This window comes from Schistocerca serialis, chromosome 1 (genome assembly GCF_023864345.2).
Source record: "Schistocerca serialis cubense isolate TAMUIC-IGC-003099 chromosome 1, iqSchSeri2.2, whole genome shotgun sequence".
In the NCBI taxonomy this organism is placed as follows: domain Eukaryota; kingdom Metazoa; phylum Arthropoda; class Insecta; order Orthoptera; family Acrididae; genus Schistocerca; species Schistocerca serialis.
The window spans coordinates 127,925,352-127,997,440 of NC_064638.1; the positions used below are offsets into that span (position 1 = coordinate 127,925,352).

Genomic DNA, 72,089 nt, shown 5'->3' on the forward strand with positions numbered 1-72,089 from the left:
ACACATTACAGCAATGGAATGAAATGTATCACGGAAAACCTTTGTATCATTGTACTTCAAATATCTTAAAAAAAGCATGTTTTAAGTGCGAAATTAATCACTCAAATACGTGTGCTGTAGCGCTAAACTGTGCGTCTTGTTGTAAGATAATTCTGTGGAAGTGTCGTAATTATCGTCCTCCGAAAGCTAAGTTCTGCATAAGTCAATGTACTTACCTCATGATAAACAAAAGTGAAATGCTTTGAGTATAGATATCTTAGTTATTACGCTTATTGCCGTGATGAAGAAAGTACTGTGCTGTAACGTATTGTTGTGCTACAGAAAAGGCTGTCTCCTTGTAGCTATATCACAAAAGTTACTACTAAAACATGTTTTACTTTCCAGAAGAATTCAGAAAAACTGTGCAGATATAAAGCAGATACAGCACAAAAGCAACAATGTAAATTGTGTCACACATTAGTAGCGTCGTGATATAATTGTGTAGCTGTCAAAGAAACCAAGTGTTAAGTCATCTTTAATCCCACAGAAAGTACTTCAAATAAAGAATGCCTTTTCAAGTAAACCAAAATGTAGCATTAAAATCTCATTAGCAGTGCCGGTATATGTTCTAAGTATGTGAGCCTTATAGTCGTTACGTAATTGTGCAACTAACAAGCAAGAATGTCCACAGGCAATAACACTGTGTCGTCTGTTCACAATAACAATGCATTCGTAATTTCTGTTTAAATACGTTCTCTTGGTTCTTGACTGGATATTTAACTTCAAACATTGTTGCATGTTAACAGTTTCTAAGATTGAAAAAGAGTACTAGTAACGTGAAGGGAAAAATTTTATACCAAAGACTAAGTTAAAAAGCAGATTATGTCTCAATAAATTGTTTTACATGAGAAATGTGGTGTAGCCCTTTGCTCTTCCTAGTACGCAGAGTTTCAACTTTAATGCAATTATCAAGTGGTATACGTCGGTAAAGAATACTGGAATTTGTCTCAAGGTTAGCGTCTATGTTATTTTTCCCTGAGCCAGCTGGCGCACGCGGCTGCCTGCTGTGCGAGTCATTGTCTGTCTCTTTGTTGGCGCGCGTCGTTATTGGGATTAAGAGACCTAACTTCTACAAATTCACTCTGACGAGAAGGCCCTGCCCTGTTTGAAGCTCGCCAGTTCTGATGGAATTCAGGTCTGTCGTTTTGTCGGTAGTTTACACAGTTTCTTTCTTGTCGGTCACGTGGTGGAGAATTTCTCCCTGAATCGTAACTGCGCGCTGAACTGTTGCGTCTGAAAGTATTCTGTCTCCCTTGATAATAATAGTTCTGATTACCATATTGTCTGTTTCTATGGTTATCTCTGTCATATTCATTACTACGGAAATGCGATCTTTCTCTGTAACTATTATTCTGCCAGCGGTTGTCATATGGGTGGTGTCTGTTTTGGTCACGATTTGCGTTGTAAGAATAGACTTGTCATGTCCAGTTATTGTTTCTGTCGTCACGGAATTGTGACGGATGTGACCTGTAGTGATTGTTTTCCTGTTTTCACATCCCACGACTGTCTGTGTCAATTTCTAATTCTTGTAACAGTCCCTGAAAAGCTTCAATGTCGTCTTTGCAACGTCCTGCTAAAATAATATGTCGTAAATGTTCAGGTAATTTGATTAAGCAAATGCAGATGAGTTCTGAGGGGCTGTATGGGTTTGTCAGGTACTGATTCTTGTGCAACATGTCTTCAAAATATTTCACAAGACTGGAAAATTCAGATTGTTCGAAATGTTTCATCATTATGATGCTATGTTTTACTCGGTCTTGTGTAGCTTGAGACCAATATGCTGAGAGGAAGGCATGGTAAAATTCTCCTTCACTGTGACAATCGTGAATGACCGATCGCATCCTTACAGCTGGTTCATTCTCTAAATAGCAACACATAAATTCTAATCTGTGTTCTAATGACCAGTTGGAAGGAAAACAATGAGAGAATTGATGGAGCCAAGCTTGTGGATGAATGTCGTTGCCAGAATTCTTAAATGTTTTGAATTTATCTGTAGTAATGAACAGCTTATAGTCAAAGTCATCATGTCAGCGAGTCGCATATCGGTCATTGTTACGTCGTGTCGGTGGTTCCATCTCAAAATTCGGTGCACCTTGCCAATTTCATTCATAATTTCCGAAATGCCCTGTGTTATTATTTTGCGGCTTTTCCGTGTTTCTAAGTCCCTCTTACCGTGTTGGAGCGTGAGTGTCCTCTGAAATACGTAATTCTTGTATTACCTGTGTCAGCTGATCTTGTACTTCCCGGATTTCTCTTTGGTGTTGTGTATTAATTTGATTCTGATTTTGTTTGAATTTCCTAATTTGTTCGTACTCTTCTGTGTCATTAAAGACTACCGGTCTTGCGTCAATCAGATTATCATCTACCTTCTTAGATAATTTAGTGAACTGATCCGAAAGTTCGGCTACTTTCTCCGATAGTGTACTTATTTCCTCAGTGTGTTTTTCTGAACCAAGTTTCAGAGTGTCCATTTGTGTTGAAATCGAATCTACTGTGTCCTTTAAGTTTTCCTGAGTTTTTGCAAGTTGTGTAACCGAATCGGTAGATGCAACTGAGTCAAATTTAGCTTGCAAGGTCTCATGATTTTCATGAACAATAGTTTGCAGTTCTTTTATGGCTGCTTCGTGATTCTGTAATGCATTTTCATGCCGCGAAAAAATAGATTGAAAATGCTCACAAATTTGTGTTTTTACGTCATTACAGACTTTTTGACATTTCGATTCAATGTTATGTAACTCAGTAGTTAAATCTTCACGCGTTTGTTCAAGAGTTTGTTCCAGTGAGTCTAACTTTTGAAGCTGTTGCTGTGTTTGTCTCTGGTGTTGTTCCATTGTGTCTAACTTTTGAAGATTTTGTCCCATTTGTCTCTGATTTTGTTCCATTTGTTGCATTAATTGCAATAATAATGTATTAGTGTCTGGAATCTGTTTCTCTATGCTTTTTGGCAGTGCATTTTCACCGGCAACATTCACATTTTGACAAGCAGAAAATGTGTCTTGACTCACTTGAAAAATCTGGCACGGCTCTTCTTCAATAAGACAAGAAATTTTAAATATCATTTATACTGAAGTAATTAAAAAAAATACAATTACTATAATTGCGCAAGAAAACCAGAATTCCACTCTAATACAAGAACACAAGCCAGATGCTTTGTTGACTGAACCTGTAATGACGCATTATTCAAGACATTGAAATAATGAGAAAAAAACCGAGTTTTGTTACCTTCATATATATTGACGAAAAGCACTCTAATCATTACAACATCTCCATTAGAACAACATCTGCTATCTAGCTATCTAGCCCATCAAATAACTGCATAAAAAAATGGAACAAGCACACACTACTACGACATATCGACAAGAACTTTTCACTACCACATCTCAGCAAGCACTGCCTACTACGAGTTCTCGACAAGCACTGCACTCCGCTACTTCTCAAAAATCACTGCCAGTGGAGGCGGCCGAACAAAACTCTCTGGCGCGATCTCTGGCGCTGTGGTTCAGTGTAGCCACCTATCATATGCCCTTCCTCCATGGGCTAGAATTTGATGGTATTTTTTGCCAGCATTGGTGGTGAAAATACCACCAAATTCGTCCACAAAAATACAGACAAAAATAAAAGATAATATTAATACGTAAATATCACATAATTAGATAAAATTTTGGCTTTGCACTGATCTTTCAATAACCTAATATATAAAATACAGTAAGCAATACAAATTCTTTCATACATGTGACTTTACATAATAGTTTACACAATACACAAAAAATCAGTTTATACAAATGTTCACATAAAATGCTTTTAATTATCCACAAAAAAAAAACAAGTAGTTGATAGTTCCAGCACTAGCACCCAGAAATGGTCAACAGGTGCAGACACCAACAATGACATTATTTCAGTAGAATCAGTTCCATCAGTGGCACCCAGCAAAGTTGAACAGGTGCAGACACCAACAAGTGACATTATTTCAGTAGAAGCAGTCCATCAGTGGCACCCAGTAATGTTGAGCAGGTGCAGTCACCAACAAGTGACATTATCTCAGTAGAAGCAGTCCATCAGTGGCACCCAGCAATGTTGAACAAGTGCAGACACCAACAAGTGACATTATTTCAGTAGAATCAGTTCCATCAGTGGCACCCAGTAAAGTTGAACAGGTGCAGATACCAACAAGTGACTTCATTTCAGTAGAAGCAGTTCCATCTGTGGCACCCAGCAATGTTGAGCAGGTACACACAGCAACAAGTCACATTTCTCAGCAGAAGCAGTTCCATTAGTGACACCCAGCATTGTTGAACAGGTGCAGACACCAACAAGTGACATTATTTCAATATAAGCAGTTCCATTAGTGGCACCCAGTAATGTTGAACAGGTGCAGACACCAACAAGTGACATTATGTCAGTAGAAGCAGTTCATCAGTGGCACCCAGTAATGTTAAGTAGGTGCAGACACCAACCAGTGACATCATTTCAATAGAAGCAGTTCCATCAGTTGCACCCAGCAATGTTGAACAGGTGCAGACACCAACAACTGACATTATTTCAGTAGAAGCAGTTCCATTAGTGGCACCCAGTAATGTTGAACAAATGCAGACAGCAACAAGTGACATCATTTCAGTAGAAACAGTCCATCAGTGGCACCCAGCAATGTTGAACAGATGCAGACACCAACGAGTGACATTATTTCAGTAGAAGCAGTTCATCAGTGGCACCCAGCAATGTTGAGCAGGTGCTGACAGCAGTCCATAATATTCACTATCACTAATCACACTGTTCATCAGAGTTTATAAGCAGAAATTAAACATGTCCTAGTGGCACCAATCATGTAGAAAAAGTGCAAGTAACAGTCCATAATATTCACTATCACTAATCACACAGTTCATCAGCAGAAATTAAACATTTCTAAGTGTCACACATCAATGTTGAACAGGTGCAGGTGTGAACAACAGTTTGAATGCACACACAATTGCTTTTACAAAATTATTCTCAATGCTCTTACACTAAACATACAATTATAACAAACACACAAATCATATCAGATAAGTGTCATATTAACTATTACAATACACAAATAACAGTAAACCTATAATATTTATGGGTGTCAGTGCAAGCCACAACAAGCAAATAAAATAATATTTACGAGATAGGTTGGGACTAATTATTTGGGATTAGGAAAGGAAAACACACAAAACACACTCACTCATCTTTCATCCACAATAAGTACTACTGTGTAATTGAATAGTGTTAACTGTGTAAATGCAATTCTGTCAAAGGTTTGATGTTCGACATGTGTATCAAGTAGTAGTGGCAGCAATGTATAACAGTCAATAATAGTTAGTCCACGTCATAGTCATCATGTCAAGACCAATGTTTGCCGAGCCAAATCAAAATGTACGGTTGCTGAACAACTGTCAGTGAGCCAAGATATGCAATTACTTCCTCTCTCCAAAAAAAAAAAAAAAAGTATATACTGCTTATTGATTTAACAAAGTGTGTATAGACAATCTTCCTTCCACTTTAGTGTTCTAGTCTGCTATCTTCATCCTCCTTGTTCCATATAAACCAACAAAAAAAATATGCTCCTCACTTACTTTACCTCTTATCCACCAAAACTCCAATAATCATCAGCATCACATAATCTCAATACTTCAATAATACCTCTTACGTCGATACATATATACCTTATCATCAAAATCATTTACCCTACCTCTTGTCCACAAAAACTCCAATAATCATCAACTTCACACAATCTCAATACCTCAATAATACCTTTTCAATACGTCGATACATATAAACCTTAGCACCAATATCATTTCACTTCCATAACAACTCTTTCCTCTAGTCAGTCTCCTCGAACAAGTACAGATAAAATCCTAGTGCAAACTTCAGTTCATCATCCCATACAATCCGAAGACACAATGTCCACACACAACCTCTGTGTAGTCCACCTGAGCCAAATCTTCTACTCATTATTAATTATAAAGTACATTTTGGTTACCTTGTCCATCATTAAACAAAAGAAATGCATACATGACATCTAACAGCCTTTAGTTCGAATAACTCTCAGTAATTAAGTACGATTACGGAGTGTGAATGATCATGATATTTCACAGTGTGTACGCCACTTCAAGAATCATGGCAAAACATAAGCAATTTCTTGTGTCAAGTGTCACTTGCTATTTCAATTGCTCACAAAGAATGCAGTGTAATAGCTGTCAATGGTCTAAACCTAGTGTTGGTATGTCATGTCGTTATCTTCCTTTCTATTAGCATAAATTTATACAGCTTCCATAAAACCTCCAGCTCATGTGACTTCTATGAAGTTTCTTGTACTAATGTCGTTCGTCGAATTATAGCAGTTCATTTTCTTATCTTAAAAATATAAGGCACTGAGCGTAAGCAAAACATGCAATAGCTAGTAAATATACCAGTAGAGAACAGAATGTCAACAAGTGGATGCAGCACAATCCCTACAACGAGGCTCTGCCAAGCGAACAATATTTAATACCATAGTGTAACCTAAACTCCATGTTCATACACAGTATGTGAGCATTTCTATATACCAAATTAAAGAGTAGTTATGACAACAAACAGAAATGTATAAATATGCAATCCATACGCACAGCAGCAAATATACGTCTTACATAATAAACAGGTCATTAGCATCATATCAGCACAAGCAAATAAATGTTCGTATGTAATCTTAATAAGTAAACATGAAGGAGCAAGCAGATAAATGACAAAGTGTAACCTACATACATAACCACAGTCAGCACAATTAATCAGGTGACAATTATAATTTAAATAAATAAACACAGCTGGCACATAAAAAAAAATAATGTGACATCAGTGAAAAAGCATTGCAGCCAAGCGATGCATAATATACACAGGTTACAACCCTGTTCATTAATAATCATTGTCAAAATCAGTTAACGTACGCAAGCACGTTGCTTCACAAGTAATTTCGTAGAACATGAAATTTAGCACAAAGTATGAATCACGTAATCGCGAGCAGCAAATTACGTCTAAAGTACGTACCTAAGTGGAAATATGTTACCTGAAAAATGAACTCCATTAATAGTTACCTTTTTAGTTTATTACTTTCTTCTTCGAAATGACATTCTTCCTGAAATTTTCTCGATAGCAAGTCGTTTTAACGTCGGACACGCACAGAATTTACCTGAAGTTCTTAAATAATTTATAGAACCGTATCCTGAAAAATACTGAACGTTAATAACATAATTCATCAAGTCACTATAGCTTTATACTGAATTTAGTCGGAGAAATTAGACTGTGTATTTGTTTACGGCTGTCAGTGCATTCACATTGAGCGCTCTATCAGCTGTAGGCGCGTGACGTAGGAAGTAATTGTTTGCGGTCAACGACTGCCTTGTGCGGCGCGCAGACTTGACTGTTGCTTTGAGTATGTGCCGCCGCCAAAACACAGTGCGGTATCTTTGTATTCTCTGCGTGTTTACATGTAACTGTTAGTCTCTCAAAAGTATGTCATTCCACAAAAATTTTAACGTTCGATATATGATGTATTCCCTTAGAGCGTCGAGATTTGAGAGTTTCTACTTCGACAGTGTTATCATGAATAATTTTGCGAACTCTATATGGACCGTTGTAAAGCAGAAAAAATTTCCGACACAAGCCTTTTCCTTTGTGAGACAAACGATGAGACTTAATTAACACCTTCTGACCAACAGACAAAATTTTTAAACGACCAGGATGTATAGCTGATTTTTCTCTTCTAGCAGCCGCAGATGCAATGTTTCGCAGAGCCAGGTTGACAACTTCAGAATGCCGCAGTTTCCGTGAAGGCGGAAAAGGAACGATTTCAGAAATGCGATTGGTCGGTACTTTATTTTTTAATATCAATATAGGCGGTAAAGAAGTTGGGTCATTAGGGAGTTCATTCAGAATGTTTTGAAAAATATGAAGATACTGATCCCACGTTCTGTGATTCTGATGACAATAAAGACGACACAATTTATTGATTTCCTTCATCCATCTCTCTGAAGCGTTAGATTGAGGGTGAAAAAGTGAAATGAAAATTGGTTTAATCTTACGACGCCGTAGAGTATGAAGCCAAATTTTAGAACGAAACTGTGATCCATTATCTGATATAACCTTATCAACATGACCAACTTCTTTAAGAAAATGTTTGATGAAAGCGTCAGATACTGAACGAGCTGTTGCTTTGCGTAAAGGTGTAAAACACACATATTTTGATGTCAATTCCACTGCTACCAAAATGTACGCAAAACCATTAGTAGAACGAACCACTGGACCGAACAAATCGACTGCAGCCATGTCCTTTAATTTCGCTGGAATGATAGGAAACAACGGTGCTCTATGAGAAATAGTTGGCGGCTTAGCCTTTTGACATAATTTGTATTTGGCCAGAACAGATCGAATACGTTTTTCCATATTACTGAAGTAGCAATTTTCCCATAATTTATGAAAGCATTTTCTGGGACCAAAGTGTGCATAACTGAAATGCGTATACCAAATCAATTTATTGACCCACTCATCAGGAATACAAACTAACCAAACAGAGTTTTCGACCGATTTTCGTTTAAAAAGAATATCATTGCGAACTAAATAATGCTGTCTAATCGCTACGCTTTCCTTTCTCCTCCACTTCTCTTTAATGTCATTCCAGATTGGATCCTTACTTTGCTCCTTAGCGATGTCCTGGAGCGAAGACGAAATAAAGTTCTCAAACGCAACACCTTGAATATACATCAAACAATAATTGTTTTCCTTGCAGTCCTCTTCAGCACTTTGTTTCAAACCCATAGGTGCACGTGATAAAGCATCAGCAACAATATTTGAAGAACCCTGTATGTAAACAATACTAAAGTCAAATTCCTGTAGGTACAGCGCCCATCGTGACAATCTGCCATGAGTTAATTTTGTTGACATAAGAAATTCCAGAGCTCGATGATCGGTGTAAACCTTAGTATGTCTGCCAAACAAAAATGTGCGAAATTTTGTGAAAGCCCATACAACAGCCAAAACTTCAAGTTCCGTAATCGAATAATTCTTTTCTGATTTAGAGAGGACACGACTTCCAAATGCAATAGTCTTCTGTACTACAACGCCGTTTTTTTCTATCTCTTGAAATAAATGTGCACCTAGGCCTTTGTATGATGAGTCCGTCGCCAAACAAAAATCTTTAGATAAATCCGGATGTGAAAGAAGTGGAGCAGCAACTAAAGCATCACGAAGTTGTTCAAATTCTGATTGAGCTTCCTCATCCCAACACCAATTAGAATTCTTTCCAGATAGTTCACATAAACGAGGTGTGGTCAAATCGTCCAGTTTAACAAAGCGTCTAAGAAAATTATAGGCACCAAGGAAACTACGAACATCACGTTTTGTGGTAGGAACAGCATAATTGCGAATAGCGTCTAGTTTCTCTGGATCAGGAAGAATACCTTCTGTAGAAATAATGTGACCAAGAAATTTCACCTGAGAACGACCAAATTCAGATTTTTCTAAGTTCACTGTAATGCCAACTCTTGCAAAAATACGTAATAATTAATCCAAAATTTTGTTGTGTTCACTCCAAGAACGTTTAGCAATAAGAATGTCGTCAACATATGAAGTAATATTGTCACGAAGATAAACAGGTAAAATTTCGTTTAAACTACGAATGAATGCTGCAGTAAGTCCAAATGGTAATTTTCGAAATCACTTTTGGGTAAAATAGTCATATCCGGTTATTCTTTAACGACTCTCTAGATAGATTGATAGTCGAAGAGTTGTTTTGACAGATGCAAAGAATAGTAAAAGAGTAGGCAGCGGTGCATAAAACTAAAAGGGAAATAGCACCACTACAGCTCGGGGCCCTATGCACGCTACGGCACCCAGCAATGTGTAGTGTAGTGAATCCCCTGAGGACATTAATAGCCGCACATAATTTCCAGTTTGTGACTTAGTGGGCAATTTCGTGGAAGTGCGTACGTAAATTGATCTAACCATGCACATGGATGTATGTCATTCTTAGAATTGCGAAAGATCTTAAATTTCCGAACAGTTAAGAAGTGTTTATAGTCAAAGTTTTCTCCTCGTGGCGACAAAGACCTACCGCGTCTGTCCCAGTCCCAATGTCGATTATTAAGTTCGCGCGCCTGGCGCTCTCTTGTTGCATCCTGTAAATGAAATAAATAACTTTCTTCAAACCCCGCTACTATCGGTGATTCCAAATTTCTTCTGCTGTCTTTTCCAACGATTTCGCTTTCAATATGTTTGACTTGCTTTCGTAATGCCTCAAATTCCCTTTTAACGCGATCATTAAATTTTCCCTGATTTTCAACATGCTTATTTATGTTCTGGTACTCCTCGGTTTCTGCAAATGGCAATGGTGCTGTATCATCTGAATCTCTGTCCCCATTTAAACTAAGACTTGTCAATTTATCTGAAATCTCCTCAACTCTTTCCGATAAATCACCTATTTGTTCTTTCTGTTTATTTACGTCTTCCGTAAGTGTCGCGACTCGGGTTTCAGTATTAACACATTTGGTAGTTAACTGTTCATATTGTTGTGTTAGGTTATTTATTCTGTCATTTGGTACGGATTCCTCGATTCTCTCAAATATTTCTTCCTTATCGTGTACACGTTGTAAATTTAACTCTGAAAATTTCTGTACTATCACGCGATCTCTTTCCTCCTGTTCTCTATCCTGTTCCCTTTGTCTAATCTCTACTGCAATTAATCTATTATTGTGAGCATTCAAAATCGGTTGTACTTCTTTTCTAATTTCTTTCTTTAATTCATCTTTCATGTTTTTGAAACATGTCCCTATTCGTGAATCTAACCGTGTTTCCAAAGTTCCCATCTCTGTTTTTAATTCAGATCCTAACCGTGTTTCCATTGTTCCCATTTCAGTTTTTAATTCAGATCGTAAAGTTCCCATCTCTGTTTTAAATTCAGATCGTATCTGTGATCCCACTGTTTTTAATTCAGATCCCAAATTTAATATTACACCCATCAACTGCTCCATATTAAATGGTTCAAAACTTTTTTCGCCTCTAACATTTCCCGCAAAACCAGTTTCCTTCGTCATAGCTGTAAAGCTATCTGTGTTCGACACTATTCCAGAATCTTCTATCGTTAATCTCGTATTCTGTGAATTTTCTGATTGAGAAAAATTTTGAAATGGTTCCGGACTATTTTCCCAACTTATTAAATTGTTTTCCACTTCATTATTCATCATACTGTTCTCCTGTGTTGGCGAGTTCGCCATGTCAACAATTTCGTCAGTCTGACTATCCACCATTTTTGCCTTTTTCATCGATCGCGTAATCATTTACAAAACATACAAAACTCGTCACTGTACGAAAATTACACACAATGACTCCTTATCTCCAACAATACCATTCACACGAAATGTTTCCCTCAAACACGATTAACGAACAATTGAAATAATTGCACTAAATTGTCAAACGCGTATACAAGACAACAAAATTAAATTCTGAAAAAAAAAATACCATTAGAAGAATGACAATTACCAAATCTACACATGCAATATAGACTACAATTACTAAACTACAAAGTACTACAACAATACTACTGTCTACTATTTTTACAATCAGAAGAATTCCAAGGGACGATCCGAAGCAGCGGTCGCCACGTGCATGGGCGCTTAATTATATATTATGAATGCAAATTCTTTTTAAATTTTTAGTAGCTGTAAGCCCGATTACGAAGTCTCGTAAACGGTTGGCCCTGACTAGTTTTAGTACGCAATCTGACTGCATAGAACAACAACAAAGAATGAAATGAAAATTTCCGTTAATACAATTAATTAATTAAGTCCCCAGCAACAACTCGTATAAAACCTACGAAACCTAAACACAAGTGTAATTGTTCTGTGTGTGGGAGTGTGATTCAACGTACACATCTGGCACGGCTCTTCTTCAATAAGACAAGAAATTTTAAATATCATTTATACTGAAGTAATTAAAAAAATACAACTACTATAATTGCGCAAGAAAACCAGAATTACACTCTAATACAAGAACACAAGCCAGATGCTTTGTTGACTGAATCTGTAATGACGCATTATTCAAGACATTGAAATAATGAGAAAAAAACCGAGTTTTGTTACCTTCATATATATTGACGAAAAGCACTCTAATCATTACAATATCTCCATTAGAACAACATCTGCTATCTAGCTATCTAGCCCATCAAATAACTGCATAAAGAAATGGAACAAGCACACACTACTACGACATCTCGACAAGAACTTTTCACTACCACATCTCAGCAAGCACTGCCTACTACGAGTTCTCGACAAGCACTGCACTCCGCTACTTCTCAAAAATCACTGCCAGTGGAGGCGGCCGAACAAAACTCTCTGGCGCGATCTCTGGCGCTGTGGCCCAGTGTAGCCACCTTTCAATAGGATAATGTAATTTCGAATTACTTTCATTCCAACCTAATTCATTCGACTGAATGGTAATACACTTGCTTTGGTTGCCAAACAAATTTTGTCATCCGATGACACTTTTCGTAATAACATTACCATCAGAATTGTGAAAATCAGTACAAAGTGTCTTGTCGCTTCCTACTTCGTCTTTTTAGAAATTATAACGACATATCAGTATATTTTCTTGTTTTCTGTGCTAATAGTATTACTTTGGTAAATATCCTCAATTGATTGTACACTGAGTAATTAATTACAAAGGAAGAAGTCCTATTTGTAAAACATAAATCCACACTGTTTCAACAGGAGAGGGTCGCGTTTATATCTTTGAAGTGATGTTCATCATTTGTCTGTCTTTCTTCTTATGTCACTTCCCTCGATAACTTTCCTCCTCCTGACCGTGGTATGCTAAGATGCATGCATCGTTGTAAATGTATTGGTGCGAATAATTACCCATTTTGCACCTGTTATGACTCTTATTTTAATATTTCATGACATTAATCTCTTTTTTATGTTGCTAACAGATTACCAGGTGGAAAAGTGGGTGAGTGTTGTTGTATAAACCGCAATAAACAGCTTCAGCGAATTTGCATAGCCACCATTGCGGCCATCTAACCGAGATAACTAAGAATTGTAGTTATTGTGTAGAACCTGCTCCTCATTAAATAACACGTAATTCAGACTGCCTAGTGCGAATTAAATTTTCGTACTTGAAACACGTCGAATTCACACGGTCGCGAAAATACGAAACCAAGACAGTTATTCTGAAGGAATAATATTTTGTGTGTGTCCTATTATCTTCAAGTCTGTAGACCTTTCGTCAGTTCAGCTCCATCAGTTCTTACTAAGGAGAGCTAAAAATGCTTTTACTGCTACAGGGCCCTCTGTTGTTACAGATCATACTGGAGTTCGCACATTTTCTTATGTGTCCTTCAGTCCAAAGCTGCCGGCAAATAAGAAGTGTGTTTGTGATACCCCTTTTTCTAAGTTAATTGAATAACAGACCGGTCCACAGGTGGAAAGACGCGACGTAGTCAGTAATTTTTTTTTTTTTTGGTCATCAGACTGGTTTGATGCGGCCCGCCACGAATTCCTCTCTTGTGCCAAGCTCTTCATCTCAGAGTAGCACTTGCAACATACGTCCTCAACTATTTGGTGTATGTATTGCAATCTCTGTCTTCCTCTAAAGCTTTGTCCTTTACAGCGCCCTGTAGTACCACGGAAGTCATTCCCTCATATCGTAACGGATGTCCTATCATCCTGTCCGTTCACCTTGTCAGTGTTTTCCACATATTCCTTTCCTCTCCGATTCTGCGCAGAACATCCTCATTCCTTACGTTATCAACCACCTAATTTTAAACATTCGTCTGTAGCACCACATCCCAAATGCTTCGATTCTCTTCTGTTTTGGTTTTCTCACAGTCCGTGTTTCACTACCACACAATGCTATACCCCAGACGTACATTCTCAGAAATTTCTTCGTCAAATTAAGGCCTATGTTTGATACTAGTAGACTTCTCTTGCCCAGGAATTACATAAACATTATCTGTGACACTTCAAATGTAAACTCTTGAAACAAATGATTCCAGTTTCTTTAGCGAGACATCTTGTCTCCCTCACTCTCTTTTGTCTTAGCTTCCGACGTAGACGCACGCTTTGATAGAAGGTGAGGTAATTTTAATGTCTGCATATTAAATGTGAGTATATCACTTAAACTCTACAACGTTCTTATTTATATTCAATTACTACATTTACCCTGTCCTAACCTGGGTTTATCTGTTTCAGTAACAATTAACGACTAGGCTATGTGGAAGTTTTGATAAGGTGAAGCAACCGATCGGCCGCCACTGTAGCAGCCTTTATGTAAATTTGCATGATCAATCATAGAACCTGTTTTCATTACTTTTTAAATTTCTTAAAAATGAACACGCTACCATTTTACTGCATTGTTGTTTATTTAATTACGACACAGATTTCGGCCTTTTATGCCATTTTCAAGTAGGGAGCGAAAGGTTTTCCTAATTTTATGCCCAATTTTGAGTTTACGTTTTGCAATGTACTGTACATTAATGACATAAACTCAGTCAGTTGAAAATGGCATAAAATACCGAAACCTGGGTCGTAATTAAATAAACAACAATACAGTCAAATGGCGGTGAGTTCATTCAAAAATTATTGTATGACTGTTGCTCAGCAACATCAAAAACTGTTTACTGCCTTAGTTATATTCTCATTATTTAAGAAGTCCGACTACGATTTGTTGTACCCGTTTATAAGCACTCAAGAACTGGTGATTCAAACCTTTAGTACCGATATGCACGGCCCAGCATCATCCTATTAATGACTATCCACGAAGACCAGTTACACCAATTTTAGAATAAAAGTTTTATTCATTTCAATTTCTTTATCAGAACGTATCATATTCCTTGTAATACTGCTGCTGTCATCAGTTCCATTAATAAACATTTTAATGATTTGAAACAGAAACTGGCTTATTATAAGTGTCATGTTATTTTTGATGGAGTAATTTATATTTTGGATGCTTTTCTTTTCAAATTGTGACCACTCTGGACGTGCGTGTAGCAAATTAGGAACTCTAGATATTTTCGTCTGCTAGTGTCTAAAACTTCCTAATCATTCTGCACGAGTGTGTTAAAGTGCCTGATGTGAGAAACAACCTTGTTAATCCAGCGGTGCTTTTGGTCACAAGTGCTCGAGAATTGTATAAACTGTTTCATTTTAACAACCATTTCGATTAAAATAATTTCACACTTTCATATAAAACACAGTGTTTTAAATTTTAAATGATTTATTGAAGTCACATGGTTGATAATACACAACAAGTGCATTTAATGGCTGGATAGAATGGTGTGCAAATGACAGAACATTTTTCAGTCCTTGATACGCTGTAAGACTGGCATATCCAGTGCAGATCTAGGAAGGTGTAGGAAATAACGTCGAGAAAAGTTTGGGAAGGAAAACAAAACGTACTAAAGGACGTAGGAGAATATTAAGATGATGAGAGAAGAACTAGGAAGGAAAATGGGAAGAATGGACGAGAATATTGGGGAGAAATAGAGAACGGATCCAAGGACGGATGATAGATTTATGTTGATGGAATGGGTGCTCAATAAGTGTAGGCAGCGTGCAGGCCGCTGTAGGTCAGATGGGCGACGGCAGGGGCGGCAGAGTAGGCCACTCCCAGCAGGCCGTGGGCTGCGACGGCGGGGGCGGCGTAGGCGGCGCGGGCGTAGCCCAGGGCGGGGGCGTAGGCGGCGCGGGCGTAGCCGTATGCGGGGGCGGCGTAGGCTGCGGGGGCGGCGTAGGCCACGGGGGCGGCGGCGTAGGCGGCGGGGGCGGCGTACACGGCGTTGTTGGTGACGCGGATGTCAGACTTGCTGACGCTGGAGTAGGGCGTGTCGACGGTCTTGGAGTAGGTGGACACCTGTCCCAGGTTGCCGTAGCTCCTCAGGATGTTGGAGTGCTGGGAGGTGATGGCCGCGGGGGCGACGGCGTGGGCGCCGTAGGCGGCGTAGGCGGGGGCGGCGCCGTAGGCAATTGCGGGGGCGCCCAGGTAGCCGGCGCGGGCCACGGCCAGGACGGCGGCGAAGACTGCGAGCTGTGGACAACCATTGGAAACGCGCATGTAGAGACCGGGTGACACATCCGCCGTTTGAACAACTAATATCGTAACATACGGGTGACATTACCGCCGCCACTACTGATGAAATGGTATTCTGGAGAAGCATAAACTCCTGTTATCGCAACAATATCGATAATGACTGGGGTCCCACAATCTCGTGCCTCTACCGGCGAACTCTGTGAACCAGTGATTGGAAGTAACTCCGATCGAGGATTTGGAGATATATCCATACACAGCAGAGCCCCGACCTTCCAGAGACCGATGGCTCCCATTCAACTGACGTAAGATTCAGAGTTTGTCATAACTGTGGTGGATTTTTTAGTTGTAGTTCACACAGACTAAGGTGGAGAAGTAAACAGGCCATGTATTGTCGCACGAATCACTTTAACGTATGAGTGGAGCGGTTCAGAAAGCCAAACGGTATCGAAATTAGAATGCTGGGCAATGTGGGTAGATATAAAAAGCGAGCCACCTGTTTTTTGGAAACAATTCTTAATTCAGTACTGTATGAGAAGTCACTTAAGTTGTTTCTTTTTAGACACTCAGGTGACATCCAATGAACTATTCGGGCTAGTGAATTGGAGATAAATTGGGAAGCAGTAGAAGTTCAAACAAACAGTAACAGTTTCTGTTATTGACAGAATAATGTGTTAATCCTGACCAAAGCACAAAAACGGACAAGTAGTATTGTCCCATGAGGCAGAGAAGAGGAAGATAGAGCAATTAAAATAATTGAATACCCAACGAGCTGTAACACTGGTATTGTTATCTGTCTCATGTCGTCCATCATAGATCTGAGATGCCAACTTTCATCTCAAAAACTGACGATCGCCAGCCGTGCATTGAGAGTCCACGTGGTCGCCATCACAGGGCCTAACATGTTCAGAATGTAATGTTCCGACCGACCGTGGAGTGTGGGCACCAAAAGAGACAAACTCTCGCTGTTTTCGTTGGGGCATACGAGTCAAATCTAGAGTACTGTTTGTGAAGTATTCATCACCGTACGCAACTAAATACAGGGGCGCACTTAGAATACCTCAGACCAAGTGCTCTGAAATGTACTATACTATCATTAATTCCCTTTCAAAAAATATGAAATAAAATGCCTTTGTTTTTAGGGTACTGTACCTCAATCGGTACAAACGGAACCTTTACAACATCACTTCGTTATCTGTCTCTCTGTCCGTCGGTCTGTGCGACTGTTCAAAATCCTTATTCTCAGGAATGGGTCGACATATCAAGTTGAAATTTATACCATGTATTAAGGTGTACAGACCCTTAGCGATGTAAAAAATCGAACCTTCTAAGCCAGTGAAATCAAAAGATACTGCCATTCACTTATTTTGCTATTCGCAAACGCAACCATCAAAATCTGCTGGGTACCTCCCCTTTCCTAGATCCTGAAATTTTCCAAGCAGCAAGGTTTCGCACTAAAAGCAAAGGAAAAAGTCCAGAAATTGTTAATTTCTAATTATAGCACTAGAAAAAAATTTCTCGATTGTCGTCAGACTGTAGTCTGTGCGCAGGTCTGTTAATACCGTTCTTCTCAGAAACGGGTAGACGTGTGAAGTTGACATTTATTAACATAATAAAGGCTATGGTCCTTTGGCCGTATAACAAACGTTAGTTTCTGAGTCAATGCAATAAAAAGATTTATGTCACATGTTTTAATACTCGCCAACTCACTCATTAAAACTTATAGGGTACTTTCCCATTGACGTATAATCATGAAATTTGGCAAGAAGTAAGGTTTCACAGTGCAAGTAAAGGAAAACAATAAGAAAATTGTTAATTTGTATGTATATCGCATTAAAAATATATTTGTTGTTATTCATTATCCGATTTCAAACTTGAAATTATAGCATTCTCGAGAGTCATGGAATGCCTGGGTAACAATGTCGTTAACAGGCAAACATCATCGAGATCCTCGATTCCCGGAATGGATGAAGTGTCTGTATACATAACTAAGTTTGTACAGAACGCTTAGTGCGCGAGTCTTAATCACAACTGGGCAATTTTTGAAAATATCTGTGATTCCTTATTAGTTGTTTTTCCTACGTATTACATGTTCCCATCGTTACAAATTTTATTGTTGTAAGTTAATCTTCAGTGGTCTTATGATGAACAATATGAATTGTCACAACGTGAATGGCGCCCACAGTAGAACACCAAGAGATGTTGTCACCACAGTACGTGGTATGTAAAAATAAACTTGTTTTATTGGTACGCCCTGACTAGAAAGCAACAATAGCCATCCCACAGCGCATTTTTTAAATTATTATTATTCGTGACACTTTCATCTCTTTATCGTCGACATATCTCAGAAAACACAAATCTGACAGGAGGCAGAATAAACAGATTTTGAATTACATGTTTTTGATGCTGTCTGACCTAAATTTGTGGTGTCACCGCCAAACACCACACTTGCTAGGTGGTAGCCTTTAAATCAACCGCGGGACCGTTAGTATACGTCAGACCCGCGTGTCGCCACTATCAGTGATTGCAGACCGAGCGCCGCCACACGGCAGGTCTAGTCTAGAGAGACTTCCTAGCACTCGCCCCAGTTGTACAGCCGACTTTGCTAGCGATGGTTCACTGACTACTTACGCTCTCATTTGCCGAGACGACAGTTTAGCATAGGCCTCAGCTACGTCATTTGCTACGACCTAGGTAGGCGCCATATTCAGTTACTACGTCTTCTGAACAGATAATATTGTGACTCATGTACCGTCAAGAGCGACGTTCATCATTAATGGATTAAAGTTAAGTATCAAACTACTTCCGTCCGCTTTCTAAATTCTAATTCCTTGTCATGTTCCAGACCTCACGTCGGTATAGTTCTTCCCTCCTCACGCCAGCCTGCGTGAGCTAAAACGCGTGCATTTCGGCCTCCTCTAGTAACACGGTGTTGGCTCTTCTGCCAACTACAACAAAATTTATACTTGGTTTTCACATGTAATTGTAACATTTACGGCATAAATAATCAGGGATATTGATTAGTATCTTAAATATAAACGGAAGTGTACTACTTAGCGGTGATAAATGTATGCTTTGGCTATTAACACACGAACAACAAACTTCACTTAATGTGGTTGGCTAGCAATACACGTGATTCCTTTTTTTCGAGTGCTAGAACACAATATGCATCAAATCTAGTAAAGAGACCGCGTACATTAGGTCTGTTCGTCTGCTGCTGGTGTACTGTTGCGCAGTATGGGATCTTTACCAAATAGGATGACGGAGGGCACGGAAAAAGTTCAACAAAGGGCTGCTCGTTTCGTATGATCGCGAAATAGGAAGTGTCACTGGTATAAGAAGTGAGTTGCGATGGCAGTCATTTCAACGAAAACGTTTCTCGATGGGGCGATATGACTGAATCCCGAGTTTTCTCTCCCATATGCCAGAATATTTTTTGACTACCACCTAGGCCTCAACGAGACCATCGGATGAAAATACAGAAATCAAAGCTGTCACGAAAAGATTTGGTTTCATTTTCCTCGCGTGCTGTTGGAGGATGTCACGGCCGAGAAATAGTCTGAAAGAAGGTTTATGAACGCTTTCTAAATTTCTGAAGAGCGAAATTGTGGTGTAATTGTACAGACGTAGATGTGGATGCAGAGGTAGATGAATAGCGACGGAGCAGATGACAACTTTATAGCCAGCCGCGTGGGGACAGAATGACGGAGTACGTTCCCCAGTAGGCGCCGCAAAGGGCGCGCATTGCGTTGCGTTGCGCCACTGTGTTTTGTGTCCCTATTAACAGGCGTGCCGTGCCTGGGATGAGAGGCGGGGCCGGGGTTGCGACAGCGCGCCTCGGTGCTCCACATGCTACAACACAGCGGCTGGGTGGCTGGCGGGCCTCTTGCAGCTACACGGCTCTCCCCGCTGACGATGAAGGCGACGCAGTTGTCGCAACAGCTGTCGCCCCCCTCCCTCCCCCCTCCTACTCACGATGTGGCCGCCCACCGTACACGGCTAATCCCTTTATAGCTTACGGCGTTCTCGGGTTGCCACCTGGTCCATCGATCAGTCCAGCACCCCCCCCCCCCCCCCCCCAATACTCGCCGCGAGCTCTGCCTCATAAAATAAGCAAGGAGGTGTAATTCTAAACTACGACTCGCATGCCTATCTTTGTATACAGGCTGTAACAGTGCGAATATTTCTGTTGGTGACTGAGGACGGTGTACTGAAGAGTATCACATCAGTATTGGCCCACGCAGCATTCTGCCTGCCCACACCGTAGCACCTGGACCACCAAACCGGTGCTGTACGACAATTTCACTGCGTAAATTATGTGCTACTACGTCTATGGAAATGGAAGAGGGTGTAGATGAAAATGAATTGGGAGATATGATACTGCGTGAAGAGTTTGACAGAGCACTGAAAGACCTGAGTCGAAACAAGGCCCCCGGAGTAGACAATATTCCATTGGAACTACTGACGGCCGTGGGAGAGCCAGTCCTGACAAATCTCTACCATCTGGTGAGCAAGATGTATGAAACAGGCGAAATACCCTCAGACTTCAAGAAGAATATAATAATTCCAATCCCGAAGAAAGCAGGTGTTGACAGATGTGAAAATTACCGAACTATCAGCTTAATAAGTCACAGCTGCAAAATACTAACACGAATTCTTTACAGACGAATGGAAAAACTAGTAGAATCCAACCTCGGGGAAGATCAGTTTGGATTCCGTAGAAACGCTGGAACACGTGAGGCAATACTGACCTTACGACTTATCTTAGAAGAAAGATTAAGGAAAGGCAAACCTACGTTTCTAGCATTTGTAGACTTAGAGAAAGCTTTTGACAATGTTGACTGGAATTCTCTCTTTCAAATTCTAAAGGTGGCAGGGGTAAAATACAGGGAGCGAAAGGCTATTTACAATTTGTACAGAAACCAGATGGCAGTTATAAGAGTCGAGGGACATGAAAGGGAAGCAGTGGTTGGGAAGGGAGTAAGACAGGGTTGTAGCCTCTCCCCGATGTTGTTCAATCTGTATATTGAGCAAGCAGTAAAGGAAACAAAAGAAAAATTCGGAGTAGGTATTAAAATTCATGGAGAAGAAATAAAAACTTTGAGGTTCGCCGATGACATTGTAATTCTGTCAGAGACAGCAAAGGACTTGGAAGAGCAGTTGAATGGAATGGACAGTGTCTTGAAAGGAGGATATAAGATGAACATCAACAAAAGCAAAACAAGGATAATGGAATGTAGTCTAATTAAGTCGGGTGATGCTGAGGGAATTAGATTAGGAAATGAGACACTTAAAGTAGTAAAGGAGTTTTGCTATTTGGGGAGCAAAATAACTGATGATGGTCGAAGTAGAGAGGATATAAAATGTAGGCTGGCAATGGCAAGGAAAGCGTTTCTGAAGAAGAGAAATTTGTTAACATCCAGTATAGATTTAAGTGTCAGGAAGTCATTTCTGAAAGTATTCGTATGGAGTGTAGCCATGTATGGAAGTGAAACATGGACGATAAATAGTTTGGACAAGAAGAGAATAGAAGCTTTCGAAATGTGGTGCTACAGAAGAATGCTGAAGATTAGATGGGTAGATCACGTAACTAATGAGGAAGTATTGAATAGGATTGGGGAGAAGAGAAGTTTGTGGCACAACTTGACCAGAAGAAGGGATCGGTTGGTAGGACATGTTCTGAGGCATCAAGGGATCACCAATTTAGTATTGGAGGGCAGCGTGGAGGGTAAAAATCGTAGAGGGAGACCAAGAGATGAATACACTAAGCAGATTCAGAAGGATGTAGGTTGCAGTAGGTACTGGGAGATGAAAAAGCTTGCACAGGATAGAGTAGCATGGAGAGCTGCATCAAACCAGTCTCAGGACTGAAGACCACAACAACAACAACGTCTCGTCATATCTGGTAGGTCCAGTTTAGATGAAAGTCGAAAAACACACTTCAAACCGTTTTCCTGCAGAATACGGCCAATCCTGTTGGAAAAGCATCTTGCGTAACACAAAGAACCACAGATACCACCTCCTTACAGTGCCCTTGTTTGAAATTACTGTTCTTCCTCATGGTTATTGGCTCCTACATTATCTCCGTACTACAAATTGGCGTTCAGTTATTAGCTCACTCCGGCGCACTGAAACGCCGTGTTTTCTATTTACTACGTCGCTATACATCCACATGCAGCTTCTGTAATCTGTAAACTTTGCTTTGATCAAGCACGAGCAGCAGGAGGATCTGCAACGAATTGACGCATGGTGCAGGGAATGGCAATTGAATCTCAATGTAGACAAGTTTAATGTGCTGCGAATACATAGAAAGAAAGATCCTTTCTCATTTAGCTACAATATAGCAGGTCAGCAACTGGAAGCAGTTAATTCCATAACTTATCTGGGAGTGGGCATTAGGAGTGATTTAAAATGGAATGATCATATAAAGTTGATCCTCGGTAAAGCAGATGCCAGACTGAGATTCATTGGAAGAATCCTAAGGAAATGCAATCCGAAAACAAAGGAAGTAGGTTACAGTACGCTTGTCCGCCCACTGCTTGAATACTGCTCAGCAGTGTGGGATCCGTACCTGATAGGGTTGATAGAAGAGATAGAGAAGATCCAACGGAGTGCAGCGCGCTTACAGGATCATTTAGCAATCGCGAAAGCGTCACGGAGATGATACATAAACTCCAGTGGGAGACTCTGCAGGAGAGACGCTCAGTAGCTCGGTAAGGGCTTTTGTTGAAGTTTCGAGTACATACCTTCACCGAGGGGTCTAGCAGTACATTGTTCCCTCCTACGTATACCTCGCGAAGAGACCATGAGGATAAAATCAGAGAGATTAGAGCCCACACAGAGGCATACCGACGATCTTTCTTTCCACGAACAATACGAGACTGGAATAGAAGGGAGAACCGATAGAGGCACTCAAAGTACCCTCCGCCACACACCGTCGGGTGGCTTGCGGAGTATGGATGTAGATGTAGATGTAGATACAGACTAACAATTACAGCCGTTACGAGTCGTATGTTTTTATGTTGGTTTGTACCTCCAAGTACGTGTGGCAACACCAAGCGATTAATGCTGCTATTCCTTTGGGCAGCAGGTCAGGTGTTAAAGTGTGCATGCAAAACAGGTAGTCTATACAGAAAGGCGTAATCCGCTTAGTATAACAGTACGATCGTGCGAAAAACATCAGGTCATACATTTTCGATGCACAGGAAAAACAACCAACCCCCTGACGTGTGTACATATGAAGGTGCAACATATAAAAATATCCGTACTTATACCCGATACAGCCAATATACTGTAAAAGGAAATGACCTGGCTGACTGACTCATCGTCGCCAGCCAAAGCCACTGAGCATATAATTTGGAGAGGGTGTTGATCTTATACTGCAGACATCGTTTAAAAATGGATTTTTCGAAATTCCACCCTTAAGGGGATGAAATAGGTGATGAAAGATTTTTTAAAGTTGTGTCGCTATTAAGACAATTTCGAAGCTAGAACTCCGAAAATTGGTATTTGGTTTCTCACTCCGTATTTTTTTTTTTAAAAAAAGGAAGTGTTTCAGAATTTTTTGAAATTCAGCTCCGAAGAGTGTGAAAGTTTATTTTAAAAAAATAAATCATTATTAAAGAACTAATAAATCATTTTAAAAGCTATATCCATGAAAATTGGTATTTCACTGCCCGATTACAAAACAAATAGCTGTTTCATTGTTTTTGGAAATTTTACCCCTAAGGGGATGAAATAGTGGATGAAAGATTTTTTGAAAATATTTAATTGTGAAAGCATTTTTCAAGCTAAATCTATGAAAATTTATTTTTGTCTTCGCGGTTAGAAATTAAAATATACCTATTCCAGTGTTTTTAGAAATTCAGCCCCTAAGGGGGTGAAATAGGAGATGAAAATTTTTATGGAAGCGTTCCGTTGTACACTGCTTGGAAATAGTTAAGGAACAACTAGCGCTTGCTTCGGGACAACCGAAAATTACTACGGAACACCTGACTAGTTGTAATAAAACGAAATGTGGAATGCGGGACGTGTTAACTACAGCGAAGTCTAAGGTCGAACGCTCTGTTCGCATTCGACAGTACGGTGTTTGATTAACGTTGTCGTGGAACCGATTAGTACGACATTCCGTGTGGAACGGCAGTGTGTCTGCATCACATCATTTGTGTGCTTACCATCGTGGACAAGCCACTGGATGGCTCGAAGCCGGTTAAAGTGTCACTACTGTGACCATAGTAATGGATCTTTCCAAAAGTGTCATCTCGCGGTTAGAAAAGGCAGCTGAAGGTGAAAATGCTATGCGAAAGCATGCCGGTGTTCGCAGATGGACCACCAAACCTCAAGAGGATCGATACGTAGCCGTGGTGCCGAAAAGGAACAGATCAATGCTGACCCTGAAATTGCTGGCGGTACACACGTCTCTGCCACAAACATTTCGCCGTGATTAAATCAGACTGGTCTGTATTCTCGGAACCCTGTTCAATGCGTCCCACTTCAACCACACCATCGTCGAGAAGGAGGTCGTTGGTGTAGGGAGCATGTTGGTTGCGGTCAGCAGCAATGGTCCGGAGTGATAATTCTTCTACGAATGCCGCTTCACTGTGGCAAATTCAAAATGGTTCAAATGGCTCTGAGCACTATGCGACTTAACTTCTGAGGTCATCAGTCGCCTAGAACTTAGAACTAATTAAACCTAACTAACCTAAGGACATCACACACATCCATGCCGAGGCAGGATTCGAACCTGCGACCGTAACGGTCGCTCCGTTCCAGACTGTAGCGCCTAGAACCGCTCGGCCACACCGGCCGGCAGCTAGAACTTGCAGCTACTTATCTACATAGTCGCGCTTAGACATTTGTCGTAGCGTTGTACCAACTTTCTAATACCCTTATCATAGAAGGCAGCTGCCATTGGTTTCGGCCAATTCCCTAAGCTGGTCAAGCTGGTCAACAGCTCGTTGTCTGTGCCAAAATGTTGGCCATTTGCGAATAAAACATTTTTTATTTTCACAGTGGTTGTCATTCCGCGGCCGGTCGGTACTTACTTTCCGAATATCCCTTGAATATAGGGTGTATTACAATTAATGACGTAAACGCATACAGTTGAAAGTACACGACACTAGAAGTAAAAAAGTCTCAGTAAACATATGGTCGAAAAGGCGTACCTTAAGACCTACGAGCAATTCTTCATCTTCGATACTGTGAAGCAAATCTCTTCTACTGCAAGCTCTTTGCTTTCCATATTTTGGGAAGTGGTAGTGTGGACCAAAACAAGACAAGAATGTCCAGTAAAAGTCTGCTCTAAATTGCATACCTTAAGAGCTATGAGCACGTGCTCATCTTCGCTGCTTGGAAACACAACTCTTCTAACGAACAATTGCTCGAAACTTTTAAGGTATGCATTTTAGAGCGAATGTTTACTGGACATTCATTCTTGTTTTGGCACATACTACTACTTCGCAAAATGTGGAAAGCAAAATAGAAGAATTTGCTTCACAGTATCGAAGATGAAAAATTGCTCGTAGCTCTTAAGGTACGCATTTTCGACCCTATGTTTACTGAGACTTTTTTGCTTCTAGTATCATGTACTTGCAGCTGTATGTGTTTACGTCATTAATTATGACACATCCTGTATTCACAGAGTGATTCAGCTGTCGCTACCTACGGGTTTTATGCAATCCGCAACGCTTTCGGATACAACAAGCAAGATTTTCGTATTCTCTCCTTCATTACTTATAATCTTAGCCTAAAGAAAAAATTTTACAGGACTTTTTTGTAGGAAATTTAATGTAGTTAAATTTTGTAGTGAGACACGTTTTCGCTAGAGACAGTAGTTTTCGAATTATCCAAGAAAAACGTGCAAAGTGACCTTCAAATGTGTTTTTCTTGAATAACTCGAAAACCGTGGCCACGAGCGTATACGTATCCCAGCACAAAATTTAACTACATTGAATTTCCTTTAAAAAAGTCCTGCTCATTTCTTCTGTGATACTAACAGTTTGGGCGTAGCGAGCGAGAGAATACTAAAATTTTTTTGAATGAGTTGCAGATTCCATCAAAGGCGTAAACAGGGACAGCTGAATCAGCCGGTATCCTGAAAACAGTAACGCCCCTACATCACACCCTTGGGGTACTACCGAAACTGCTTTAAATCTGCAATATATGCTAGCATTACTTGAGACCCAAGGCAGAGAACGAAGTTACAGCAGTTTGTTGCAGGATATGTAGATTAGAGCTACAGCTTCCATTCAACTACATCATAAAAAAGAGAGTTTAAAATATAGGAAAGAGTTACACATAGGAAACCTGTTTTAGCAATATTGTCTGCAGCAGCAAATGAGGTCTACAAATGTTACACTGGGGTACGAAAAGACTGCACATAAACGGCTCTTACGTGTACCGCCTTCAGCAGGTAGTTTACATCGCTTTATTTGCTATGGGTGCACATGGATGTAGAAACTGAACAAAGTTAATATACACTCCTGGAAATTGAAATAAGAACACCGTGAATTCATTGTCCCAGGAAGGGGAAACTTTATTGACACATTCCTGAGGTCAGATACATCACATGATCACACTGACAGAACCACAGGCACATAGACACAGGCAACAGAGCATGCACAATGTCGGCACTAGTACAGTGTATATCAACCTTTCGCAGCAATGCAGGCTGCTATTCTCCCATGGAGACGATCGTAGAGATGCTGGATGTAGTCCTGTGGAACGGCTTGCCATGCCATTTCCACCTGGCGCCTCAGTTGGACCAGCGTTCGTGCTGGACGTGCAGACCGCGTGAGACGACGCTTCATCCAGTCCCAAACATGCTCAATGGGGGACAGATCCGGAGATCTTGCTGGCCAGGGTAGTTGACTTACACCTTCTAGAGCACGTTGGGTGGCACGGGATACATGCGGACGTGCATTGTCCTGTTGGAACAGCAAGTTCCCTTGCCGGTCTAGGAATGGTAGAACGATGGGTTCGATGACGGTTTGGATGTACCGTGCCCTATTCAGTGTCCCCTCGACGATCACCAGTGGTGTACGGCCAGTGTAGGAGATCGCTCCCCACACCATGATGCCGGGTGTTGGCCCTGTGTGTCTCGGTCGTATGCAGTCCTGATTGTGGCGCTCACCTGCACGGCGCCAAACACGCATACGACCATCATTGGCACCAAGGCAGAAGCGACACTCATCGCTGAAGACGACACGTCTCCATTCGTCCCTCCATTCACGCCTGTCGCGACACCACTGGAGGCGGGCTGCACGATGTTGGGGCGTGAGCGGAAGACGGCCTAACGGAGTGCGGGACCGTAGCCCAGCTTCATGGAGACGGTTGCGAATGGTCCTCGCCGATACCCCAGGAGCAACAGTGTCCCTAATTTGCTGGGAAGTGGCGGTGCGGTCCCCTATGGCACTGCGTAGGATCCTACGGTCTTGGCGTGCATCCGTGCGTCGCTGCGGTCCGGTCCCAGGTCGACGGGCACGTGCACCTTCCGCCGACCACTGGCGACAACATCGATGTACTGTGGAGACCTCACGCCCCACGTGTTGAGCAATTCGGCGGTACGTCCACCCGGCCTCCCGCATGCCCACTATACGCCCTCGCTCAAAGTCTGTCAACTGCACATACGGTTCACGTCCACGCTGTCGCGGCATGCTACCAGTGTTAAAGACTGCGATGGAGCTCCGTATGCCACGGCAATCTGGCTGACACTGACGGCGGCGGTGCACAAATGCTGCGCAGCTAGCGCCATTCGACGGCCAACACCGCGGTTCCTGGTGTGTCCGCTGTGCCGTGCGTGTGATCATTGCTTGTACAGCCCTCTCGCAGTGTCCGGAGCAAGTATGGTGGGTCTGACACACCGGTGTCAATGCGTTCTTTTTTCCATTTCCAGGAGTGTAGCAGTCGGCCTGAAGATTTATTGCGCTGACCAAATAAATGAATGATCAGTGTGGTTTTAGGAAATTAGAGAAGATGAAGAAGAGTTGTATACTTAGGGCAATTAGGAACAACAATCCGATGGACAAAGTATTAATCAGACAATAAAAGTGGATTTTGAGTTCAATTGGGAAACTGAATGCTACATTCGGATGGCAGTGTATAACCAGTGTATAAGGCCAGTTCTAACTTACGGATGTGAATCGCAGACTGCTCAGCGGGCAATGGAATACACATTCGGCATAAAGCTGCGCGGGGTAGCCGCACGGTCTAGGGCTCCTTGCCACGCGCGGTTCCCACCGTCGAAGGTTCGAGTCCTCCCTCGGGCATGGGTGTGTGTGTTGTCCCTAGCGAAAGTTGGAGAGAGAAAGGGTTGTTTGGGGAAGGAGACCAGACAGCGAGGTCATCGGTCTCATCGGATTAGGGAAGGATGGAGAAGGAAGTCGCCCGCATCCCGTGGCCGTGCGGTAGCGTTCTCGCTTCCCACGCCCGGGTTCCCGGGTTCGATTCCCGGCGGGGTCAGGGATTTTCTCTGCCTCGTGATGGCTGGGTGTTGTGTGCTGTCCTTAGGTTAGTTAGGTTTAATTAGTTCTAAGTTCTAGGGGACTGATGACCATAGATGTTAAGTCCCATAGTGCTCAGAGCCATTTGAACCATTTTTAGAAGGAAGTCGGCCGTGCCCTTTCAAAGGAACCATCCCGGAATTTGCCTGGAGCGATTTAGGGAAATCACGGAAAACCTAAATCAGGATGGCCGGACGCGGGATTGAGCCGTCGTCCTCCCGAATGCGAGTCCAGTGTCTAGCCACTGCGCCACCTCTCTCGGTAGTTTAAGTTATATTAAGTAGTGTGTAAGCCTAGGTACAGACGACATCAGCAGTTTGGTCCCATAGGAACTTACCAGAAATTTCCAGTTTTTTTTCGGCATAAGAAGAAAGGGCGGAAACACCATACAAATCGACAAGAGAAGATACAGCGATTCAGGATATGAGCAACTCTCATGCAATTGTAACAGAGATGCACTGTACTTACAATGAGACGCAGTAATGGGAGGTAGACAAAGGAGATTCTGTGTTGGGTAAGGTCGTGGTCAGACTTAGAGGAAAATCCAACGTTAGAGGGATTGACGACATGAACAAAGATGATAGATTCGGATGCAAAAATTTGACGATCGAAATGGACGAAAAATGTGGAGAAGGCCTGTCTCCAAAACGTTGTGTTGTAGGTGATGATAATATCGCCAGTATGTAACCTCAGGCGACACAAAGAAGGACGTCACATCGTAAAATGTCAAGCTGAACAGTCTCAGCAATGTCGAATTGCTACACTGGTAAGTCGGGAGACTGGGGCACGCACATGTAGTGGACCGAGACTGCGTCCGTGACGACGGCACTCTACATTGGCGGATGGGAAGGGATCATGTAGCGTTGGAAACACGTACACGGTTCCTACCCAGCGGTGGGGTACGATGAGAACTGATTTTAGTGAAAAAGGGAGACTATTTTGCCTCCAACGGTTTAGTGTGAGGACATTTTCATAATTCATGTGGGTGAAAACTGAAGCCGGCCGCGGTGGTCTAACGGTTCTAGGCGCTCAGTCCGGAACCGCGCGACTGCTACGGTCGCAGGTTCGAATCCTGCCTCGGGCATGGATGTGTGTGATGTCCTTAGGTTAGTTAGGTTTAAGTAGTTCTAAGTGATAGGGGACTGATGACCACAGATGTTGAGTCCCATAGTGCTCAGAGCCATTTGAACCATTTGAAAACTGAATTACGATATCTTATAACGGTTCCGGAAATATTCGAGGTGAACAACTTAGCTGAATTGGCCGTACTGACGCCAAGAGAGAAGTCTACGTTCAAGATGTGACTCTTGAGGCTATCCCAGCGGATCTGTTCAATGCGAGGCACTCTGGTCTGGCACCGGATTGTGTTCCGTAAATCCCACAATATGTCTTCTAGGCAGCTGCTGGACAGGTGATGGTACTACTGACTGCTGGTAAGTGACAGCTGCCAGTAGCCACACTGAGACGGTCTTATTCACATGAGATGTCTATAGCAAACCCGTACCAGAAGAGTGGAAATGTTATTCGAACAAATACTGCGACATTCATGAAAACTTAACATGGCGCTAGTAAGGTACCCCTTCATTTGAAGTCGCATTTTTTTTTTTTTTTTTTTTGCATTTTCCAGTTTTACAGATTTTTATCGCGTCTCCAGATACCGTGTAACATTCAGTGAGTAAAGCGGTACTGTAGAACTCACAGTCGGGAATAAGATTTCAGTTTCCATGCTGGCTGAAGGAGACTTTGGACCATATAGCGTTGCCAGTGGATGGTCGTATGAGGAGCTGCGGCTAGATGTTAGAACACGTGTTAACGTCAGCAGCGAGTTACGTGGGAAAATGACATTTATTCTGGCGCAAAGCAAGTAAAACAGCTTAATAAATATTTGCTAATAAAACTCGCTTTTTTTCAATACATATGTTAGGAGAAGCCTACTGCTCATAAGTACTTTCTTACAACAATGTTACAACGCCAGAAATCGATCACGTTCATAAATAAATGAATAACATTTAAGCCAATAAAAATGTACGAACGGCTACGAAATATCACGAACGGAAGTGCGAGATACAGACTGCGCGCCATAGTCAACACTCGCCGATAGGACACTTTCCAATCTACTTCTGTCGGAAGACCACGAAATTGTTAGTTTTCACCTAATGATTATTAATTGCGTCGATATTACCAGTTCAAAGTGTTTAGTAAATAAATACATTATAAAGGCATCCTTTTTGAGCGGTGTTCCGAATAACCCGCTTCATCACTTAAAATCACAAGAAGTAGAACAGCAGTTCACACGGAACCCAGTGGCTCTGATGCTGCTTCTACGAGAGACATAAATCACGAGAGCTTTTCGGCAAAACAGGTGGAAAGAGTCCTACTCGACGACTCACAAACATTGTACACGAATGGATTGTCTTTATCTCCGCAGAATTAGGATGAAAAAGAACGGCCAGTCATACAGTACACCTCATATACCGCCGGCCGGAGTGGCCGTGCGGTTCTAGGCGCTACAGTCTGGAACCGAGCGACCGCTACGGTAGCAGGTTCGAATCCTGCCTCGGGCATGGATGTGTGTGATGTTCTTAGGTTAGTTAGGTTTAATTAGTTCTAAGTTCTAGGCGACTGATGACCTCAGAAGTTAAGTCGCGTAGTGCTCAGAGCCATTTTGAATCACCTCTTATACCATACTCTACGGACTCACTAGCTAAACTGAGATATTTCTGGAGGTTTAGTGCAAGTGGATGGGTTGTTGCAGTGAAGGAGCAGTAAAAGTGAAAAATAGTAGAGGCAAACAAAGATCAGAATATGGGAGAGAGATCATATGGCATTCTGAGTGTAATTGTTACATAGAGAAAGACTAGCACAAGATAGGTCAATATGAAAAAGTCGAGACTTAAAAATAGAGATGGAGCGCGAGATGCAGACGGGACAGCTAATCGACCGTGGTATATTCAAAGGAACCATTCTGGCATCTGTCATAAGATGAAACTTCCTGGCAGATTAAAACTGTGTGCCCGACCGAGACTCGAACTCGGGACCTTTGCCTTTCGCGGGCAAGTGCTCTACCATCTGAGCTACCGAAGCACGACTCACGCTCGGTACTCACAGCTTTACTTCTGCCAGTACCGGACGTGAGTCGTGCTTCGGCAGCTCAGATGGTAGAGCACTTGCCCGCGAAAGGCAAAGGTCCCGAGTTCGAGTCTCGATCGGGCACACAGTTTTAATCTGCCAGGAAGTTTCATATCAGCGCACACTCCGCTGCAGAGTGAAAATCTCATTCTGTCATAAGGTGATTTACGGTACCAACGGAAACTTTGAAAGCTGATTGACTAGTCGGGAATTTGATCTCGGATGTCACCGAATACAAATGCAGTGGCTGAAACACTGTGCCAGATTACTCTTTGAAAAGGAATATAATACTGTGACCCGCCTGAAAACAGCTCCTCCATGCCAGTGGTTACTGCCTATAGTTAACTGGCTGGTTGCATACGACGCTATCGCTCGGGGAAAGTACTGGGGAAAGTACTTTCGAGCAGAGCACGGATCGTAATGGAAAACGCCAGGTAAGTACAATAACTCGCGACTGACTGCCGCCACCTTACCTTGAAGGCCATTGTTGGTTGTGCTGAGTGCGGAACTACTGGTGTCGGTAGCCGGAGCGCGGGCGTTATATAGCAGCGGCGGCTGCCGGGGTGGACACCCCGGGACAACAGCCGGAGAAGTGGACGCACCGGTCCGACGGCTCAACGGGCCGAGCAACGCCCGCACAGCACGAGTCTCAGCGCCCTGCCCTGCCCTGCCGTACATAACACACGACGCTGTTTGCGAAAACCTTGCGACACCTGACTCTACACACACTAGCCATATGCCGTGGACCTGCCGAGCAGTCATCTGTGAAACACTCCGAACTCAAGGCCGCTTCCTGCATATCGGATATTACTAACACTCCGCACTAGTCGATGCATACAAGCGGCGAAATTTACACAGGACTGGCTAGATGCTGTAAGGCGTTTATTTCTTCGTAAACGGACACTTTTTTTTTCACTTGGCGCCCCGATTTTACGACCCACCACCTAATTACTTATGGTGGGTCTTTCTTGACCACTTGGCCGCTGTGACCGGTGTACGGGCCCTGATGTTGCTGAAACTCCCATCAGTTCCCGCATCCGGTCGCATCGTTGCCCGTGTCCCGCCACGTGGAGGCGGGTCATTTTTGCTCATGTGTGTTTATTTACATGTCGTTTTCATTCTTCATTGATAGCTTTGTTAGCATATTTTGTTTTCATTTCTTTCTTTTCTTTAGCAGCTTTCCCAAACCATTTTAACAAAAATTTTACAAAATTAAAGTTGAGATTAGAAGAAGAAAATACAAGCAATAGATTAGTCTGAAGAGGAGGAAAGAAGTTAGGAAAGGAATAATTGATAGTCCCACTTTCTCTGCCTCGTGATGACTGGGTGTTGTGTGATGTCCTTATGCTAGTTAGGTTTAAGTAGTTCTAAGTTCTAGGGGACTGATGACCATCGATGTTAAGTCCCATAGTGCTCAGAGCCATTTGAACCATTTTCTGATAGTCCCACCACCTTGGGGTACTGAGGATGAGCGCCTTGGGATGGTCTTCGAGCCATTGATCCTCAGTCTCCGGACCTAAACCTAGGAAGTTCTGTGCTAATCCATCTTTAACAGGTAATTTCTCGATATGTTACTAAGACGTTATGCTACACTACTGGCCATTAAAATTGCTACACCAAGAAGAAATGCAGATGATAAACGGGTATTCATTGGACAAAAATGTTATACTTGAACTGACATGTGATTACATTTTCACGCAGTTTGGGTGCATAGATCCTGAGAATTCAGAACCCAGAACAACCACCTCTGGCCGTAATAACGGCCTTGATACGCCTGGGCATTGAGTCAAACACGGCTTGGATGGCGTGTACAGGTACAGCTGCCCATACAGCTACGACACGATACCACAGTTCATCAAGAGTAGTGACTGGCGTATTGTTACGAGCCAGTTGCTCGGCCACCACAGACCGGACGTTTTCAATTGGTGAGAGTTCTGGAGAATGTGCTGGCCAGGGCAGCAGTCGAACATTTTCTGTATCCAGAAAGGCCCGTACAGGACCTGCAACATGCGGTCGTGCATTATCGTGCTGAAATGTAGAGTTTCGCAGGGATCGAATGAAGGGTAAAGCCACGGATCCGTAACACATCTGAAATGTAACGTTCACTGTTCAAAGTGCCGTCAATGCGAACAAGAGGTGACCGAGACGTGTAACCAATGGCACCCAATACCATCACGCCGGGTGATACGCCAGTATGGCCATGACGAATACACGCTTCCATTGTGCGTTCACCGCGATGTCGCCAAACACAGATGCGACCATCATAATGCTCTAAACAGATCCTGGATTCATCCGAAAAAATGACGGTCTGCCATTCGTGGACCCAGGTACGTCGTTGAGTACACCATCGGAGGCGCTCCTGTCTGTGATGCAGCGTCAAGGGTAACCGCAGCCATGGTCTCCGAGCTGATAGTCCATGCTGCTGCAAACATCGTCGTACTGTTCGTGCAGATGGTTGTTGTCTTGCAAACGTCCCCATCTGTTGACTCAGGGATCGAGACGTGGCTGCACGATCCGTTACAGCTATGCGGATAACATGCCTGTCATTTCGACTGCTAGTGATACGAGACCGTTTGGATCCAGCACGGCGTTCCGTATTACCCTCCTGAACCCACCGATTCCATATTCTGCTAACAGTCATTGGATCTCGACGAACGCGAGGAGCAATGTCGCGATACGATAAACCGCAATCGCGAAAAGCTACAATCCGACCATTATCAAAGTCGGAAACGTAATGGTAAGTATTTCCCCTCCTTACACTAGGCATCGAAACAACGTTTCACCAGGCAACGACGGTCAACTGCTGTTTGTGTATGAGAAATCGGTTGGAAACTTTCCTCATGTCATCACGTTGTAGGTGTCGCCACCGGCGCCAAGCTTGTGTGAATGCTCTGAAAAGCTAATCACTTGCATATCGCAGCATCTTCTTCCTGTAGGTTAAATTTCGCGTCTGTAGCACGTCATCTTCGTGGTGTAGCAATTTTAATGGCCAGTAGTGTATGTACAAGTTTAAAGTGCCGTGGTAGCCGGTGGCAACTGCGACGGTGCGCCGACACTATTTATATCTATTTTCATATATTAGTCTAATCAGTATTGTCCATTGTAGGAGCAGTACTTACGTTGGTCTAGTACATATCTGTCATCTTGTATTAATACTTAGTTTACATCCTCCACACTATGGTGTCTGTCTAGGTGCTGCATATGGGTTTGTCGTCTGTAAGATCTTTCGCTTCTGTATTCTTTATGGCATTCATCAGAAATGCTGTCTGTCAGTGCATTTAATTCGTCCCTTAGTTCTGGTGTTCTAATTGCGTCGTATATATGTTGCCCTGTCTGTAGATGCTGTATCCCAGGTGTGTTCCTGTGCTGTTTGTATTTCCCGCAGAATAGGATCGTGTGTTCGGGGGTTCCCATACCTTCGCATGTGCATGTAGACGTTTCTCTTAGACTCACGCGATTCAAGTGCGCGGGATAAGGTCCGTGGCCAGTCAAGAACTGCACCATGCCGCGGCTAGAATCGGCATGTTTCATACTTAACCTTTCCGTTATGTTCGGGAAAAATGTGTACACTCTCCGTCCCTTATCACTTGTGCCCCATTCCTCTTGCCATATGAAATGCAGGAGGATCTGCAGCGAATTGGCGCATGGTGCAGGGAATGGCAATTGAATCTCAATGTAGACAAGTGTAATGTGCTGCGAATACACAGAAAGAAAGATCCTTTATCATTTAGCTACAAAATAGCAGGTCAGCAACTGGAAGCAGTTAATACCATAAATTATCTGGGAGTACGCATTAGGAGTGATTTAAAATGGAATGATCATATAATGTTGATCGTCGGTAAAGCAGATGCCAGACTGAGATTCGTTGGAAGAATCCTAAGGGAATGCAATCCGAAAACAAAGGAAGTAGGTTACAGTACGCTTGTTCGCCCACTGCTTGAATACTGCTCACCAGTGTGGGATCCGTACCAGATAGGGTTGATAGAAGATATAGAGAAGATCCAATGGAGAGCAGCGCGCTTCGTTACAGGATCATTTAGTAATCGCGAAAGCGTTACGGAGATGATAGATAAACTCCAGTGGAAGACTCTGCAGGAGAGACGCTCAGTAGCTCGGTACGGGCTTTTGTCAAAGTTTCGAGAACATACCTTCACCGAAGAGTCAAGCAGTATATTGCTCCCTCCTACGTATATCTCGCGAAGAGACCATGAGGATAAAATCAGAGAGATTAGAGCCCACACAGAGGCATACCGACAATCCTTCTTTCCACGAACAATACGAGACTGGAATAGAAGGGAGAACCCTTAGAGGTACTCAGGGTACCCTCCGCCACACACCGTCAGGTGGCTTGCGGAGTGTGGATGTAAATGTAGATGTAGATGTCGATTTTCCATTTTCTGAGGCCCCGCTTATTGTTCAGCGGTGAACCAATGTTGACCTGGTCTAGTCTACCCATCTTTAACCAGAACAAAGCGGCCCGATATCTGATAGTAATGTCTATCGGGAAGATTCCTAGCACGACACACAGTGCTTCGACTGGTGTAGTGCCGAAAGCTCCAGATAGTCGCAAAAGGACGCTTCTCTGCCCTCGCCTAATCGCTGTTCTGTTTGTGACGAGGTTGAGTCTATGCGCCCATGTACTGGTCGCAAAGCTTAGCACTGATTCGAAGAGTGCGCAGTGGTAGGTTCGTGTGACTGACAGAGGAAGTCTGTATTGTCCTGAATTTATCCTTGCAGTTTGTGTAGTATTTTTTCTGCCTTGTCTGTTGTTATTCTGATGTGTTCATGGAAGTTCAGTTTTTCATCTATGCATACGCCCAAGTAGCGGGTTACTGTCGTTCTTTTTATGTTGTTGTTCTCTATCTTTATTGATGGATTTCGTCTGAGTTCTCCTTTCAGAAGTGTGTACGTTGTTTTGTTACCCGCTATCTTGAGCTTGTTTGTGTTGCACCCTTGTGTTATTGTTTGCAGTGTGCCACTCGCCTTCTCCTCTAGCTGGGCTCCGGTATTTCCTGTGATGACCACCAGTAGGTCATCTGCATAGGCGACAGCCCCGTCTGTTCTCACTGCATAGGCGACAGCCCCGTCTGTTCTCATGTCCTCATCCAGCAGTTACAGGACGGGTTCAAAAATTATGTCCCAGAAGATGGGCCCAAAGATCGATCCCTGCGGACAACCTTTGGTAATTTTCCTTATTACCTTCCGGTTGCCCACACTCCATTCCACTTTTCTGTCCCTGCAGTAGTCTAATAGACTGTTGTATAGGGCTGCGGGAACTTCCATCTGGCGTAACCTCACAAGGGAACCTCCCCATCGCACCCCCCTCAGATTTAGTTATAAGTTGGCACAGTGGATAGGCCTTGGAAAACTGAACACAGATCAATCGAGAAAACAGGAACTTGTGTGGAACTATTAAAAAATAAGCAAAATATACAAACTGAGTAGTCCATGCTCATCATAGGCAACATTAAGGAGAGTATTAGCTGAGTTGCGCCGTGGTCCTGTGGTTAGCGTGAGCAGCTGTGGCCCGAAGGGTCCTAGGTTCAAATCTTCCCTCGAGTGAAAATTTTAATTTTTTATTTTCAGACAATTATCAAAGTTCAGGCACACACACACACAATCAACTTCGCTCTCCAAAATTCCAGGACATGTTCAGATTTGCGTGGACATATGCAGGATTTGACGGTCTACACACGGAAAAATTTGAAAACGTTAAAAACATATGTTTTGACAGAGCACAGGGAAAACTGTGCGACTGCGAAACTGTTGCATTCATTTCTTCCAATTTATGTGACAAACTCTTATGTTTTCATCACTTTTTTGGGACTGATTATCACATCCACAAGAAAACCTGAATCGGGCAAGGTAGAAGAATCTTTTTACCCATTCGCCAAGTGTACAAGTTAGGTGGGTCGACAACATATTCCTGTCATGTGACGCACATGCCGTCACCAGTGTCGTATAGAATATATCAGACGTGTTTTCCTGTGGAGGAATCGGTTGACCTGTGACCTAGCGATCAAATGTTTTCGGTTCCCATTGGAGATGCACGTCCTTTCGTCTACTACTCGCACGGTTTTGCGGTGCGGTCGCAAAACACTGACACTTAACTTATTACAGTGAACAGAGACGTCAATGAACGAACGGACAGATCATAACTGCGAAAATAAAGAAATTTAACTTTTCACTAGAAGGAGGACTTGAACCAAGGACCTTTCATTCTACAGCTGCTCACGCAAACCACGGGACCACGGCGCTCCTGATCTCACAGTGTCCTTGATGTTGCATATCTTGCACATAGACTACTCAGTTTGTATATTTTGATTATTTTTTTGATAGTTCCACACAACTTCTTCCTGTTTTCTCGATTGACCTGTGTTCAGTTTTTCAAGGCCTATCCACTGTGCCAACTTATAATTGAATCTGAGGGGGGTGTGATGGGGAGGTTCCCTTGTCAGAAACAGTGCTGGCCACCACAGGTTGTCAAATGCTCCTGCGATGTCAGTCATGACTGCCAAAGAGTATGTTTTGTCTGTGTTTTTTGTAATTTCTAGAGCTCTGTTTATTGCATCATCAATGCTTTTACCTTTCCGAAATCCAAATTGGTGAGGACTCATTCCAAGTAAGGTTCTGTGAGCCTGCAAGCGGTCACACAGTAGCCTCTCTTGGACTTTTGCCATAGTGTTTATGAGGCATATAGGTCTGTATGATTTCGGGTCAGTCTGCTGATTTTCGTATTATGACTGCATTTGAGGTTTTCCAGACTGTCGGTACACGGGCCAGCCTTAAGGCGTCATTTAGTAGTTCTGTTAGATATGGGGTGATCTGTGGTGCTAGCCTCTTGAGCACTTCTGCATGGATCCTGTCAGGTCCAGGTGCTTTCCTATTTTTTAGTTCTCTTATCGCTACCGCAACTTCCTCGTGCGCAAAGGGACAGGTGACGGCATTAGTGTCATATCGTTCATATAATTCTTGACTGAGTGTGGTCTGTTCCTGTGTGTCTGTATCTGTGGCATCCTCCGGGAGGAGTTTGTTCAGCAGATGTTGGGCTGTTTTTCTCCATCCCGCTGTCATTGTACTGTCATCCTGCCGTAGCGCGCTTAATGCCAATGGGGTCTTGATTTTGTCTGTCAAAATCATGTATTGTTCCCCCCAGATGTTTTTGTTGTGTATGCGTGGCCAAGTAGCTCTCCCAATGTTGTTTTCTGGTCTGAAATAATGTCTTTTTGAAGAGTTCTTTGGCTTCCCTATATGCAGCTAGTCTTAGTAGTTTGTCTCGGACAACGGACAACAGTAACAACGCATTCCATACCGCGTCCGTCGGCCGTCGTAATTTAATTTATTATTTACTACAGAAATTGATTGGAAATGGTGATTGTTGCCGACTTACGTGGTGGGCCTTAATCAAAATGATATTTCATTCAATTTTGATTTACAATTAAATGCTTTTGTGAAGTCCTCTTTTTTAACAATATTAATCTTCAGTGGAAATTATTTGTTACGTTAATGAACGTTAGACTCGCTGAATCTTAAAACATGAGCATAGAAGTTGAACAATGCAATAAACTTTTCATATTAATTTCCTCGGCTAGTCAGTTCACTTTGCTGTTGTTGTGGTCTTCAGTCCCGAGACTGGTTTGATGCAGCTCTCCATACTACTCTATCCTGTGCAAGCTTCTTCATCTGCCAGTACGTACTGCAGCCTACATCCTTCTGAATCTGCTTAGTGTATTCATCTCTTGGTCTCCCTCTACGATTTTCACCCTCCACGCTGCCCTCCAATACTAAACTGGTGATCGCTTGATGGCTCAGAACTTGTCCTACCAACCGATCCCTTCTTCTAATCAAGTTGTGCCACAAATTTCTCTTCTCCCCAATCCTATTCAATACCTCCTCATTAGTTGTGTGATCTACCCACCTGATCTTCAGCATTCTTCTGTAGCACCACATTTCGAAAGCTTCTATTCTCTTCTTGTCTAAACTATTTATCATCCACATTTCACTTCCATACATGGTTATACTCCATAGAAGAATGGGGGAAAGAAATACAGTGGAAGAAGAATGGGTACCTTTGAGGGATGAAGTAGTGAAGGCAGGAAAGGATCGTGTAGGCAAAAAGACGAGGGCTAGTAGAAATCCTTGGGTGATAGAAGAAATACTGAATTTAATTAATGAAAGGAGAAAATATAAAAATGCAGTAAATGAAGCAGTTTACTTTAAAGCAAAAAATCTTTAGTTATTAATTACAATTGCGGCCCACACACGCGAGAGAGAATTTTTTCTTACCTCCGTTAACCATTGCATTCTAGTCGGAGTCCTCGATCTGGCTCTGGGCTGTTGTACTGAAAATAAGAATCTTAAAGCTACGTATTTTCTGCAACGTCGGGCGGCTGTGGAGAAAAATGTATATTATGTTAATAGCGAGCGAGTTTTTCACTTCCGCTAATTTTTATAAGTTAATATCGCCACGTAATGGCGTCGTTGGCTGCATCGGCCGCTGCTATTGTTGAACTGTAAATTACTCGAATGCAGGTCAATTCAAGGAAGGCGGACATGAAATAGGGATCGCCTCTGACAAATTAAAAGTGAACAATAATATTAAATTAATATATTATCTGCTTAATAGTACAAATATGTTTACATTTGCCAGCACTCGCAAGATGTCCGTCTACACGCAACCAAGACAAGAGAAGAAGTGAAGACGACTAAAAATTAACAAAAGAGCGCATCTTGTCGTTTCTTTAGATCATTTTGTTCCGAGTGCATCTTTGCCATCGAAACTTACACCGAGAAATTATTACAATTATTAAATGTCTCTTCTTTAAAAATACTGTTTTTAAGTCTTTTCTTAGTATTTCAGAAGAGACGGTATATGATCTCAATGTGTTTGGTTCCTCAGGGTGCATCCCGTTATCTTGGTGTTGATGACGATGGTGATAATTATACGATTCGTCACAAGGTCACTTCTCTAACATGTTTATCGAATATATATAACAGAATCATGTAAAGATTTTAAGTAAAGCGGACAAGAACTTTTCGAAGTTTTTGGAAACATAGTTTGCTCTTTTTATTGTAGTACACAGAAATGCAGAGATTTCATTTATTCTCTTACCGAATACCGGAAATAGGGCTGTAGGGACCAAACTAGTGATGAGGACGACCCCAAGGCCGTCGCGAGGTATGATATTCATATGTAGTGTTCCGCAGTCGTATCGACGTTAGGTGAACTGATAAGATAAAGAATGAGGAGGTTCGCCGCAGAATCGGGACAGAAAGGAGTCCATGGAAAACAGTTACGAGAAGAAGGGACAGGACGATAGGACATCTGTTCAGACATCGGGGAGCTGTAGAGGGTAAAACCTGAAGAGGAAGTTAGAGATTCGGATACATTCAACAAATAATTGAGTACCTAGGTTGCAAGTACGACTGTGAGGTGAAAAGGTTGGTGATGTGTCGACAGAAGTGCCGACACAGTGTTATTTTGAGGGGGCCGATAGGCACGCTATCTAACGCAGACGGGCGTGAATTCTGGAACAAGATACGTTATGACTGCTATCAAGAAAATAAGTAGCTTTGGAATATACTTAACTTTAATGACTCCTTGTGATACATCTCTCTTGACTATACAAATGAGACTCGTAAGATACATGCACTGTTACAATTGGCGCCTTGCTAGGTCGTAGCCATGGACTTAGCAGAAGGCTATTCTAACTGACTCTCGGCAAATGAGAGGAAGGCTTTGTCCGTATAGTCGCTAGCAATGTCGTCGTACAACTGGGACGAGTGCTCGTCCGTATCTCGAGACCTGCCTTGTGGTGGCGCTAGGTCTGCGATCACACAGTGGCGACACGCTGGTCCGACATGTACTAAATGGACCGCGGCCGATTTAAGCTACCACCTAGCAAGTGTGGTGTCTGGCGGTGACACCACAGTTGGAGCAGAAGAGTAGTTAGGTTGCATCAGACCTGTCAGAAAACTGATGACTCAAACAAACAAAAATCGTCGGCATTAGTGGATGAGACATTAGTCGTCCACCATTATGTTAGAATAATTACAGTTTTATAAAAGATGTTTGGTACCCGTGGTCTAGGGGATTCATAATCAAAACGTCTTCGATCCCGGGTTCGATCCCCGCCAGTGCCTAAATTTTGATAAATAATCAGCATTGGCGGCCGAAGACTTCCGGCATAAGAAGTCAGCCTCATTCTGCCAACTGCCTTGTCAAAGAGGGCGGAGGAGCGGATAGAGGTCACGACACTCTCTTGTCCCAGGGGTAGGAAATTGCCCTAAAGGCGGAAGAATCAGCAATGACCAACGACAAGAGGATGCAGAAGGCAATGGAAACCACTGCATTAAAGACACGTAACGTGTATCCACAGATCATGTGGCCTGTAATTGAAGAAGTGTCATGATGATCTCCCCATGGGCAAAAGATTCCGGAATAGTCCCCCATTCGGATCTCCGGAAGGTGACTGCCAAGGGGGAGGTTACCATGAGAAAAAGATTGAATAATCAACGAAAGGATAACTTCCTACGAATCGGGGCGTGGAATGTCAGAAGCTTGAACGTGGTAGGGAAACTAGAAAATCTGAAAAGGGAAATGCAAAGGCTCAATCTAGATATAGTAGGGGTCAGTGAAGTGAAGTGGAAGGAAGACAAGGATTTCTGGTCAGATGAGTATCGGGTAATATCAACAGCAGCAGAAAATGGTATAACGGGTGTAGGATTCGTTATGAATAGGAAGGTAGGGCAGAGGGTGTGTTACTGTGAACAGTTCAGTGACCGGGTTGTTCTAATCAGAATCGACAGCAGACCAACACCGACAACGATAGTTCAGGTATACATGCCGACGTCGCAAGCTGAAGATGAACAGATAGAGAAAGTGTATGAGGATATTGAAAGGGTAATGCAGTATGTAAAGGGGACAAAAATCTAATAGCCATGGGCGACTGGAATGCAGTTGTAGGGGAAGGAGTAGAAGAAAAGGTTACAGGAGAATATGGGCTTCGGGCAAGGAATGAAAGAGGAGAAAGACTAATTGAGTTCTGTAACAAGTTTCAGCTAGTAATAGCGAATACCCTGTTCAAGAATCACAAGACGAGGAGATATACTTGGAAAAGGCCGGGAGATACGGGAAGATTTCAATTAGGTTACATCATGGTCAGACAGAGATACTGGATTGTAAGGCGTACCCAGGAGCAGATATAGACTCAGATCACAATATAGTAGTGATGAAGAGTAGGCTGAAGTTCAAGACATTAGTCAGGAAGAATCAATACGCAAAGAAGTGGGGTACGGAAATACTAAGGAATGACGAGATACGTTTGAAGTTCTCTAACGCTATAGATACAGCAATAAGGAATAGCGCAGTAGGCAGTACAGTTGAAGAGGAATGGACATCTCTAAAAAGGGCCATCACAGAAGTTGGGAAGGAAAACATAGGTACAAAGAAGGTAGCTGCGAAGAAACCATGGGTAACAGAAGAAATACTTCAGTTGATTGATGAAAGGAGGAAGTATAAACATGTTCCTGGAAAAACAGGAATACAGAAATACAAGTCGCTGAGGAATGAAATAAATAGGAAGTGCAGGGAAGCTAAGACGAAATGCCTGCAGGAAAAATGTGAAGACATCGAAAAAGACATGATTGTCGGAAGGACAGACTCAGCATACAGGAAAGTCAAAACAACCTTTGGTGACATTAAAAACAACGGTGGTAACATTAAGAGTGCAACGGGAATTCCACGGTTAAATGCAGAGGAGAGAGCAGATAGGTGGAAAGAATACATTGAAAGCCTCTATGAGGGTGAAGATTTGTCTGATGTGATAGAAGAAGAAACAGGAGTCGATTTAGAAGAGATAGGGGATCCAGTATTAGAATCGGAATTTAAAAGAGCTTTGGAGGTCTTACGGTCAAATAAGGCAGAAGGGATAGATAACATTCCATCAAAATTTCTAAAATCATTGGGGGAAGTGGCAACAAAACGACTATTCACGTTGGTGTGTAGAATATATGAGACTGGCGATATACCATCTGACTTTCGGAAAAGCATCCTCCACACAATTCCGAAGACGGCAAGAGCTGACAAGTGCGAGAATTATCGCACAATCAGCTTAACAGCTCATGCATCGAAGCTGCTTACAAGAATAATATACAGAAGAATGGAAAAGAAAATTGAGAATGCGCTAGGTGACGATCAGTTTGGCTTTAGGAAAAGTAAAGGGACGAAAGAGGCAATTGTGACGTTACGGCTAATAATGGAAGCAATGCTAAAGAAAAATCAAGACACTTTCATAGGATTTGTCGACCTGGAAAAAGCGTTCGACAATATAAAATGGTGCAAGCTGTTCGATATTCTGAAAAAGTAGTGGTAAGCTATAGGGAGAGACGGTCATATACAATATGTACAACAACCAAGAGGGAATAATAAGAGTGGACGATCAAGAACGAAGTGCTCGTATTAAGAAGGGTGTAAGAAAAGGCTGTAGCCTTTCGCCCCTACTCTTCAATCTGTACATCGAGGAAGTAATGATGGAAATAAAAGAAAGGTTCATGAGTGGAATTAAAATACAAGGTGAAAGGATATCAATGATACGATTCGCTGATGACATTGCTATCGTGAGTGAAAGTGAAGAAGAATTAAATGATCTGCTGAACGGAATGAACAGTCTACTAATATCAAATAGCGGCCTTAATTTGATTAAGAAATTTCTGAGGATGTACGTCTGGAGTACAGCATTGTATGGTAGTGAAACATGGACTGTGGGAAAACCGGAACAGAAGAGAATCGAAGCATTTGAGATGTGGTGCTATAGACGAATGTTGAAAATTAGGTGGACTGATAAGGTAAGGAATGAGGAGGTTCTACGCAGAATCGGAGAGGAAAGGAATATGTGGAAAACACTGATAAGGAGAAGGGACAGGATGATAGGACATCGGCTAAGACATGAGCGAATGACTTCAAAAAAAAAAAAAAAAAAAAAAAAAAGTTGAGCCTGATAAGATATCCTGAGAAATGACAATAAATGCTTTTCCGAAAAGAGCGTGCAACAGATTGTTCAGAAGTCCACCGATGATGGAAATGTATCTGTTCCATGGCAGCAAATAGATTAGCCCTCAGTGAGAAAATCAAGTACTAACAACATCTAGAGAGATTTAATTTTTACGAAGGCTCTGCAGTGTCATTCTGAAATAGGAGCTTGAAACATTTATCACTGAGATTGAGTACGTAGAAGAGGTGTGGCTCAAGTTCATTAGAAAAATTGATCAAACAATGGATAGATATGTACGTGCTAGAATACTCCATAACGGGAGAGGAGCTCTGTGGTAGACAATACCTGCAAGCAACCATCTAAAGAAACAGCAACTACTGCATAATATATTTAAAACAAAGTATAGGGCTGTGATATGCAAATGAGTAGCTTTTCAGAGCATTCACACAAGGTTGGCGCCGGTGGCGACACCTACAACGTGCTGACATGAGGAACGTTTCCAACCGATTTCTCACAGTTGACCGGCGTTGCCTGGTGAAACGTCGTTGTGATGCCTCGTGTAAGAAGGAGAAATGCGTACCATCACGTTTCCGACTTTGATAAAGGTCGGATTGTAGCCTATCGCGATTGTGGTTTGTCGTATCGCGACGTTACTGCTCGCGTTGGTCGAGATCCAATGACTGTCAGCAGAATATGGAATCGGTGGGTTCAGGAGGGTAATACGGAACGCCGTACTGGATCGCAAGGGCCTCGTATCACTAGCAGTCGAGATGACAGGCATCTTATCCTTATGGCTGTAACGGATCGTGCAGCCACGTCTCGATCCCTGAACAACACATTGGGACATTTGCAAGACAACAACCATCTGCACGAACAGTTCGACGACGTTTGAGGCAGCATGGACTATCAGCTCGGAGACCATGGCTGCGGTTACCGTTGACGCTGCATTACAGACAGGAGCGCCTGCGATGGTGTACTCAACGACGAACGAGGGTGCACGAATGTCAAAACGTCATTTCTTCGGATGAATCCAGGATCTGTTTACAGCATCATGTTGGTCGCATCCGTGTTTGGCGACATCGCTGTGAACGCACATTGGAAGCGTGTATTTGTCGTCGCCATACTGGCGTATCACCCGGCGTGATGGTATGGGGCGCCATTGGTTACACGTTTCGGTCACCTCTTGTTGGTATTGACGGCACTTTGAACAGTGGACGTTAAATTTCAGATGTGTTACGACCCGTGGCTCTACCCTTCATTCGATCCCTGCTAAACCCCACATCTCAGCAGGATAATGCACGACAGCATGTTGTAGGCCCTGTACGGGCCTTTCTGGATACAGAAAATGTTCCACTGCTGCCCTGGCCAGCACATTCTCCAGATCTCTCACCAACTGATAACGTCTGGTCAATGGTGGCCGAGCAACTGGCTCGTCCCAATACGCCAGTCACTACTCCTTATGAACTGTGGTATCATGTTGAAGCTGCATGGGCAGCTGTAGCTGTACACGCTATCCAAGCTCTGTTTGACACAATGCCGAGGCGTACAAAGGCCGTTATTACGGCCAGAGGTGGTTGTTCTGGGTACTGATTTCTCAGGATCTATGCACCCAAATTGCGTGAAAATGTAATCACATGTCATTTGTAGTATAATATATTTGTCCAATGAATACCCGTTTATCATCTGCAATTCTTTTTGGTGTAGCAATTTTAACGGCCAGTAGTGTAATTAATAAAGTTGTGTTTCAGTGAATAGTAGACTGTGATACATTTTTGAGGGTGCCATTTAAAAAAGTCATACCGCTGTTCATATCTTTGTAAAAAAACAAAGCTACAGCGAAGACAATCATGCTGATTGATGTCCCCCTGTCGGCTAAAGAATATTTGTTTGAAACATTTTGTAATTTTCGTCTTGACAAAGAGTTATTTAGGGTGGTCAAAATAAATGGGACACGCTGTATATATGTGTACGTGGGCGAAGCCATGGGTAAAAGGCTCATCTCAAACACCTGGAACAATTTCAATCAAATTTGATACACATATTACTTACGATCTGGAAAGAAATACAGGATGTATCAAATAGAATCATCCGATTTTTAAAAAATCGTAACTATTATTCTATTTGAGATGTTTGCGTGAACAGCATGCTGTTGGGAAAGGCATACTCTAGTTTCACATGGTTCCCACCAGGTAGCAGCAGTGTGCGCCGACTTCAGTTCTAGTAAAAATGGTGTCGGCACAACGGAAAGTGTTTTGTGCAGTGCGGGTCAGTAATAACTGTTCAGCGTGACTTTCGTACTAGGTATGGTATGTATCCTCCTACAGCATAGAGCATTAGACGATGGCATGAACAATTGCAAGAAACAGATTGCTTGTGTAAAGGCTAAACGCCCAGTCGTCCCCGAGTGTCTGACACAAGACGTCGAACGCATCCGCCATAGTTTCACAAGAAGACGGCAGAAATCCGTTCGCCGTGCAGCTCCACAGCTCAACATGCCCCCGACGTCCGTCTGGCGTGCGTTGCGTCGACTTTAACACATGAAACCAGACAAAATTCAGCTACTGCAAGCTGTTCGTGGAAGCGACAAACAACAACGTGTGGAGCTCTGTAATTTCGTTCTAGGCAAAATGGAGGATGACAGTTTCCTTGATATTCAGTGATTTTTTCTTGTGGGGTTTATAAGAGACTATGTTTATGTGCCTCCTTTACCAACAACAATGAATTAACAGAGACACAGCATAACAGCTGTAAGTAACCCTTTTGTACGTTCGCAGCGCCATAGGCTGTGTTAATATCGCTGACAGCGCTTTGCACCCTCGGCAAGAGATTGTGTGGTTGGACGGACTAGCAGTTAGCGGGTGGATAGGGAAGTGTATGGACATGATTTTCTTAGCAGAGACTCTGTGTTGGTAGGACATGCATTGTGGAGCGATATGAAATGATGTGTTCGTAAGAAAATGCGGAAAGAAATGTAAGAGGATGGATGTATGGTTGATAATGTTTTCGGCAGTGGAATTATTGACAACTATATAAGTTTTGGAACTAGATGTCACATGAATAAGGTAAAATTTTCTAAATACATTGTTTGTTCTTCAACAAAATCTCCCTTTTTGCTAACCACATGCCTCGTAGTAGTTAGAGTCTCTAGTAGTTAGAATCTTTTTATTTCGCTGGCTGTTGTTGCTACTTGCTCTGATTGCTGCAGTTAGTGTTATGAAGATTTTCTGTGAGTTAGTTACCTATGCAAAAGAATGTGTTGTCCTCCATCAGGATTCGTGATTGAAATGAGTTTAGGCAATTAATAGAGTTGGAGGTAGTTCCATATTCCTTTAATTTCATATTTTTTGAATTTGTGTTATTCCTAGGTTTTCTTGCAATTCGGGGCCATTCTTTTGTGTTAATTATTTGAAGTATATAATAATAACGTCGTGTGACGAGGGCCTCCCGTCGGGTAGACCGTTCGCCTGGTGCAAGTCTTGCGATTTGACGCTACTTCGGTGACTTGCGCCTCGATGGGGATGAAATGATGATTATTAGGACAACACAACACCCAGTCCCTCTGCGGAGAAAATCTCCGACCCAGCCGGGAATCGAACCCAGGCCCTTAGGAGTGACATTCCGTCGCGCTGCCCACTTTTTTTTCTTCCCCTGTTCCATTCCCGTACAGATGCCGGAAGAATGACTACTTATGAAAGTACAATGGAATGAATACCCCTAGCTGCATACAGGCTTTGATATAAGTCAACGGGGACAGTTGAAAATACGTGTCCCTACCGGGACTCGAACCAGGATCTCCAGCTTACATTGCAGACGCTCTATCCATCTTTTTTTTTTTTTTTTGCAGACGCTCTATCCACTTTTTGTTTGTTTGTTTGTTTTTTTAGACGCCACCCCCTTTTTTTCCGCGGGCAAGTGCTCTACCATCTTTCTTTTTTTATTTTTTTTCATTTTTTTATTTTTTATTTTTTTTCTCTGCCAACCTTTTTTTGTATATATAGATGGAAAAAGGCGTCTTTCAGTTACGACAAACAAAATTAGAATGTACACCCGTAGCAACAACAGAAAAAGAGTTCCTTCTAAACTATGAAATAGAATTTGAAACCAATAGTGTGATGATAGATAATAAAGAAAGAAAAATGTAACCAAATCCCGCACGCCATTCCATGTGCATGGCCCATCTGCGTACAGATTCCATGTTCCAAATTGGTACAACATTTCGCAGCGTGTGGAGCCCCATGAAGGCGGTCATCCTCTGCCCGGTACTCCCCAACTGTGAGGGGGGTTATCGAAGACACTGCGCAAATAGTTCGCAAATAGTTGTCGGTATCGGGCGGTACGCTCAAGTGTGCTATGACTGTCCTGGAGAAATTGCCAGTAATCAAGCAGCATCTTATCATTTCGAAAGAGGTAGTATATGGACATGCCTTTAAACCATGTGAGAGCGTGAGTCTTCGCAGGTGGGAAATATGTATCCTCTGGACAAAGGAGGAGCCGTAGCTCAATTGTGCGAGGCGCGATACGTAGGTAGCAGGCGAGGATCTTCTGCACTAGCAGCCATACCTCTAACGCCGATCGACATGTTAAACGGTGTTCGTCAGTATCCACGAGGTGGCAACGTGGGCAAAGGGGGGAATCCGTCATCCCAATAGCGTGCAGCCTTTGTCGTGTTACAACCTTCCCGTTCACCACCTGGTACCACGCGGCTCGTAAGGGAAGCATCTATGTGGGTCCACAATTTCATCATTGTGCACAAGTATAATGCTGTAGCCCTCGCTCGTACATTTATAAGTCCCAGTCCGCCATCAAGCGGAGGGAGGGTGAGTGTTTCGTAGCGGACTTTGAATAGGTGTCCGGCGGTAATATCCAAACGCTGCTTGCAGTCTGTGTGCCATCGGTGTAGATATCGGTAGGACCTGGGCCATGTGGATCATCTTAGTCGCCACGTGAAGGTTGAGGTATTCCACACGCTGTAGGAGGTCCATCCGTCGAAGTAAGTTCCGGCGAACTTCTGTGCGTATAGCCTGTAGTAATCGTGCAAAGTTCATGGCAGCCGTGCGGCGCACATCCTGTGTAAATGTTATGCCCAAGAACCGGATCTTGTTAACTAGTGGGAGTGGGGCTAAAGCGTCCTCCTGTAGATCTCTCCCAATGGGCATCGCTGCCGACTTGGCCACATTCATGAGGCTGCCCGCTGCCAAACTATAGCGATTGATCCATTGTATCACCGAGCGTACCTCGTCACCAGATCGGGCAAGTAACAGAAGGTCATCAGCATATATCCTGCAGTGAAACGTGTGATCCCTCAATGACATGCCCGAGAGCCTGTTTTTCAACCCTCCGACAAGTGGTTCGAGTGCGATCGCGTAAAGGATCATGGAGAGTGGGTATCCTTGGCGAACTGACCGTCGGGTCGGAAAGGGACCCGCAATCCGTCCATTCACCAGTACACGGGATGCAGCTCCACGGAAAAGGCGCTGGAAGATGTCGAGAAAGTCAGGCGGGAAGCCCATGCGGGCCATAACGAACAGAAGGAACTTGTGGTGAACTCTGTCGAAGGCGTGGTCGAAATCAATGGAGATCAGAGCAGCTCGAAGGCGACAGGATGTGGCGATGGCTATTAAATCCCTGCATTCACTGGTTGCCGTTTGCATGTTGGTCACTCCGCCCTGTGTCGTTTGCTCCATTGAGAGGAGTAGGGGCAGAACCTTCTTTATGGTGCTGGCGAGTAGTCGGGCGAAGATTTTGTAGTCAGAGTTGAGCATTGTAATTGGCCTGTAGTCCTCGACCGTCCGACCTCTGGAAGGCTTGTGTATCGGTATAAGGAGACCTTCCACGAATGCAGGTGGCACGTGGGAACCGGGGCTCATCAGTTCTTGGTACATGATGATCCATCGGGGCATCATGAGATCGCGGAACGTACGATAAAACTCGAGCGGCAGTCCGTCTGGCCCGGGAGATTTGTTGGGTGCTCCCTTGTTAAGCGCGTCCTCGATGTCGTCTCGTGTAATCCCACCTAACAGCGTCGCCGCTGCTGCATTGTCGAGGGTGTGCGACACGTGCTGCAGTATGTCGTGATCGTCCGCGTCCTCGTCCTCTGTATTCTCCTCGTCGTAAAACCGGCGATAGTCATCTGCGAAGGCCTGAGTCACTACGACCCTACCACCTGGCAATACGAGGTTCGTGATCAGCTGCTGTCGGCGTCGGCGGCTGTCGAGCACGATGTGATGCATAGACGGGTTTTCTCCTTCCACTCGGTCTTGACGTCACGATCGCACTACGACCCCCTCCAAACGTTTCCTCGTAAGAGACAATATTGTACCTTTAATTCGGCGGCTTTCCATTTGTCGATTTGGAGATGGTGGTTGGCTGTCGAGCTCGCGAAGCATCGTGTAATAAAAGTCCAATGTGTGACGATGCCAAGCTGCGATATCTTTTCCGAATTGTGTTAGCACACGCCGAAAAGCTGGTTTTGCACAGTCCACCCACCATGCTAGAGTCGATGGGTATCGGGGAAGACGACGTTCGCAATCCAGCCATGTGTTGGCGATAATCTGACGGCATTCCGGGGCTTGAAGATGTGCCACATTCAGCTTCCAGGGTCCTCGGCTGCGCCATATCCGTTGCTGTTGTAGAGTTAGTGTGCATATGAAAGCGCTATGATCGGAGAAGGCAAGCGGCCAACGTTCGGCGTCCAATACTCCCGGTGCTAGAGCTCGTGAGACATAAATGCGGTCTAGGCGACTGGCGGAGTGACTAGTAAGGTATGTCGGCCCGGGACGGTCACCGTGCACTGTCTCCCACGTGTCGGTGAGAAGCAGATCTCGAACCAGGAGCCGAAGTTCTTGACAAGTCGAGAAATGTGGGACTTGGTCTTTGGGGTGGAGCACACAGTTAAAATCGCCGCCGAAGATATATTGCTCGAAGCGGCTGATAAAGAAGGGGGCGATATCCTCCGAGTAGAACAGCGATCGTTCGCGGCGTTGCTCAGTTCCTGATGGAGCGTAAATGTTAATGATGCGCGTGCCCAGTGCTGTGATCGCCAGCCCCCTTCCTCACGGAAGGTAAGTCACTTCTTCGATGGCAATTCCGTCGCGCACTACTATTGCCGTACCGCTGCCATTCCGGTCCGCCGGTGACACTTATGTCACATAACCGTAGAAAACGGGGAGGGCCGCTATATATACTTCTTGCAACAGGACAATGTCAACATCCGAAGAACGAAGCATCTCACGCAGCAACTGGATCTTCACTGCCGTTCGTATCGTGTTGAGGTTAAGCGTGGCGATACGATAAGCTCGTTGCCGAACCGCGGGTGTTAAGTTATCCATTAAGACTGGAATTACCTATGACGCTTCTGACTGTATTGACACCTCCGCATCCGCCCAAACCTCACCTGCAGTCCTTTCTAGAGAGCCGGCGCCAATGCCGTGGGCCCTGTTGGCGTAACTTGCATGGTTCCGTTGTCGTCGTGGTCATCCGCCCACGTCGGGGAACTCAAAGCAAGATCGGCTTCCCTAGCTTCCTCAGGACACGGCATGGGTGCTTGCACTCCAGAGGGTGGTGGGCAGCATCTGTCCTGCATCTCGGCATCCGATTTTGCCACTGTAGATATATGTGGTTTGTCCTCAGTTTCGTTCGATGGTGCCACACTGCAGCAAATGGCGGCTGCCTCTGTGGTAGCGTCGTCTTTGAAGGTGGAATCGTCATCCTCTGGAGGCTGTGTCGCATCCCGTTCGGAAGTTGCTCTACGCCTCCGCTTCCGTCGCTTCGGAGAGCGTTGCTTCCTGGTGTGTCCTTCTGTGTCAGACGATGGCAAAGATTCACGACGTTCCGGCACAAAGGCAGCCGTAGGCACAATAAGCGAGTCTACGGCCATGCTATCGTCGTGTATGTTGTTATCCGTCGACGGGGGCGGCGGCATCGGAGTTGAATCCGTAGCTTGTGGAACGAGTGTGTCATCAACGCCCTGGATTGGAGGATGGAGCCGCGACCCAACAGTGGATGTCGGCTGTCGTGGTGAAGTGGTAGCTGTCGTGAGGGCTGCTGCATAAGTCACAGGAAGCAGCGTCGTTCGTGATGGCGGGTCCGCTTCAGCCGGCGGCAGTTGAGTGATTCGACGTTGCAAACATTCTGATCTGAGGTGTCCCTCCTTCCCACAACCAGAACAGGTCTTCGGTTGCCCATCGTAGATGACGATGGCACGGCAACCACCGATATTCAGACATGAAGGTACATGTCTTTTAAGTTCTATTCGGACCTGGCGGGCGCCGTTCAGTACAGGATATGTCTGGAATTGCGTCCATTTTTCCGCAATATGATCATGGACCGTGCCGTAGGGGCGCAGCGCTGTCACGATATCCTCCGCCGGTAGTTCGAAAGGAAGTTCGAAAATTCTGATCGTGCGAAGGCCCATGCCAGAATAATCTACGTGCACAGTCCCCACATTGCCATCAGCATGGCAGAAACGGAGGCCCTGTTTCGTGTCCCGAAGGATCCGTTCACATGTTGCGTCGTTGATGATCTTGACATATACGATACTACTCACAATGGACAAGTGAATGCCGAGAATGTCGGTCGCCTGGATTTTAACTTCTTCTCGTAGAAATCGTTCGACTTCGAGTGCTTTGGGCCGTGCAAATTCGTTGCGGAACGTAAATTTGAGCGTCGATTTTCTGTAGTGGTGCGCCATAGTGATCTACACTCCTGGAAATTGAAATAAGAACACCGTGAATTCATTGTCCCAGGAAGGGGAAACTTTATTGACAAATTCCTGGGGTCAGATACATCACATGATCACACTGACAGAACCACAGGCACATAGACACAGGCAACAGAGCATGCACAATGTCGGCACTAGTACAGTGTATATCCACCTTTCGCAGCAATGCAGGCTGCTATTCTCCCATGGAGACGATCGTAGAGATGCTGGATGTAGTCCTGTGGAACGGCTTGCCATGCCATTTCCATCTGGCGCCTCAGTTGGACCAGCGTTCGTGCTGGACGTGCAGACCGCGTGAGACGATGCTTCATCCAGTCCCAAACATGCTCAATGGGGGACAGATCCGGAGATCTTGCTGGCCAGGGTAGTTGACTTACACCTTCTAGAGCACGTTGGGTGGCACGGGATACATGCGGACGTGCATTGTCCTGTTGAAACAGCAAGTTCCCTTGCCGGTCTATGAATGGTAGAACGATGGGTTCGATGACGATTTGGATGTACCGTGCACTATTCAGTGTCCCCTCGACGATCACCAGTGGTGTACGGCCAGTGTAGGAGATCGCTCCCCACACCATGATGCCGGGTGTTGGCCCTGTGTGCCTCGGTCGTATGCAGTCCTGATTGTGGCACTCACCTGCACGGCGCCAAACACGCATACGACCATCATTGGCACCAAGGCAGAAGCGACTCTCATCGCTGAAGACGACACGTCTCCATTCGTCCCTCCATTCACGCCTGTCGCGACACCACTGGAGGCGGGCTGCACGATGCTGGGGCGTGAGCGGAAGACGGCCTAACGGTGTGCGGGACCGTAGCCCAGCTTCATGGAGACGGTTGCGAATGGTCCTCGCCGATACCCCAGGAGCAACAGTGTCCCTAATTTGCTGGGAAGTGGCGGTGCGGTCCCCTACGGCACTGCGTAGGATCCTACGGTCTTGGCGTGCATCCGTGCGTCGCTGCGGTTCGGTCCCAGGTCGACGGGCACGTGCACCTTCCGCCGACCACTGGCGACAACATCGATGTACTGTGGAGACCTCACGCCCCACGTGTTGAGCAATTCGGCGGTACGTCCACCCGGCCTCCCGCATGCCCACTATACGCCCTCGCTCAAAGTCCGTCAACTGCACATACGGTTCACGTCCACGCTGTCGCGGCATGCTACCAGTGTTAAAGACTGCGATGGAGCTCCGTATGCCACGGCAAACTGGCTGACACTGACGGCGGCGGTGCACAAATGCTGCGCAGCTAGCGCCATTCGACGGCCAACACCGCGGTTCCTGGTGTGTCCGCTGTGCCGTGCGTGTGATCATTGCTTGTACAGCCCTCTCGCAGTGTCCGGAGCAAGTATGGTGGGTCTGACACACCGGTGTCAATGTGTTCTTTTTTCCATTTCCAGGAGTGTATATGCTGAGTACGGCACGCGCGAAACGGCCGAGTACTATGTAAACAACACGAGCGCTCGCTGCGCGGCAGGAACACACACAGCGCGTCCTCACCGCAGCACAGCCAAAGGCCAACTGGCCACTCAGCTACCGGGGGCGGACATTATTGGAAGTCATGTTGTCAATGTATAGCAGTCAGAGTGCGTTGGTTTTGTATACTGTGGGTGATAAATGAATAGGTTAAGTTTGAATTGTCTTTGGCAAGGAAAATTCTGTAGGTCAGTGTTTAGTAAAAAAAGAAATTAAAGAGCTAGTATCACAGCAGCTGTGGAAGCTGTAACTCAGGACATGCTCGCTGCAGTGTGAGAACAATTTGAATGCTGCACTGACATATGCCATGCGTATCGAGAGGGAGTATTGAAAACCTATGAAAAGGTATGAAAAAATGTCCCGTTCATCAAACAGAAAATTCATTGTTTATGATTATTAGTTTCATAAATACAGACGTGCCGAATCAGATGATTCTTTTTGATACACCCTGTACTGTGAGGGGGTAAGAACCACCTGCCTCCTGTTGGGATGAGCTTGATAACGTGGAGAGAGACGGGAAGAGGAGAAGATGGACAGTGAGGGTCAAGGAGGAGATTGGATGGAGAGAGGAGGAGGGGAAATGGACAGAAAGAGATAGAGGAGGCGAGGAGATGGACAGACAAAGGGAAGAGGAGAAGATGAACAGCGAAAGGGGGTAGGAGGAGATGGACAGAGACAGGGGAGGAGGAAATGAACAAACAGAGGGGTGGAGGAGATGGAGTTACAGAGGAAAGGAGCAGATGGACAGAGGGGAAGGAGCAGATAGTGGGGGAGGAAGCAGAGCAGATGGACAGAGGGGAAGGGAGCAGGTGGACAGAGCGAGGAGAGGAGAAGGCTAGAGTGAAGGGAGATGAGGTGATGGACAGAGAAGCAGGACAAAGGAGGAGACTTAGACTGCAGGTTGCTGAGTTGCCATCAAGACTTCGAATGAAGCACTACTGTAACGGTTCAGTTCACAACATCCAGAGATTTATGGGTCTATATGACATTTTCGTTTGTTTGGAGAGATGCTTATGGGACCTGAAGATGGCATAATGAAATGCTTAAACTGATAACCTTCACAATAAAATAAAATAACATCTAAAGTACAGGGCTGTTGGGGAATTTCATTGACATTAACAAGGAGGAGAAGAGTTAACAGAATGCCAGGTACTCAGTTGTTATATTCCGGCCTGAGATGCTGTAGCTGGCGGTCATGTGTGTCTGAGACTGATGAAGGCTGTGGCCGAAAGCTGTATGTAAGTGTCTTTTAATTGTACCTCTCTGCAACTTAACGTGTCTTCTATGTGGTAAGTAGCAATCGGTCTTTTCCTACATTGTTGATATTAATACCTAGAGATTCCATTGTTTATTTTATATTTACGGTAATTGAAGTTCAGAAATCATACATCAAAAGCAGAGCGATGCAATTCTCAAAAATTCGAGACAATCGACTTTGAGAGACTAAGTTCTGAATTTTACGTTCCATGAATATACAAGAAATGCAAAAATGCGATTGCTCTGTTGCGTCCTCGTCACTACCGCATCAGATCTTTCGAACGAAAGTACGACCATCCACATCTACATCTATATTCTGCAGACCTGTATGAAGTGCCCTACCTCCAATTATACCAAGTATAAGGGTTCCTCCTTGTTCTATTCGTATATGGAGCGTGGGAAGAAAGATTGCTTAAATACATCTGCGCACGCTTTAATTCGTGTGATCCTGTCTTCACGGTCCCTACAAGAGTGACAAAAGAAGCTGCAGTAGATTGCTAGATTCCTCAATAATACTACTTGGAACTCGGTAAGTAGCGGGCTAGTTTATCTTCAAGTGTCGACCAATTCAGGTTATTCAGCATATCTATGGCGCCCTTATGGGGTACAAACAATGGTTCCGAAACGAAATTTGGTCTGTCAGAAAACGTAATTTGTAATCTTCTTTTTGCAAATTATGCAACTATCTGTAACGATGAACTATCTGGAGAAAACTCCACAGATAGCTCTTGCTAAGGTTTCATAGTGGTGAAATGACTGACAACTTGACTCACATTTTTAGCAATGTAGAAGTATGAACTTCATAAAACGCAAAAACACATGACCACAACATTAGTGAATCTCAAATAGAGTCAGTCAGCTAATATGACACCCAGATGTGAGATAAACAAATGGAATGATCACATAGGTTCAATGGCAGGTAAAGCAGGTGCCTGCCTTCAGTTAATTGTTAGCATATTAGAAAAATGGAATCAGTCTAGAGAGGAGACTCCTGGTTAGGACAATTAATGGAAAAATTCAATTAGTCTAGAAAGGAGATTGCTGACAAAACACTCGTGCGACCCATCCCAAAGCATTACTCAAGAGCGTGGGGCCATTACCAATTTTGACTAACAGGGTATATTTAACGTACATAAAGAAATGCAGACTAATTGTCAGAGGAATGCTAAACTAATTTGAATTGAATGGCAGAAATTTAAAATAGCCAACGGTCCAGGGATAGCCTGTTGCAAAGAAATATTCTTCTTGTCCCCCCTCTCCCCCCCCCCCCCCCCCCCTCTCCTTCACGCCCTGTAAAGATTGCCACGACAAAAGTAGCTTCAGTACAACGCGCACAGAGGCATTTAAACACTCTTCACCTGTTCCATACGAGAATGGAACGGGATGAAACACCAATACGCGGTGTAATTGGAAGCACCGTCTTCCATGCGCTTCATAGTGTGTTACAAGGTGTGGATGTAGACATAGAAGATACCGAACCACTTAAAACTGTGCAACAGATAAATGTGGCTGGCTGGTCACTGACCTAGAAGGTGATACAGGAGTCCAAACATAACGCAAAATTTAAAAAGTAGGACCAAACGCGTCTCGTCATCAGCTACGATGGGATCCCATGTAAGAATGTCTGCGTCCTCTAGTCAAAACGTGAAATTCATTGACTTATAAGGTGGCTGTAGCAATTTGTAGGCGACGGAATCATCACAGTCTGAAGAGTCCTCCCACTGGAGCGTAAATAGATGCTTGAACTGTCAGCGTCTTGTTGAGAGGCTAGTCGAGGTTACTTCTTATCCTAGGAGTGACCTGTATGAAGTTACACGTACACTTCATATAGTATCCCTATTCACCAGAGAGAAGACGTGTGGTTTTCAAAAGTCATTATGCCATAGATGCAGGTAACATTTTATTTCGGTTTGCATCATATACTGAAGACCCAAAGAAACTGGTACACATGCCTAATATCGTGTAGGGTCCCCGCAAGCACCCAGAAGTGCCGCAAAACGACGTGGCAAGCGCTCAACTAATGTCTGAAGCAGTGCTGGAGGAAACTGACACGATGAATCCTGCAAGGCTGTCCATAAGTCCGTAAGAGTGCGATAGGGTGGAGCTCTCTTCTGAACAGCACGTTGGAAGGCATCCCAGATTTGCTCGATAACGTTCATGTCTGGGGAGTTTGGTGGCCAGCGCAGCGAAAGTGTTTAAACTCAGAAGAGTGTTTCTGGAGCAACTCTGTAGCAATTCAGGACGTGAGACGTGTCACATTGTCTTGCTGGAATTGACCGTCGGAATGCACAATGGACTTGTATGGATGCAGGTGATCAGACAGGATGCTTACGTACGTGTCATCTGTCAGAGTCGTATCTAGGAGTATCAGGGGTCCAATATCACTCCAACTGCACACGCCCACACTGTTACAGAGCCTCCGCCAGCTTGAGCAGACCCCTGCTGACATACAGGGACCATGGTCTCATGAGGTTGTCGCCGTACCCGTACACCTCAATCCGCTCGATACAATTTAAAACGAGACTCGTCCGACGAGGCAACATGTTTCCAATTATCAACAGCCCAATGTCGGTGTTGACGGGCCCAGGCGAGGTGTAAAGCTTTGTGTCGTGCAATCATCAAGGGTACACGAGTGGGCCTTCGTCTCCGAAAGCCCATATCGATGATAATAATTGGCAACCAATGCTGTACAATCGCAATAAAGTCATGAGATGTTCAATTGACCTCCTTGCGATTGTACAGCATTGGTTCCCAATTATTAACATAAAAATGATCGCAGGCCACAGACAGGATTTTATGTCCTGTATATCATATCGCCACCCCCCCTCCCCCCACCTTGAAGCATGGACCTTGCCGTTGGTGGGGAGACTTGCGTGCCTTAGTGATACAGATATCCGTACCGTAGGTGCAACCACAACGGAGGGGTATCTGCTGAGAGGCCAGATAAATGTGTGCTTCCTGAAGAGGGGCAGCAGCTTTTAAGTAGTTGCAGAGGCATCAGTCTGGATGATTGACTGATCTGGCCTTGTAACACCAACCAAAACGGCCTTGCTGTACTGTTACTGCGAACGGCTGAAAGCAAGGGGAAACTACAGCCGTAATTTTTCACGAGGGACTGCAGCTTTACTATGTGGTTAAATGATGATGGCGTCCTCTTGGGTAAAATATTCCGGAGGTAGAATAGCCCCCCATTCGGATCTCCGGGCGGGGACTACTCAGGACGACGTTGTTATCAGGAGAAATAAAACTGGCGTTCTACGGATCGGAGCGTGGAATGTCAGATCGCTTAATCGGTCACGTAGGATAGAAAATTTAAAAAGGGAAATGGATAGTGCGGTGGCACGGGGAACAAGACTTTTGGTCAGGTGAATACAGAGTTATAAATACAAAATCAAATAGGCGTAGTGGAGGAGTAGGTTTAATAATGAATAGGAAAATAGGAATACGGGTAACCCACTACAAACAGCATAGTGAACGCATTATTGTGGTCAAGATAGGTACGAAGCCCACGCCTACCACAGCAGTACACGTTTATATGCCAACTAGCTTCGCAGATGACGAAGATATTGATGAAATGTATGGTGAGATAAAAGAAATTGTCCAGATAGTGAAGGGAGACGAAAATTTAATAGTCATGGGTGACTGGAACTCGATAGTAGGAAAAGGAAGAGAAGGAAACGCAGTAGGTGAATATGGAATGGAAGTAAGGAATGAAAGAGGAAGCCGCCTGGTAGAATTTTGCACAGAGCATAACTTAATCACAGCTAACACTTGGTTCAAGAATCATGAAAGAAGGTTGTATACACGGAAGAAGCCTGGAGATACTGGAAGGTCTCAGATTATGTAATAGTAAGACAGAGATTCAGGAACCAGGTTTTAAATTGTAAGACATTTCCAGGGGTAGACGTAGACTCTGACCACAATCTATTGGTTATGAACTGTAGGTTAAAACTGAAGAAACTGCAAAAAGGTGGGAATTTGAGGAGTAGGGGCCTGGATAAACTGAAAGAACCAGAGGTTGTAGAGAGCTTCAGGGATAGCATTGGGGAACGATTGACAAGAATGGGGGAAAGAAATACAGTAGCAGAACAATGGGTGGCTTAGAGAGATGACATAGTGAAGGTAGCAGAGGATCAAGCAGGTAAAAAGACGAGGGTTTATAAAAATCCTTGGGTAACAGAAGAGATATTGAATTTAATTGATGAAAGGAGAAAATACAAAAATGCAGTAAATAAAGCAGGCAAAAAGGAATACAAACGTGTCAAAATTGAGATCAACAGGAAGTGCAAAACGGGTAATCAGGGATGGATAGAGGACAAATGTAAGGATGTAGAGGCGCATATCACTAGGGATAAAACAGATACTGCCTACAGGAAAAATTAAAGAGACTTTTGGAGAAAAGAGCTACGTAGTGTCCGCGGCTAACCGATCGCTTTCCACGAAGTGGGGCCGGGGCTGTTCCTCAGCTAAGTAACGCAGCTTGACATTGTACCACTGTACTTTAGCTTTTTATGTTTGACCGTACCTTATTCTGACACGTATTAGTTTATTTTATGCTTCTAAAGAAGGCTAGATTACTCTAGCTGAAACCTGGGTACAGACCAGTAACATTTCGCAAGAGAGGCGGATTTTTGACATATTAATTTATCACAGTTTCTGACAGGGCTGCAATATGTTAAAAACCCAAGATTTACTTTTAAATTGCTTTTTTTTATTTTCTCATTCGGTAAGAGAATTAAAGAAAAGGGCATCCTGTTCATCAGACTCCATGACGAACCTAAACACGGTGGCACGGAAGCAGCGGCAGATCAAAGCGGCGACAAAGGAGTCGCGCCGCTTTCCAGTAGCGCCGTGTGAAGGCTCAGTGCGTTGCAGAGAAGCGCTTCTCGGTGACTCCGTAAGAAGGCGGCCATTAGTCCACGATCGCTAACGGGGCCTGAGCGATACTACGCTCGGCCATAGGGCTGCTTTCATCGTGACACCGACAACGGGCGTCAGACGCCGTCGCCAGATGTCGGCCGATAAAATAGGTCGACAGCTTGGTCATATCTCCTCATTCAGTCTGTGGCAGGGTCCAGGAGGTAATATTACGTTAGAATCTATTCTATTTGTGAAGTAGGTTAGATTTTAACCTCCAAGGGTGAGATGGATACCAAGAGGTCTCTGTGCTTGGAGACGAGTCCTGCGGTGCGGACGATAGCTGTTAAAAAGACGCCGAATGCATGTAAATAAGCTATACGTATCCCGAAAAGAACGTGGCTATCACTGTACACTCTACATCAGTTGCTGCAATTTACCACACAAGTTTCACGAATTTGTGAGACGAAGGGAAAAACGCCATGGCATAAAAGTTAAAAACGCTTTAACTTTGTGACAATTTTCCTTCTCCCACCACCGATTACCGTCAGAAGGAGCCGCTGCCGTTAAATCTAACGTGCCGCTCTTGATCTTTTTCGTGTTTATACGTTTAAAAAATGGTTCAAATGGCTCTGAGCACTATGGGACTTAACATCTTAGGTCATCAGTCCCCTAGAACTTAGAACTACTTAAACCTAACTAACCTAAGGACATCACACACATCCACGCCCGAGGCAGGATTCGAACCTGCGACCGTAGCAGTCCCGCGGTTCCGGACTGAAGCGCCTAGAACCGCACGGCCACCGCGGCGGCTGTTTATACGTTTATATCATTAAACTGTGTAGTTTCAGTGATACATCGCATTAACGATCTCTCCCCTAAATGTTGTTCCGAGTACTCTATGCTATGCTACAGTGGTAGGATGACTGCGGTGTTTCAAGATTTTCCCTATGAAATTATGAGCCAGAATGGTTAAGCTACTTGCTGAAATTAGGTGCTGTTTCTACTATATAATGCAAGGATAAAACTTGTGTGCGAGTAACCATCTGTCATTTAATTAATTAATGACAGATTTGTGGTGTCAGCTCACTTTATTCAAAAAGTTGTGAAAATTAATGGAATACCGGAAGAATACTAAGATAATCATATTGGAGACTTCAATGCGCTTTCAATACTTGCTCAAGGGATTTGGGAAAGGAAAAACGAGGTCTCTGGTGGCAGTATTGTTTCAGATAAAGTATAACTTTTAATAAAGGTTACCATCTACTACACTTGCACGAAATATTGCTTCAGAATTCGGTACACAATAAACTTAATATTTCGTAGTATTTGGAGTGCAGGACTGAAGATATTAGCTTTTAAATTAGTATCTGGCATCGTAAATAGCATCCAAAATATCACACAAAAACTTTGAAAATTTACTTTTGAGAACTTGGTGTAGGACTGCGTATTGGAAAGATATAATCGCCAGATGTCAAATACCGAAGTGACACGTCTAGTTTTTCTTGAGCTACATTTACATTTTTAATGTGAGTATTGGATTTTTTAATAGCGCTCAAATAATACCTCCATAAAAGTACTCGAAAGTAGCTATCGGCAACCGAAAGTGTTCCACGTAAGAGTCTTTGGCTTTACATACTCAAGATGATTAGTGGAGTTCTTGAAAAGCAAGATCACAAACACTATGTTTTACTGAATTTATTTGAAGCTCCACAGACATACGTTAATTAACATTCAACGATTATCATTTAGCATACGTATGAAAAATAAACAAATTACCACACGTGTGAAAAATAAACAAAATTTAGAATAAGATACTCTGAAGACGTGCAGCACTGAAAACTGGACACACACACCATTACATTTGAAATCCACTTCATGTAACAATCACAACCCTATTGGCATAAAAACGCCAGTAAGTAGTAATAATAATTTGTAGACAGCTAATGTCCACTTACCACAACCCAAAAAAGATCCACTACAATAACTTCAAGCATAAGATATGCCATCCTTCTCACTTGAACAAATTATTTTTTGAGGTTATACCTAAAATTTCCATAAAGTTCTTGCCTACTTGTGGTTTCCAATAAATTTTCGATTTCGAACTATATCCCGAGTACGACATTTCTATCCTCAGGATGCCATAAATTCACTCTTTCTTGGATTAAGCTTCTCACAGCCCATATGTGAGAATGTAGTTCTGTTTGACCGAAGAAGAAAAACAATTTGAATTTCAGCGATTGTCATTCGAAGTCTACACACGTTCGGGCAACGAGATCTGCGCCCATAGTGGCGTACTGATTTGAAAAGGTTGACCGTCTTCCGCCAACGTCGTGGTTTCGCTCATTGACATCGACGCGGCTTCGGCGACTATCTTCTCTTTTTGTTGCTCTGCAAGGTACAAATCTTTCCATTGGTACCTTGCTCTACGGGCAGCACCACGCTAACCATTCTTTCTTTCACCTGACTTCCTGACTTAGTTTTTAAATGATTATCCCAACACACGCCATGAGAATACTAACTTGGCTCATCCAGTGAAACCATGACTGAATTTTCCCATCTCTCAGTAGCATATTTTGCTTGTGTTACGTTTCTAATGAGGTAAATGTTGACGGAATTCTTCAAATGCTGCTAAGCAATATATTTTAAATATCCCTATGCAAAATTCGGTTCAATTTATACTCATGTAGAGCGGCCTTTTTTATTTCACACTTATTTTTCACTTATTGACTGCTGGGCCTATCGAGCTGAAGAAAGGAATGTGAAGCATAGCACGGAATATGGCTTACGAATAAAGGAAGCAACGACATAGCAGTGTATGAAGTCAAACAATTCTGCTAAGTGAAATTATTCAATGTGGTCGAAGGATGTCAATAAAAGAACTCTACTGCTGTCACATATTGGTATGTAACTGAGGAAGAAATCCCTGAACGTGTTCATCCATAGCTTGCATTGCATGGAACTGAAACGTAGAACATCGGAAACATGGAAAAGGAAATAGCTGTTCAGCATCCGATGGCGTGGTGCTACCAAACGAACTAGTGAGTTAAATGGACAGAAAAGGTAAGAAATGAAGAGGAACTCAAATGGATAGATGCGAAACCGTACGGAGGCGATCCGGCGTCCCTGCAGTACCGGAAGCATATTTCCCAAATTTTCTAATGTTGTAAGCGCGTTTAATGAAAAATTAATCATTTTTTGAAGAATATACATGAATGAACTATTTTGACAGAAAGAAAAAATGTCACTGTAGTAAAAAAATTTTCTGGAAGTTGAAAGTATAACAAAATCTGTATCTCATTTTTGTGGTAACTTCTGTACAATGGTCTTAGTAGAGGTATAATAACGATAAATTATTAATAGTTCATAAATTAATAACAGAAATACACTCCTGGAAATGGAAAAAAGAACACATTGACACCGGTGTGTCAGACCCACCATACTTGCTCCGGACACTGCGAGAGGGCTGTACAAGGAATGATCACACGCACGGCACAGCGGACACACCAGGAACCGCGGTGTTGGCCGTGGAATGGCGCTAGCTGCGCAGCATTTGTGCACCGCCGCCGTCAGTGTCAGCCAGTTTGCCGTGGCATACGGAGCTCCATCGCAGTCTTTAACACTGGTAGCATGCCGCGACAGCATGGACGTGAACCGTATGTGCAGTTGACGGACTTTGAGCGAGGGCGTATAGTGGGCATGCGGGAGGCCGGGTGGACGTACCGCCGAATTGCTCAACACGTGGGGCGTGAGGTCTCCACAGTACATCGATGTTGTCGCCAGTGGTCGGCGGAAGGTGCACGTGCCCGTCGACCTGGGACCGGACCGCAGCGACGCACGGATGCACGCCAAGACCGTAGGATCCTACGCAGTGCCGTAGGGGACCGCACCGCCACTTCCCAGCAAATTAGGGACACTGTTGCTCCTGGGGTATCGGCGAGGACCATTCGCAACCGTCTCCATGAAGCTGGGCTACGGTCCCGCACACCGTTAGGCCGTCTTCCGCTCACGCCCCAACATCGTGCAGCCCGCCTCCAGTGGTGTCGCGACAGGCGTGAATGGAGGGACGAATGGAGACGTGTCGTCTTCAGCGATGAGAGTCGCTTCTGCCTTGGTGCCAATGATGGTCGTATGCGTGTTTGGCGCCGTGCAGGTGAGCGCCACAATCAGGACTGCATACGACCGAGGCACACAGGGCCAACACCCGGCATCATGGTGTGGGGAGCGATCTCCGACACTGGCCGTACACCACTGGTGATCGTCGAGGGGACACTGAATAGTGCACGGTACATCCAAACCGTCATCGAACCCATCGTTCTACCATTCCTAGACCGGCAAGGGAACTTGCTGTTCCAGCAGGACAATGCACGTCCGCATGTATCCCGTGCCACCCAACGTGCTCTAGAAGGTGTAAATCAACCCTGGCCAGCAAGATCTCCGGATCTGTCCCCCATTGAGCATGTTTGGGACTGGATGAAGCGTCGTCTCACGCGGTCTGCACGTCCAGCACGAACGCTGGTCCAACTGAGGCGCCAGGTGGAAATGGCATGGCAAGCCGTTCCACAGGACTACATACAGCATCTCTACGGTCGTCTCCATGGGAGAATAGCAGCCTGCATTGCTGCGAAAGGTGGATATACACTGTACTAGTGCCGACATTGTGGATGCTCTGTTGCCTGTGGCTATGTGCCTGTGGTTCTGTCAGTGTGATCATGTGATGTATCTGACCCCAGGAATGTGTCAATAAAGTTTCCCCTTCCTGGGACAATGAATTCACGGTGTTCTTATTTCAATTTCCAGGAGTGTAAATTAAAAAGGACTGCAATTAGGAAAGGGAGAAAATATTGATTTCCAAGAATTCTGATTTTATTATAATTTTAGTTTGCATTTCTTTAATTAGAGCGACACAAACGCATTGATTTTGTCATTGAAGTCAGATTTAGCAGCTACGTCGCTTGCTACCGACGACACAGTTTGCTTTCACACATACTCTGCCATAAATAGCATTTTATTATTTTTAACCTGGCGAAACTGCGCTCATTAGGTGCTGCGATCGGTGGCATTGCCATAAATATCCTCAGACCTATTTCGATGTATAGATAAGCATCTCTTAACATATTCTTTGAAAATGACCCCAGACGCCGAACTCCAAGGACCTAGACGCCTCTTTATAATTTGTACTAACTATAGAAATGCCGCTTTGACAACAGCGCGTGTTTACAGTCACATGTGGAGGAAAAGGGTTCTTCTCGTAGGTAGATGACAGAAACACGAATGGTAACAGAACTCACGTACCTCTCCTGGTTAATTTTTAAACAGTCTTTCTTTCTTGGTTTTCTTCTGGTCTGTTTTTGTTCCCCTCTGCGCCTGCACACTTTATGGGGGCCAATCGCTTTACCCCACTGGTACGACCTGGTTAAGTGATGAAATAAGTCTATAGAAGAAACATACCAGAGGGAGGGTAGAGTTGATGGTACAGTCGTGCTCAAAAGTATCCCAACGACCTGAATTGCATTTCGCCTGATTCGCATGCAACCCACATAACGCAGCTGTCTAGCAGGTCCTCTAATCGCCCCTTGGTACAGTCGTTTGACTATTGAAAATGGTTCCAACAAGTCACCACTAGAAAACACTACTCCGTATTGCAATAACTCGAGATGTAAAGTAATACTACAATACTACAAATATCAGGGAACACCTTATCACATATAGGACTGTCCTTAAGGCTTGTAAGCTCACATTTATTACAACAAATGACATACCTGAAATGTTACCACTCTCATTATTACGTCAGATAGATAATACACGTAGTAAGTTCGTCGTGCTCATGATTTCCTAATCAAAGTAACATACCGTGCTTATTCTTTAACACAAAATGACATTAAAAATTTAAGTTATTCACGAGAAGCTAGTTGAGAATATGTATGAACTTCAAATGACACGACGAACCGTCTCGTTCTGCATATGGATTCAAACCCAGGTCATGCAGACTAAGCAAAGATCTCGTGACTGACGGAAACTAACAGTCATTCCTGATTAGGCATACAGAGAGTGATATAACCCGATTTTAGTATCAATTAGCAAATACCAACTTTAAATTACATAACGCTAACATTTTTAACGGACCCAAATTCCTACCCAGCACCTATTCTCCCTGTTAACGAACTACGAGCACAATCAACTGTGACATATCGCATTTTCTCGCCAGTAGCTAGATGTTTTAACTGAAATGACGAGATGAAACATTAATTTTTTCCTTACCAGGACTCCAACCCGGCACCTATCGCTCTTATATTCTAGAGAAAACTAACGTTAAATATGAGTTTGTTGCACCAGCAGCGACATGTGAGCATGTTTGAACTAGAAATAATATGACGAAGAGTTCAGTGGTGATTGGGAATAGCGTTCCACACATATCGTTGTTGACTACACACAAAGAGACGTCAGCTACCGAATTTTTCTCCACCAGCAGCTCGGAATAACATCTTGGTAAACTTACAGTGATCTCGAAAATAGTTCTGTGTCTCACTGGGAGTCAAATACGTCAAATATCTTTAGTGTTGACAACGGATGAAAATACATTAAAAATCGAAATTATTATCCACCAGCAGATAGGTTTTCTCATGCTAGACCTTGATAATACATAATGAAATCTTTAATGCCGGGCCAGGATTCGAACCCATTCACGCGCAATATGTGGAGATGTTGAGGAATCTGCCGTTTTGATCAAACAACAAATTGTAGCCGAGCTGTATTGTCACGAAGGGAAAAATTCCGCTTTAAGGGCGGTCTGAGTTGCATTCCCAGTTCAGAAACAATTTTATCGACATACAGAAGCTCAGATAAAAGATGGAATTGGTGTCCTGTGATCCTACATAGCGTTTGTTTCGTCACTAGAAATAAATAACTAGTACAAGAAAGGTTACTCGTGATAGAGTTTCTACATGTCGCCAATCCAGATTTTATTGCAACTCAACCTAACGTCTATTTGGTAGAGAAGGAATATCATTTTTAATGTGAATTTCAGACCACAATGCCATTAAATATTCTTCACTTGGTGTAACCAGAAGAGAATGGAATCAGTCTCTCTCTATCTAAAATCACTGATCAAAGTTGGAATTGAACCCAGACCATAGATATATGAACTTCTCATCAGCCAAACAGACCACCAGACCCTCTGCTGAGTGGCTCATATTTCTATCATAACGCCGTTGTGCCACACTGGCTGAAATTCTGACACACAGGCTCCCTGTATCGATTTGCAGCATGTTCAGTAAATTCATTTACTTGGTTGACCGAATCACCATGAACTAGCTGCCTCGGCTCCCCAGTGCATACATTCAACTTTATTTTGTAATCACCAAAATAAAATCAAAAAAAAAAATGGTTCAAATGGCTCTGAGCACTATGCGACTTAACTTCTGAGGTCATCAGTCGCCTAGAACTTAGAACTAATTAAACCTAACTAACCTAAGGACATCACATACATCCATGCCCGAGGCAGGATTCGAACCTGCAACCGTAGCGGTCACGCGGTTCCAGACTGAAGCGCCTTTAACCGCACGGCCACACCGGCCGGCAAAATAAAATCACGTAACTGCCACCAACACAGAACTGCCAACAGTGTAGGATGCAGAAATTTAAATAGGAAGTGTTCCTTTCCACTTGAGCTACTCTATTGCGCTATCGTGCAGTGCAAAAGAAACGGTATAACTGTTTGTTTCTCATAAGTATTGACCTGGCCATAAGCATTATCCCACAGCGCTGTGGAATGCAGAAGTTCTGGCGGAATTGTTTCTGACTTCTGGAACTGCTATAGCTATGTGTCGGCTAGTAGCGTAATGGTAAGTATCGTGCACGGTAGATAAGGTGCCGCTAGTTCGAGTACATTCACTGCCATATTTTTTAAAACGCACTTCTGTTGTCTGCTAAAGTTATCAATCTAATGGAACTTGTAACATAATTCCCTTCACTTCTCAACCCAAATTGGTCGTATGTGGAAAAAGGGCTAACTTCTGCGACATTTTGTTCATTTCAGGTTTAACAGACAGCCAGACAATAGATGCAAATGGCTCTGAGCACTATGCGACTTAACTTCTGAGGTCATCAGTCGCCTAGAACTTAGAACTAATTAAACCTAACTAACCTAAGGACATCACACACATCCAAGCCCGAGGCAGGATTCGAACCTGCGACGGTAGCGGTCACGGGGTTCCAGACTGAAGCGCCTTTAACCGCACGGCCACACCGGCCGGCGACAATAGATGCATCTCGAAGCTTTTGTATTATGTATGGGTAGAGCGCAACGTGTATTTTCTATATTAGTTGTCGTCTGGTAGTGGCATTTTATTCTCCTTCAAACCTTGTTTGAGAGTTTTAACTCAGAACAAGTTTTCTACATGCATGTAATCAATAAACTGCATGTGCATTTTCAGACTGTTATAGATAACATCAGAGAATTCGCATATATCGTTGTTGATTAATTAGTCTCTCATGTTTACTATTGATTTAACAACATTAAAGGAAAACTTACGAAAATTGTGAATTGTATTCTAAAAGATGAAATAAAACTACCCACGATAACCTCACGACGAAAGTCTGTTTTAATGAAACTGAGTATCTGTACACAAGCGTGCCTCTATCGACACGAATTGGTAAAATACTACTCACTTAGATTTTGATTGGATTTGTGTTTAATTGGTATGCTGTGTCATACTCAAGATGTATGCAAATGTGGCATTTCCTAAATAAAGCTATGTATTCCTAGAAACCCAAAATTTGCTTGTCAGCAGCGGAAAGAGGTGTTACCTGTTGTGCAGCATTGTACGTTTTTCACCATTGCACTATGAGCCGAAAGTATTTTCTTGCGATTTCCTTATCGATGTTTGATCCGGCTGTTTGTAGCTCTTTCATAGAAGGGATAAAAAGGCTGCACTCAGTGAGGCTGGAACTGTGAACCATAACAGACGCTGTTTCAAAGGTCAGTAACTTACCAAGTGACTAGAACTCGTAAAACCGCTATTTGAAGGACGAGATTAGTTGCGATTTCCACGTGCAACGTTTTGCCTGGGCTGAAAACCGCAAATTTACAATCTTTTGTTACACCACAAGTGATAATAACTCTGATTATTCAATGGAAATGACAGGTAAAATCAAATGAACTTTGAGGCTTAATTCCGTGCACGCCAGGAAGTAACTCGTCGATCACAGAGTTGCCAAACATACATTGCCTTGTTGCCAAATCTCAGTTGCAATACCAGCAGGAAGAAGACGAACCGATGTGATCTTACAGCGGGCTGGGAAGTGACCATAGCTGGTGTCTCCAAGTCGCGGCTGCAACGGCTTGGAATACGTAATGCGTCTGATTCGCTTTTCTGTTGCTAGATTTAGGGACTGAAGCGTAGTTACTAATAATACTCAGAACGGAATGCAAACTAAGCATCATAAATCAGTAACTCTCATAGTCACGAAACTTCCTGGCAGATTAAAACTGTGTGCCCGACCGAGACTCGAACTCGGGACTTTCGCCTTTCGCGGGCAAGCGCTCTACCAACTGAGCTACCCAATCACGACTCCGCCCGGTATCACAGCTTTACTTCTGCCAGTACTTAGTCTCCTACCTTCCAAACTTTACAGATGCTCTCCTGCAAACCTAGCAGAACTAGCAGCCCTGAAAGAAAGGAGACATGGCTTAGCCACAGCCTGGGGGATGTTTCCAGAATGAGATTTTCACACTGCAGCGGAGTGTGCGCTTATATGAAACTTCCTGGCAGATTAAAACTGTGTGCCCGACCGAGACTCGAACTCGGGACCTTTGCCTTTCGCGGGCAAGTGCTCTACCAACTGAGCTACCCAAGCACGACTCACGCCCCGTCCTCAGCAGAGCTTCTGTAAAGTTTGGATGGTAGGAGACGAGGTACTGGCAGAAGTAAAGCGGTGATACCGGGCGTGAGTCGTGCTTGGGTAGCTCAGTTGGTAGAGCGCTTGCCCGCGAAAGGCAAAGGTCCCGAGTTCGAGTCTCGGTCGGGCACACTGTTTTAATCTGCCAGGAAGTTTCATATCAGCGCACACTCCGCTGCAGAGTGAAAATCTCATTCTGGAACTCTCATAGTCGTTTTTATATTTCTTTCGTAAGTGTACTCAAAACTAAGAAACTCATTGACAGACGTTTTCGTGCCTCGCCGGTATTCGAGCACAACAAACAAATAAAAATAAAAAAAGAATGTGTGTGTGTGTGTGTGTGTGTGTGTGTGTGTGTGTGAGTGAGACAGAGAGAGGGAGAGAGATAAAAATCAAAAACAAAGAGAGAGAGTAAAAAATTGTAAAGAAATTGAATCATGTTATGTAAAGAGCTCTTTCATTAAAATGACACGTTCCACTTCATTACGGTAATCGTGTTCATGATCTATGAACCAAGAATTAATCTAATGTAATCTAATCTAATCATATCATATTGATGACTAGCCATGAAGAGTCATGAATTACCGAAGTTTTTGCCAATACCAGTAACCAAATCTAAACTTGAAAATAAAAGACGACAGTTTTTGTAATAAACCGGGACTTCTGTTAAGACCTTTTCGTCCCTGTTAATTAACTACGAAAGATCTCTGATATACCTCTATTCTGAAGTAACAAAGTGTGCATGCATTTAAAGAAGAAGTGCATGACGTGAAGTTCTGTGACAGAGATACGAACCCATCACGGTTCCTTCGCTGTCTACGGAATCCTTTTCAGGTTAATATCAAACATCAGTAATTACTCGTAGATTACATTAAAACTAAAGTAATGATGAAGATGTTACTTGATAACAAAAACGCGCTGCCTTTCTTCATTTACTTGCGCCTAGAAATGGCTATGGAGTACGGCCAAACTAAAAGGCAAGAGATCTTACTGCCTTCCGATATACGTCGCTGTCGTTTCTTCCATATGACTTGGTCGACATGACATGTTTCAAGTTGTGTATGACAGACAATGTTTTAGAAAATCAATTGTTTTCCTTTGCAATAAACAGAAAGATTTTCATTCTAAGTATCCAAGTAAAAAATTTTCGCAATATTAGTTCAAA

At 43.5% G+C, this 72,089-nt stretch overlaps 1 protein-coding gene across 1 annotated transcript; it reads right to left on the minus strand.

The window, feature by feature from the left end:
- Nucleotides 1-15,270: 15,270 nt before the first annotated feature.
- LOC126457119 (cuticle protein 76-like) lies at nucleotides 15,271-32,303 on the minus strand. The gene is made up of 2 exons (XM_050093178.1): nucleotides 32,201-32,303; nucleotides 15,271-16,098 (listed from the first exon to the last, which is right to left on the minus strand). Exons 1-2 carry the CDS (start codon nucleotides 32,210-32,212, stop codon nucleotides 15,607-15,609), a joined length of 504 nt encoding a protein of 167 aa, XP_049949135.1. The 5' UTR covers nucleotides 32,213-32,303; the 3' UTR covers nucleotides 15,271-15,606.
- Nucleotides 32,304-72,089: the final 39,786 nt, after the last annotated feature.